Here is a 70,579-nt window from a genome sequence, read left to right on the forward strand (position 1 = left end):
CCAGCACGTCCTTGTGGAAATCCACACTCTCAAAGCCCCTCTATAAGGCAGATTGTCGCAAGCTCATGAGCAGCTGCCTTTCAAGACGGTGAACTCAAGCAGAAAGCCTTGTTTCCGTGAATACGCGCCCACTCCCCAGCGCTGTTTCTCCCCACGGAGCTTCTGGGCCCAACAAAACAGCACTTGTTAAGACGTGAGGAAACATCCACACAAGCTCAGCAGGAGAAATGCGTTCGGTTCATAAAGAAGAGTAAGCCAGAAAATGCTCTTGAAATTTTGATACAGATCCCTTGGTTTTCAAGTTAAATTAGATGCTCGGCTGTAACGGGTGACATTTTACCCACTGGCCGTCTCGACTGTCTCCCGACGCCCACTCCAGCCACACCACCCTCAAGGGGAAGCTGCCAGGGCAGCCTCTTCAGGCTGCTCCATGTCCCCCTGGAGCCTGCGTTTCAGGGACAGCAGGGGCTGTAAACCAGGTGCTGGCACATGTGGTCCGGGGACAGGGATGGAGGATGGTTCCTTCAGTCAAGCAGGGGGCACCTGTCAGGGGACGTGGGGACCCAGGTCAGACCTGTAAGGGGAGCTCCTCCCATTAGGCTTGCGCTGAAGACGTGTCCACCTACAGGTGACCCACGTGGAAGAGACGCCGGGGAGGTCATCCACTGTCTCACACCTGCTTGGTGTGGGGAGGGGGTGTGTGAGGGTGGGACAGGGAGGGCGAGGGAGGTGGCAGCGGGGATGTCCACGTCACCGTGGGCTCTGGGCTCACCCCTGTGCCACTGAGCTGACCCCCTAACACAGGCTAGGACGTGCGGGCACTGGGCCCGGGAGTCCTCCGGCTCCTTCCCTCCCTTCCCTCGTCCTGTCAGCCCTGCTCACCCCCACCTGCCAGTGGCACAGACCCACGTGAGGGGTGCCAGCCGGAAAGGCGTGTGCAAACACACACACTGTCACACATACAGACACATATACATAGAAACACATATACACACTCACACACAGACACACACTCACACAGACACACACTCACACAGACACATACAGATAGATATACACACTCACACAGACACAACTCACACGTACACACATTCACACGTACACACACGTATACACACACATACACACACTCACACAGACACACACATACAGATATCTACATACACGCACACACACAGACACACATGTACACATACACACGCTCACACAGACACATGCGGATAGATACCTACACTCACACACACAGACACACCCATGCAGACACTCACACATACACAGACATATACAGACACACACTCACATGCTCGCACGCACACGCGCGCACACGCGCGCACACGCACGCACACGCGCGCACACGCTCGCATGGGCACCTTTCCTGCTCAGCTCCTGCGACCCCTCACAGCCCACAGTTCCCAGGCCTTCCGTAGAGACTTGGAGACGATTAAGGCCCGGAGTGCGCTGCTCGGTTGGTTTGTGTTTTCTTCCTGAGCCACAATGAGGTGGAATTTCTAAACCCTGAACTTCATGCTGAGGAGAGAGCCAGGGTTTCCCAGGCCTTTTCTGTGCCTTTCCTCTCCGGGCACTGAATCCCCAGCGTACACATGCTTTTCAGGGCCCTGGTGTCCCAAAAAGACTCTCCGCCAACTTCCTCCTTGGCCTTGGATGGTCTACGGTGTGTCTCGACCACAGTCTTTGCCCTCTGGGGGGCTGTGGCACTCAGGGCTGGGGAAAGACCTTGCTTTAGCTCCAGGACCCTCTCGGGATGCCCCCCGACATCTGTGGGCCCAGGTTAGAAGTAGAAGCCCGTCCGCTTGGGGCCTGACCCTTTCTTCCTGGGAAATGAACGAAGACCACCCGCCCGGGAAATGGACACTTCAGAGCTGCTGGAGGAGGGTTGGCCACCGTTGCTCAGTCGTGGCTCAGCTGGGCAGAGCCGGGCAGGCAGGGGACGGAGCGGGTCCTGGTGCAGATGCGGCCTCGGCGTGTCCCAGGGGTGGGGTTACTAGAAGCCGGTGCCCCACGTGGTGGGTGAGGCTGCGTGTCTGCATTTCTCTGCTTGGTTCTGAGTTGGACACGGGGTCAGCGGTTAGGAAGTGGTTGCTCATCCTGGCCAGTGGGAGCCGGTGCCTACGGGGCTGCTGTCTGGCAACCTGGCATGGCTGCTGCGGTCATGGCTCTGGTTTTATAGATGGTCTGGACATTCGTTACGTGTGTTTGGTCTCCTGTCGCCGCTGACCTTCATCGCTGGAATCCTGAATGCGTGTGTGTCGAAACCAGAGCCTTCCCTTTCCAGCACCCAAAACGCCCCCCTGTGGCCCCCTTGAACTGGGGGTGTGTGCGCCAGCAGCGGGGTGGGCCTGGGCAGGCTGACAGGGAGGCTGGTCTGAACCCTGGCATCCCTGGGCCACGTGAACAGGAATTCCAAGTTCCTGGGAGCCGGAGCCCGGCCTAGAGGGTGGACAGGGGCCCGGGGGTCCGTCCCAGGCTGCCGAGGGAAGGTGGGGTTGGAGGAGACCTGGGGCAGGGGCCTCAGCCGCAGCTGGTCCTGTGATGTCCCCAAGGCCCTGCTGCCATGAGGCGCTGGCTTTCCAGGCCTTGGTGACACAGGGCTGCTGGAGGTGGGGGACGGCTTCTGCCTAGGGGACCATCTGTGGAACCTCAGTGCGTGAAATGCTCCCAAACTGGGGGAGTTCGGCTGAAGCCCGATTAGCCTCCAAGCTGCGCCGTTGCTTCCTGGGGCGACTCCTGGGGGGGCCGCCGAGGCCGTGTGGGGACGATGACCAGCGCCTCGGGGTGGCTGTTCCCTGCTCTCTGTGCGTCCATCTCAGCAGCCCCGCCTCACCCGCCCCCTCCTCACTTGACCACCTCCGTCTGAAGCTTCACTGCCCGCACCCTTGCCCTGGGGCCCAGCTAGCCACTGCTCTCTCTTCAGGTGAGGACTGTCTCCACCCGTTAGCTTATGAAGGGGCCGGGAAGGGCCTGCCTCCTGCTGGATTCCCTGGTGACCATGAGCCAGCCTGTGGTCAAAGCCCCCGTCGCTGGGAACGTCCCCTTCCATGTCCCGCCTGCTGTCTGAAGCACAGGGTGGGCTATTGCTTCAGACGTGGGCGCTCCCCCATCCGTTCAGCCGCCATGTCTCCGTGATGACTCCAGCCCCGTCCATTCAACCGCGACCTCTCCGTGGCTGACTCCGGCCTGTTGAAGCTGGGCCAGCCCAGGGCCTGCGGGCCTGCGGGCAGCCTGACAGAGACAAAGGCCAACCAACCCACAGAAAGCCATATGCTGGGTGACCCTAAGGCCAGCTTTCAATTTCTCTGGTTCCACGTTTATTCAACAAAGATGTCCAAAATATCTTCCCTCGAGAATGATGGTAAAATTTCATGGACGCGCTTTGAAAATCTCTCAGGCCGAGTTCCCTCGTCCGTCCGTGGAGAAGTCACCCTGACAGTGCTGGGTGGACGTCCCTTGCCGCGGCCCCTGTTCCTGGCGGGCCAGCCTCCCTCGGGGTCTTGTTCTCCCTGCTCTGTCCCGGCCTCCGCGCCGCAGACCTGCCCGCACATCCGGAGCAGTGTGCTTGGCTCGGGACCACTAGGGACAAGGCCGGTACGGAGGGTGCGGGGTCCTCAGCTCCTGCAAGGAGAGCCCGGAGGGAGCGGTGAGTAGGGAACCGCGCCCGGCTGGGTAACCGCCTTCCCCGGTCACAGCCGACCGGCTGCTGGAACCGCTGCTCCCGCCGAGGGCAAGTCGCCTGACATCCCGGGGGGCAACTCAGAGGAGGTGGCGTCCTGCCCCGGGGCCACGGCGGGCCCAGCACCCCCAACGACACCCCAGGAGACAGAGAATCACTGAGAAGACAGAACTCACCGGAAACAGACACAGAAAATAAAAACAGAAAGGAAAGAGCAAGTTTGGATGAGAGAGGCGGGGAGGAGGGGAAGAAGTCCTTTGCTGTCCGTCCACACTCCTGCCTTGCCGTGAGCCTGCCCAGCATCCCCGGGGCGGTGGGTTTCTTCTGCCCCCCTCTGCCCACCTCACTCTCCATCCAAACTGAAAACTAAAAGCCAAACAACAAAAAACAACGACACTAATACAAAGGATAAAAACTGTCGAATACCGCGCTTGCCTCCCCTCCCCACAGGTCTGACGGTAAAGAGGGTGTTTGGGCAGATATTTCACCTGAGCTGGAGGGCTTGGCTGACCCCTGGGAGCTGAAGCTGGAAGCTTAACTGCTTCATCTCCGAGAGACAGTCCTCTTTCCTGTCGCTGAAAGCAGGGCCCCTGGGTTTACTCTGGCTGGAAGTGGGACGCCTGCCCCTCCCTCTGGCACACCTCCTCCTTCTTCCTCTCTTACGGGGCTGCGTCACTCCTTCGCCCGTGTTTACACATGACCGGTTCCATTCCCACCACAAACGCCTGCAGGCTCTTTATTGGAATTGTGTTTCTGTCTCGCAAAGGCTGCTTTCGGGAGAAAGCCCACGTCGTCCCTTGCTGCCATATTTCTGATTTTGGAGGAAACACTTGTTCTTAAAGGAATAGCTTGTATTTTTGACGTTGGAGAGGTTGAAATGCTATAACTTTATACACACGCCCCTCCAGCCACTCCAAACGTAAGTCCACTTGTCCCTTTATAACTTGGCAAAGCTCCTCGGGAAGGCAACTTCCAGCTCAGAGGCCCAAAGCACCTGGTCTCCAGGGGTCCGTAGGGGCTCACGGTGCCAGGCCTCTTGCTTCACCAGAACAATCGCTGAGCCATGAAGACTCAGTGCCGGCCTACTGATGCGTCTGGGTGTCTTCTCAGTGAGTAAGTCCCCATCCCAGTTCATTCCCTCCCTCCACGCCGCACCCAGGACAGGGTGGATCACTTGGTGGGACACAGGCCCGTTCCTGTAGGCTGTCAGCCCACATGGCTTCAGAACCTTCCTGACGGGGCGGCTTTCTCTGGGACGTGAGGACCACGCTCAGGGGTTTGCAGTCATCAGAAATGAACCCCCGGCTGGCAGGGTTCTAACAGGCAGTTGGGAAAAATGAACCCCCGGCTGGCAGGGTTCTAACAGGCAGTTGGGAAAAATGAACCCCCGGCTGGCAGGGTTCTAACATGCAGTTGGGAAAAATGAACCCCCGGCTGGCAGGGTTCTAACACGCAGTTGGGCGTGAGCCGCATTTTAATAGCCCTCCGTGGATCGAGTCTGATCTGCTACACACGATTCTTCTACTTAAAGCACACCGTGGATTCAAGAGGTAGGGAGAACAATTTATCGAAGGTGCAATCCTATACGTTCTGAGCAGCTGAACGCAGCCTTGAATGACCAGTGAGTGGTTTTCCTACAATCAGGGCAGAGTCAGGCTGAGAAGGCCAAGGGCCAGGGAAGCTGTGAGCACCCTGAACGTCAGCTCCCCTCACAGGATCCCGGGGACACTTCACCTGGCATTCGTTCGTGTGGCCAGTGTGATGCGAAAAGCAAACCAATCCCAGGAACAGTCACTGTTCCGTCGTCACGTGTGGGCCACAGAAGCACAGGTGCAGCCACATGAGGGTTGAGGACGAGCCCTGCTTCACAGAGGAGAAAACTGAGGCTCAGAGAGTCCCCCTGACAGAGGCCCGAGTCCACAGCTGGACCTCTGCAAAGCCGGTGCTGTTACACACACACACACACACACACACACACACACACACACACACACACTTTACTTCCAGGAGTCAGTCATTCTCCTGAAAACATCACAGTCTCCTGCCCCCATCCCTGGTGTCTGCGCGGTGGCCGCTCCTGGGTAGGACATGATGCTTCTTGGCGTGTGTAGAAGGTACACATGGGAATTTGCCTGCAGTGATGTCAGGCGCCCTGAGCAGGGTGTGGGGGGTGCAATGGGTCCTGTAAAGTGTTTTGGTGAGTGTCAGGCATTCCACGTAAATAGCTCTGTTAATAGATATTAAGATTTTAAAATTCATTTGTGGGAAAGAAATGTCACTGAAGGTCCAAATAGTATTTTGGAAGACTTCCTGGGAAAGTTATTTCTCTGTGGGACACTGGTGCTGGTCTGAAAAGCCGAGTTCCAGTTACAGATACTAAATAGCGTCAGTTTTCTTTTTTTCTAAATTTTTAATTTTTAATTAATTATCAGTTTTCTACTCCTTCATTTACTAAGGCAGCAGAAATGAGTGAAACAGTAACTTTTACTAGCGTGGGCAGGGCTGTAACTTTGCCCAAGGGGAGGCCGCAGGCCGGAAAACCTGGTCTCTGCGTCTTACCGTTACTGGCTCCTGGAAACTCTCAGGGTCTCACTTGCTGAATGGGGGGTTTGCCGCACTGTTTCCATCACATGCTGGATTCAGGATGAGCTCTGCAAAGAGTTTCATCCACCTTAACAGTTTCTGGAAGAAGGCAGAGACCCTGGTCCCCCCGGGACAGGAGGCTAAGCGGCTCCCTGCTGGAACCTCTCTTGTCAAGGCCGGGAGATTAAGTCTGGGGCCGGGCTCTGTCCGTGACCCACATCAGCGCCGGGGTGACTGCCCGCCCGCTGGACTTACATTTCAAAGAGAAGTCACAGCGCATTTGATAAAAACCGAGGGTGAGCTGGGACGGTTATGATTATAGCTGCTAGTAGTGAGTGAACAGCTGGGACTCACCGCAGGGCCCCCCTGACATCTGAAATGAGCGTCGGGCTTGCCCTGTGCACATGCTCCGGAGCTCTGGCCGCTCTGGTTTGGTGCAGAGCTGCAGCTCCAGGAACCTGTGATCCCGTGAGGACCCAGCAGAGACACACCGCCCGTGTGCCCTCAGATGTCGACATGCACCTAGTGTGTCCGCTGTCACGCAAACAAACATCACAAATAAATTTCCTTGGGTGTCTTTTGTTAAAAAGGTAAAGTTGGAAAAATGTTATGCTCTTTGGGAAATACATTGACAAAGCAAATAGAAACAGAAATTTATGTGCAGGGCATGGGTCATAAATCTCTAAATCACAATTTACAGGCCGGGAACTTCAAACGGTTATTTGTTATAAGCAAAGCTCACAGGGTCCAGCATTTGGCGGTAGGAATAATCGTTACCTTTTTCACTTAAAAGAACAAACAAAGCTACTTAGAAGTCGGCCAGTCGGCCAGCCCGGAGCTAAGTTGGCTCCTGAGACGCTGTGGCCTCCTGGCCCAGAGGCTGTCTCTTGGCCTGGGGTCTTTCTGCGGCCGACTCCAGACTTGTTGACTTTGTCTCCTGGTCAGGGGCTAAGGAACGCTGTGCCTCCCTCTTCCCTTCAAAGCGTATTGATTTCGAAACAGTTTCTTCGATAAGAGGCAGCTTTTGGAGGGGTGGTTATTGCCTCCTTGGAGAAGGATTTTAAAATTATTGCTCTCCTGAGGCTGAACCCGTGTCAAGAAAAGCAGACACAGACACGGCTTTGTAGGACGAAGCTGCCTCATGACGCCTCAGGGCCTAAACCTATCAGTCTGATTCTTTATTGGATGGCTGCAAATGTCTGGACATAATTCACTATTTCATTAATGCATCTGTTCATGAGCGCCACCTGAACATCTGCACAGCCAGGTGTGTGCAGCGCAGGGCAGGGTTTCCGCTCTACCCCAAAGCAGTTTGCATTCTCGGGAAACTGATGCGGTTGATGGTGGCAAGGACCGCCTTCGGGGTCCCCTGGCAGGGGTCTCCCTTCACGGGGGGGGCGCCCATCCCTTCACACCCTCCCTCTTCCTCCCTCTAGGTGCAGGTGTCCAGCTCCCCACCGACCCGGCGGGACTGTGTATTAGGCCAGCACAGCACGAGGTGCTTGGCGTCTGGTACATGACTTAACGAATCAATGCACGAGTTAAATGACATACGGGTGCAAAGATGTATCTGCATGTAAGGTATATTTATTGGGAACAAAAGACGAATCCAAAAAGAACAAGCAAGCGGAGGGGTTAAGAAGTTGGTTCCCTAAATAATCATGGGGTGTCGGCATGGAAACGGTGACCATGATGCCAGCATTCCTCAAGTGAGTTCCTCTGTGAAGCTCACCCATGAGGGGAGAAGCCACGTGCCCAGAGGGGCTCCGGCCCAGGCGCAGCGGGGCTGGGGGCACCTGCGGGGTGAGGCCTGGACCCCGTGCCATCCCCAGCAGAGCCTGCCCTCCCCGTTAATGTCCTGTGAGGTCCTCTGTTCAGCTCAGGACGGCCCTCGGGGTGAGGAGAGTGCGGGGACAGAGATTAGGAAGGACTCCTGGGCTCACACAGTCCCGGAGGTTAAGGCACAGCGGGGCTGGGCTGCTTTTGAAACCTCATTTCATGGAGTTGAGCGTCTCATTCTCCAAACACTTCTGAGCACCTTCTGCCCGCCCCCCCCCCCCCGCCCCCCGCCTGGGGAGGTAGAGAGTAAACAGCCGACCGGCAGGGTGATAAGACCTCAGCACGGAGGAGAGCATAAGAACTCCCCTGGGCCCTTTGACTCCATTTTAGAGGCAAAAGACAAGTCTAGAAACAAATACCTTTAAGTTTTATGGGCAGAACATGATGACACAGAGGTCCTTGGGGATTTTCAAACTTAGAAAGGAAGGGGCAATAGAACAGTCCACCCACCTGCCTGATGCAGTGAAATGACAAGGATCAAAGGAATGGGTCATCTCTGATACAGCACGGAGACCCCAGACGCGTCGGAAAGGGGGGATCTCCCCGTCCACGCCCTGAATCCCGTGGGCACAGATGCAGAGCCCCCACATCAAACACGGCAGCCTTCACCCCGCCTGGATCCACCTTCACGGGGTCAGCCTCCTGCTGACCTCTGAGCTCTGACTACCAGCTCCTGCCAGCACACAGGGCTCCGTTCAGGAGTTCCTGACCTCAGCAGCTAGTAAAGTCATCCTCAAAGAGAAAGCCTACCTTAGAAAGGGAAGGCTGTCTCTTTTAGCTTTCCAGGGCACAGGATTGTGCTAAACCATTATAGAGGACTTTAACTGCTGCCAGTAAATACTTTGGAACATAGCTTCTCAGACCGGAGAAGTGTCCCCTCAAAATCTTTACCTTTTCTGACATTTATTCCTCTCCTCTCATTCTCTTAAAAATTGTTCCAGATTTAATCCTAGTATACCAATAACTCTATTTTAACATTTTTAGATCAAAAGTCAAAGTTCTATGGGAAGAAGTTCCTGATATATTTATTAAGTGGAAAACATCTTTTAAAACACTTTCATTACCCAGTGTCTCATCTGTAAATACATGCTTCACTATTTGAGAATCAGGTTCACAAAAACGTCAGCTGTGTGTCACCTCTGGACTGTGAGACTAATGACTCCCCCCCCTTCCCTTTCCTCTCTTCTTTGTTTAACTGTACTTTCTAAACTTTTTAGAATGGTTATGATTATTTTGTAATGATAAAAAAATTAAAGCAAAAAACATTTACTCTGAATTGAAAGAAAATAAATGAAAATCAAAATATAGAAAAAAGTCTGCCTTTGAATGAGAGGCACTTTTTAAAAATCGTGTCCCTTCTTTCATCATTTCTATTGATCATCTTAACATTTTATAGTTATAAATGTTTATGATTTTTCAATCCCAAACCAAACTTAACAAACTAGACTAAAGTCCAAGTCACCTTAATCTCTTTGGAGCAAAGTGTGACTTGAGTTCCGTGATTGTCTTTCCATTTGTGGTTGACAACACTGAGAGAGGAAGTTAAAGCAGACGGCCAGTGTTCAGTTTCATCGCCTTTGATCAACCAGTTTATCATAGACGCTCCTCAGACATGCTCGGGAATGTGCCGCTGACGTTTTACCCTTTATGACCCCAGGGGGCGCCTCCCAAACATTAAGGCACGTGGGGGTCAGGCAGCTCCTGGTTAAAAGGCAGGTAGGCCTGGGGTGGCCCCCAGGGGTGCCGGCTGCTGGGCCACGCTGTGCTCCAGCGAGAGCCTGAGGACTGCGAGTTAGCATCTTAACATGAAAATCGATTCCCAGGACCTACAACTTCCTTCTTTTAGTGAAAAGCCTGAAATTGTAAAAAGGAAGCAAATGACTTGTATACTGTCATTTCCTGACCCAGACCTTAGAGGCCTTACGGGGTAGTGATTGTCACAGGTTTGAGGTTTGACGTTTGGGGGAGCTGGGTTTGAGCGGTAGCTCGACGCTCACCGGTGGGGAGACCTTGGGCAACCATCAAGCTCTCAGAGTCTGGATTCGATCAGAGTCACTCTTGTGTACAGCGTGGGACGTGCCCCCCAGAGCTGGGAGCCAGGATCCCCATTTCCAGTTACACCGCTGCACACGTGACCTTGAACGGCGCACAGCGCTGCAGGCTGTGGGAACGTCCTCCTTGGAACAGCGCTGGCTGTGACCCCTTCCGTTGTTCCACACTCACAGTCTGAGTGACACCCCGAGTCACTCTTAACAGGCCGGCTGCCGGTGCCCGGGGTGCGGCCTTTTCAGAAGAGAGTGATGTTGCCGGGGGTGAACCCTACAGCTGCTTCTCTGTCGGGAAGAATACCCGACTTTGCTACGGACCCAGAGATTAAAACAGCAACAGAAGCAATATGGGCTAATGCACTTTCTAAAGTTTTGTATAATCATTGCATTGTAATATACCAGTTGCCAGCCTGTTCTTAAAGCCCTAACACACGGTTATTTACAGGTTTGTATTTCGTGAGTAACACGGAGCTCTTTTCATATCCCCTCACCCCCCTCACCTGACGAGGATGTCCACAGAGGAGCCGGGTAGGAGGAAAGGTTAGCCTTTTCCCTGCTTGGAGCCAAGGGTGATCAAGTGGACTGAGCTACGGCAGCAGACTCACAGAGAGCCTCTGGGAAGAATGAGCGGAACAAAATTGGAATGAATACGCTACGCTGAGACCTTTTAAAAACTACGAGCTCTCAAGACACAAAGCATTCTCAAACATGAAATTAATTTCTTATCATATAAAAAGGTAAGGCTGGGTTTAATTAGATTATCCTACAATTGTGAGTCTTTTCTTGAGCTCCCAAACATCTCAACTTTAAAAAAAAAAAATCTGACTTTCCTTTTAAAAATTCTCCTTTTCTATATTCTTCAAAGAAACCCACTCTGGAAAAAAGCATTCCATTCTGGCCACACTTGGACAGTTGCTGAGAGGAGATGTTAAGACGGTGCTTTAGCCGCTGTCTTGGGGTCTCGTAGAGTCTGGGGGCCAATGTCCCGCTGAATAAACTGCACATGAAAAAGACTAGCTGGCCCCCAGATGGAGGCATGTGGATCTTGACTTTTAAAATATTTATTTAACACAAACATTTGCAGGCCTGTGAAAAGGCCGCTCCCTGATTCCTCTTGACCCCCAGTGACCCCCTCCCAGGGGAGCTTGCTTTCTCCCTCGGGGATGATTAAAACCAGAGAGGCTTTTATTTATTCTGCAGGAGTCTCCACGCGGTCACAGAAGTTTTAAAAATTAACCAGGACCCCGACCAGCAGCGCGCGTTCTGCAGAGCCCGGCACCATCACGGTGTCTGGAATCACCGGATTGGGGCAAATCCGCCTTCCCAGGTCACCTTCTAAGACTTACTAACGTCTTACAGCCCTTCGTGACATTTTCCCTATATTTGCAAATACAACCTTACTATTTTCTACCAGAAGACTTCTCATAATACATAAGTACAAAGCGTTGTCAATATTTTAAGAGGCCTGAAACTCACACATGGACGTGAGCTGTATGCTTCAGTGCTTGGGGCATATACCTACCTAAATTTCAAGTTTATCTGAGGCCTTGTGCCATCCTAAGGGATTATCCTAGCTGAAAACCAAAACAAGTCACTGCCGTCATTAAAAAGAAAGCCTAATATATAAACTCTCATTTTTCTGCACGTCTAATTCCACAACGAATGTTTGTTTCGCTTCGGGACAGTAAACGTCCTCCCTTTTCCCTTCTCCCTTATGGGAACATTGTTCTCTTCTCTGTGGACAGAAGCTGCAGGGTCTGAACGGTCTCACATAATCTGGGACCAGGAGGATGGATACGCTGACTCACACTTCGAGAACGAGTGGCATCATTTAAAAACGTATCTTTTTTCCAAATAACAAAATGAATCTTGAAACCCGTTTTCCCTTGTCCACGCGCCCATCACTTCTGCAACTATTTGCATCTCTGCCTGTTCCTGTCCAAAATTTCTCTTTAGATATGATCACAGTTAAGTGTAAATTTGTGGTGGGCCTCACTTTCCCTGTCCAGGTGTTTGTGTGTTTCTGTAAGTTCCTTAGATTTGCAAATATAAACTTGTGAAACATTCCATTACGTTGATGAACATACTTCCTTGACTCTTTATCCGATGAGGGATATTACGTATTACTATAGAGAAGCCAAAATCACTTTGATAGAAAAGATGTAGGACTCTCTAAAACTGCCAAAGTGAGAAAACAAGAATTTTAAATAAAAACATACCCTCCAACATTCTTTTTACTCAAATTCAATCACCCAGCCTCTCTGGGTTAGTGCGGTGACAGTTCTCCTAAAACTCCTGCAGGGATGGGAACCTCTGGCATCTGACCAAGCCCACCCTCGGCTTTCTCTCTCCCACTCCCCAGTGTTTTTTTTTGTTGTTGTTGTTTGTTTGTTTGTTTTTATGCGGTACGCGGGGCCTCTAACTGCTGTGGCCTCTCCCGTTGCGGAGCACAGGCTCCGGACGCGCAGTCTCAGCGGCCATGGCTCATGGGCCCAGCCGCTCCGCAGCATGTGGGATCCTCCCGGACCGGGGCACGAACCCGCGTCCCCTGCGTCGGCAGGCGGGCTCTCAACCACTGCGCCACCAGGGAAGCCCTCCCCAGTGTTTTAAATAAAGATTTCCTGTTGGGAATTACTTGTGGCCCCACGTTCACAGCCCAGAGGGCACCTCGACCCGAAGAGTCTGGACGGTTAAATTCAAGTAAAAAGTACCCTGACGCGGATGCTGCCCGACGTTGACGTCCTCCACGTGGGGACCAGCGCTGGGTCCAGGAGGCACAGCAGATGCTCCGACTTCACTGTGTGCAGAACAGAATAAAATGCTGGACCCCCCAAGCATGAAATAGCTTGGTTTTCAACCTACACCGTAATCTTCTTGATTTCTGTTGCATAGAGAAAACACTCTGACAGCCCAGAACGGTGCTGGAGGTCGTGCGTGCTTTCCTGTCAGGGCATAACGCTGACTCTGCTCTGTGCACTCCGCTCCCCAAGCATCCTCAAAAAATTGTAAATGCCTCTTTACTAAAACAAGACACAGTAAAACCCCAGAGAAGCTGTGGAGGGGTGTCCTGTGGGCAAGGCGCCCGGCCCCTGCTGGAGGGGGTCCCTGATGCAGGGACAGCGGCAGGAACACACGATTCCAATCTGGACGTTTGAGTCACCTTACAAAGGCACTGTTCTAAATGCCGAAACTGTCCTCTGCTCCCTTTTCGGAGCTGGAAAGCCTCTTTCCCTGGAAGTTCGGCCAATCACCTGCCACACCTCTACTCTGCCATTCTGGAGAATTTTCATGGTCGTCTCAGCTTAAAAGCACAGAAACCAGCTAGTTCAATCTCTATTCCACCTGCTGGCAGCTGATAAGAGATCAAACTACAAAGAACCACTGCACTTAGGCTGAAAGACAGTCTCTTTCTCACAGAACGAGTTAACTGCTTAGCTGCTGGGGTAGAGCCGGATTCCAGCTTGGGAACGCTTGAGGTGCAGCGTGTTCTGATTTCTTTTTCATACCAAAATTTCACATTTTATCATACTTATTTTTTAAAAAGAAAGGAGGTGTGTGAAACCCTCCCTATGCACAAAGCGTAACTTATCTGAAAGCATTACACGAGATTTAAGTGGCATTTCACGCCAAGTGGAATATACAGTAAGGAGAACTTTTGTGTTGAATTTCCATAAAACCTGTGTGACCTATTAAACAGCCTCCAGTAAGTCCCCCTAGTAGGCTTTCCTGTCAGATTAGCAAGTCGGAGCGGTGGCCGAAGAGGAAGAAGATATTTCTGCTAAATCCCTTATTGATATGACAACAATTTAGACGTGGCTGCAACCTTGTCTTTCTTCTTCGGGGACTTGAGTGTAACTAACGAACTGGCCCCGTGTAATGTGCGCGACACTCTCTCCGTTTGTTCCCGTTTTCCACCCGAACGCTTTAGGCTGCTCCCCCGCTGCTTTGTGCGAACTGATGTTATAGTTGGGAGGCTTTGCGAGGCCCCACGGGGCGGAGCCTGGAGACCGTGCGCCTGTGGGGCCTTTGCGGTCCCCTCGCTCGGTTACTGGAATAAGGAAGTCCCACTGCTGCATTGTTATAATTTAGGTTGCTTCTCTTCTCACATGCAGAAAAATGCAAGTGTTTTCTTTTTGATGCACCCAGAGAGGGGCATGGGGGACTGCGGCAGGGGTCCCGACTCGGGCGGCTCCTTTGCGCTGTCCGTGTCCCCAGGCCTCGGCCCCGGTTGGGTGGGGGGAACAGGGTGCAGCGGCGGTCACGACCCTGTGAAGATCCTGGCCCTGGCCTCCGCTGCCGCGTCCCGCCTTTTCTGGGTGTCCTTCCGCACGGGACCCACGCTCCAGCACTTCGCTTTTAATCCAGCTGCCTCTGCGAGTCCAAAGGGAGAAGAAACTGTTCTCCGGAGCCTGGGACATGCCCACTCCAGGCCGTTGGCTGTGCTGGCTGAGCCCCCTGACCCCGGGCACCGGGAGAGGGCCCCGCGGACACGGCCAGCACTTGTGGGGATGGGTTCCCTTCCAGCACAAGGCTCCCGGAGCCTTCTTATCTCCTGCCGGTTCCAGAGCCTGCGATGCCCCCGAGAACGCCCCGTCCTGGAGCAGGGGGCCCCGCCCACCCCGTGCCCTCCCAGATCTGGTCGCTGATGCCACACGGGCGGGAACAGTTCTCACGCCAACAATGGGTCTCCTGAGGGGGCACCGCTGCCCTCCCCGATGTCCTCGGGGTGCACGGGACGGCCACCCCCGCCCGGGCATCATTGTGGATTGTTTTTCCTCCTTGGAACGGTTTAATCTTTAACGTGTATGATGGTCCAAACCAAATCCTGTTTAATCGACTGTTTAACTTAGAAGTCAATCTCCGCCGGGAGCCTCTGCAGGGCAGGGTGCGCGAGCAGGTGGCTGAACGCCGAGCCGCCCGTGTGGGTCGCTTCGCGCCAGCGGACTCTCCGTCACGTTGCCCTGCTTGTGGGGCTTCACCGCCATCGGGACCCAGACCCGCTGGACAGTGTTTACACCACGGGCGCCAGGAGGTGCTGAAATACGGGAGGGCCCGTCTCGGTGACCCCGATGGTACCACGGCCGGCAACAGAGGAGCAGTGGGACAGGGTGGAAAGAGGACGGGCTGATGGTCTGCGGAGGCGCAGTGGCTGTTTCACTAACAAACCTTCCTCTCTGTACAGTGTGGTCGGCTACCTGGTGAGAAAAGCTTGCCTTCTTCTTTGCACAGATGCGCCCTGAGCCCGAGCTGCGTGGCTGGGTGCTCCTGGGAGGGCCAGCTGAGCGGAGCAGAGCCTGTGGAAAAAGTGATGTTTCCTGCAGGACACAGAGCCCAGTGGGAGCCGAACCGGGAGCCGGCCTCCTGGCTCAGAATCACAGTGCTGACTACTGAGGATGGTCCCTGGGCAGGACTGTGCCGCGGGCCCCAGGTCTCCCGGTCCCGAGCAGGAGAGAAGCAGGCCCGGCACCAACCCCCCAGACTCACCCCAGTAGGGCATCGCGATCTCCACTGCACAGCAGTGGAAACTGAGGCTGAGAGACAGGATCTTCTCCGGGTGACACTGCGGGAAGCGCAGGGTGTTGGGCTGGGGAGGGAGGATCCCTGTGACTGGCAGCTCCGCCTGACAGCTCTGGAAGCGTCTGGGTCCCTTCCAGGGAGGAGGGGGTGTCTTTCCTTTAGTCCACTTCCTACCGTGTCCTCTCTCACCTTCTGCTGGAACAGGCCCTCATGGTTTCAGAGCGCCCTTGACCTCCTGGATGCAGGGTGACAGCTCTGGTGGCCCGTAGGCCTGGGGACCGGCCCGGGCCTGGCCCAGACGCCTGGCAGGAGGGCTCTGTGTGGGGCTTGGAGACTCCAAGGACAAGGGGCTTTCACGGCTCACCTCGTCCTGGGGCCTCTGCAGCCGTGGGGCCCCCTGTAGTCTCCGTGTCCCCCAGAGCCCCAGGGGCCCTCTTGTTCTCTGTGACTGTGGTCAGGCCTGAGAGGTGACCCCAGGGAGGGACAGCTGGACATTTTCTTTCAGCTCAAAGGGCCTCCAGGGCCGGGCGGATGGACGAGGGGACGTGAGGGGTGACGTGGTCAAGGTTGGCACTGGCCGTCCTGTGTCCACACTACAGAAATTTAGAGACATGTCAAAGCCCTCCTTCTGTCATGATATCATGAAATCCCAGCTTTGAAAGGTTATGTGGTTCGGGTTCATCTCCATCTGATGGATTACAAGAAAATAAGTCCTGAGTTTCTGAAGGAATTGAGCTATTCACTCCAATTATTCTCCACTTTTGAGTACCAGAACTATTACCAAAGATTTGTCTCTTACTATGTTCTATAAAAGCTTTAAAAATAATGATTAACTTTGCTTCTAAAAGATGAGTAGGACCCATGGTTGGCATTGCCCTGCGGCAAGTAAAGAAAGCAAGTTTTTAACACATAATGCACGGCATTGCGTTTCTACCCACAGCGCCATGTTAGAAAGCGAATCTCCGTTTTATGCATTTATCCCTTACATCTCTTTGGTCTCCTTCGCCGTCCTGATGAATTAGCTCTGTGGCGTCTACCCCGTCTGAGCCCCACGCCAAGCGGAGGCCGCCACGTGGCACCTGCACGTTTCATTGGCTTCCATTTCATCGATTGACGTTCCTGATATCTCATACCTTTGGCTAAAATGTTTGCTGATTTTCATTTTGATAAGTTTCTTTCTCTTTTTCAGGCCCCACTAATGAAAGACGACCCAGCAGAAAACCTCTGTCCCGTCGTGTCTGGGGCTGGGTCTCTTGCTCAGGGCCACGGTCTCATTAGCCGCGCCTGGGCCACGTGTCCAGTCCCTTTGTTCTCCTGGTGGCAGACGGACCGGCACCACCCGTCAAGACCACCCCCGTGGCAGGGTCCCCGGAGCTCAAAGGCGGAAGATGGCGGATGCCCAGAAAGGCGAAGCTCCCGCCAACGAGCCCGCTGCCCGTCCAGCCCTGGTGAGCGGGGGCTCCCCCGCGGGAGCAGAGACCTCAGCCAACGGGTGGACGAAGAAGCTCCTGCACGTGCCGAACTCTTGGGTCTTGTGCAGAGACGCTAAGCCTGGGACGCTGTTCCCGTGGATGGGAAAACGGCCCAAGGGGCAGACTCATAACATGTCGGACACGCATCTGTGTGGAGACACCTGGCATCCAGCCCCCGGGGAGCAGAGGCTGCTGTGGAAGAGCAACGGGCCACACCAGCCATGGGCTTCCCCTCCAGAACGTTCTTCGGGTGGGAAAGGGGCTGCCTCTGGTCCTGAGAGCCTCCAGTGTCCACCTGAGACCAGCCAGAGGACCAGGGGTACCCACGCACCGCCAGAGAACATGCCCAGTGCCCCCGGGGGGTGGAGGGAGCCGGTCCCCCTGAGTGGGGGGGGGAACCGGGGACTGTGGTGAGGGATGCCGGTCAGCGATGGACGTCAGCTCCCTGCCCAGCCAAGGGGCTGCCGCGCTTGGACAGAGGCAGTAACGGGGGAGAGTTCAGCTCCTTTCAGGCTCAGTCTGTCCTCCATCTCCTGCCGTCAGTCCATACTTGGCCCCTTTTTCTACTCTGGGGAGAGAGAAGGCCGAGAACTAGACTACAGTCGTCCTCAAATGGAGAGAGAGAGCAAACCCACGGGGTGGGGGTGGGGGTGCATCAGCTGGGTCCTCAGGGCGGGTGGGGGGGGCGGCAGTCAGGGAACCACTGGGCACGATGCGGAGCCCCGCCCTGACCGCCCCAAGCTGCAGCCCCTCTCTCCAGTGCTTCGCTTCAGAGTCCTAGGTCCCCCAGGCAGGCGCCGCCCCTCTGGTCCCCTCAAGGACTAGGTCGGATCCCCCAGCTCATCAGCGCCCAGCAGAGCCCGGGGCATGAGAGGCTGTGCACATCTGTGGAAGGTTGGGGCCGGCGAGAAAAGTCTAAAGTCCTCGCTCAGTGACTTACCCAGGGAGGAAACTTTGCTCGGGGTCACGTGGAATCCATTAGAAAGTGGATGCCAGGCGCGCACCCTGATTACTGGGCACTGAATCTGGACGGATCTCTTTTCCAGCCAGCTCTAAAAATAACCAGGTGGGATACAACCGGGCCTCACAGATAAACCCTAGAGGCATCGCTGCCGCTTCAAAAGCTGCCTGGCGCTGATTGTAAAAGCAGGACAGACGCCTGCTGGGCCACAGGCAATCAACACCCGGCCCAGTGAGAAACACACACAGAGCGGCCTTTTCACTTCAAAAGAAGCCCCTTAGGGTTATCTGATGTAGACAGCCAATGTGGATTTTTAAAACCTCATCAATATCATTGACTCAGTATGGAAACCCTATTTCTTTTGCACGGTGAGCCAACTTGCAAGTATTTCATTATTTTGGTGTACAAATGGTAAATATCAGATGAACCTATATTCAGACCCAGAATCTTACAGGGGGTTCCAAGAAGACCAAGCCTGGCGACAGCCCTCACCATTTCCTGGGGGGCAGGTACAGCACGTGATCTAAGACTGCCTTTGAAAGTTATATAAAAACTACCAGCATCCTCAATTTATGAACTAGGAAAATCAGCCCCTGAGAGGTTAAGCGACTTTCCCAAAGTCACACAGCTCCAGGGGCAGCGTCCACCTCCGACGTCCAGCTTCTCTTTGGCCTTGTGTTGGATTGACTTCCCTCTCTTTCTGTGTTAGCTTCTAGAAAACTGCTTTTCTCTCTGTTTCCACTTCTAGAAAACTGGTTTTCAACCATAACAACCAGGTTGGTGATGACTCAAAAGTTCTCTCAGCAGCTAGAACCCCTGCCCCCTCTAGCGGGTGGAGCCCCACATGTGTCCTGCGGGACACACTGAGGCTTCTGGAATTTAGGGATCAGGTTTGCTTCTTAATAGAACCTGACTTTCAATACCAAGGTTCCACTGTGGGTTTTCAAATCCTGCTTTGGGAGTTACAAGTAGTGCCTCTGGCTGAGGGCGAAGCTGGTGCTAAAGGGAGTTTGAGAGAGGAAAACAAATTAATACATTTGAAAAAGAAAGAACCACGGAAACGAGAGCAGCTCTAGTCTTACTGCACAGATAACCACGGCCAACGTCGCGCGTTTGGTGTAACTTGCTCTTGTAGCTGCTGTGGGTGTGTCCCTGCAGCAGGCTGAGGACCAGCCAGGACGTGGGGGGCAGGGAGCTCCGAGCCATCACTGGCCAGGCCACGTGCTCAGTCGCCACCGGGACCCGGGAGCCCTGTCCATCACCTGCCTCCCGTCCCGTGTCGCCCTCCCTGCTGCAGGGACTTTTACGCTTGAAGACGGAGACTTGGCGCTGCTTAACCTCCGGCCCCACGTCGGCCACCGACAGAAGGACACCCCTTTCCTGTAACCTGAGGCCCAGAGAGGCCGTTCCCACCTGAGCACAGATGTGTCCAGAATTCCGGCCCCCCGACAGCACGGCCCTGAGGTTCCAGGACTAATGGTGCCAAGAGATGACCTGGTGTGGGTGGGAAGGGGCCAGGAAAGGTCACCCCGGGGAGCGAACTTACACAACCCCTTTCGCAGCTGTGACTTCCACCCAGCAGGGGCGAGACCGAATCTGTGGGTGCGTGTGCACACATCTGTCATCCCGCCCACTGCTGGGACTCTTGTCAGCGCTGCAAACACTCTGTTCTCGTCCGTCGTTGTTTGCCTTAAATGCAGCCTCCCTGGAAACGGCATGGTGGTGGGCATTGGGCAGCTCCTGATTTTATAACGTTTGAACCGAGGGGCTGGGGCTGCCTGACCTCGAGGACGGCCTCAAGTGAAGTGCCGCCATTCTTCCCTTTCTAATCAGAGCCGGAGACACACAGGTAGATGCACAGGTGGGCGCACAGGTGGTTACACAGGGCGACGCACAGGGCGATACACAGGGCGATACACAGGTAGACGCATAGATGCATAGGTAGAGGTGATGATTCGCTTCCACGTTTTCCTGTTTCCCTTACCCGAGTGCCCTTCCTTCTGGGTTTCAGTTATAACAGTTTATTCACCTGGAGCTGATTTCTGCTCCTCACATCCTTGGCTTTGGCGCATCTGGTACCTCAGCAAATGTCTGCCCTGCCCTAGTCCTGTTTGCAGATTTAAAATGTCAGCCCACACACGGGGGAAGCAAACCCATGAAAAACCAAACCATCCAAAACCTAGCTTGGCTTCCTGCCCTGGTGTGGTGAGAGGACAGCCCAGTCTGGGGTCGGGGAGGGCGGGCCGGTGGCTCTGCTCCTCTCTGTGGCCATGGGCAAGTCCCATCACCTCTCCGGCCCTCAGATCTCTTCTGCAGAGTCAGGGGTTGGACTGATGCTCTCTGAGGCCCTGGATCCCCAGATGTGACCCCAGTCAGCACAGCAGTGGACGAAGCAGAAGGAGGTCATAGCACAACCGAGACAGTCACTCAGGAAAGTTCTCCTTACAAGTGGAAGAATTTGCTCCTAGGAATTAGGTTAGAAGAAGACATTTGAAAATGCTCTTTGCTTTTATCTCCCTGTTTTCGGAAATATGAAACCTCTGGTCACAAGCAGAAGGGAGTCTGTCAAAAGCTGAAGGAAAACCTGTTTGGGGAAAAGCTTCCATCCTGAGAATTTGGATTATCACACACAAGGGTCAACGCTCTGTGCCAGTCGCTGGGAAACGTGTGCTAGACGTGTACTGAGCACCTAGGACGGGACACATGTGCCCAAGAGTTGCTGCACGTGAAGTGGATCCCTTGTCTGTGCAGAGGGCCATGGCCTCTGCTGTGGTTTCAGTGCCGTGGTTCTCGCCGGGGGTGAGTGTGTGTCCCTGGGAAATGTCTGCAGACATATTCAGAGTCATGACTATTGGGCGTGGTCAGGGGCCTCTAGCAGGTAGAGGCCAGGGATGCTGCTAAACGCCCTACAGTGCACAGGATCATACGTCAAACGTCAGCAGTGCCAAGGGGGACAAATGGGCTAATTAAACACAGTCACATCCTCACAAAAAGGCGGAGTGAGCTGAAGGAGCTTCTGCTGCAAAGACAAAGAACTCCTTGGGAGAAAGTATTCTTAAAATTTAAATATATATGGGCTTCCCTGGTGGCACAGTGGTTGAGAGTCTGCCTGCCGATGCAGGGGATGCGGGTTCGTGCCCCGGTCTGGGAAGATCCCACATGCCGCGGAGCGGCTGGGCCCGTGAGCTATGGCCGCTGAGCCTGTGCGTCCAGAGCCTGTGCTCCGCAACGGGAGAGGCCACAGCAGGGAGAGGCCCGCGTACCGCAAGAAAAAAAAAAAAATTTAAATATATGGCAGACATCCTAAGAAAATGTGAATGCATGGGAAAATTAAAGAAAAAAATGAAAAGAGAGAAGAAAGAAGAAAAGGAAAGAAATCTTTACCAAAAAGAGGAGGGAGAGAGAGAGAGAGAGAGAGAGAGAGGGAGAGAGAGAGAGCGAGCTTCCCTAAAAAGGAAAATAGAGAAGCCATGACTGTCTATCAGTGAAGCCGCATTTCAGGAGCTCTAAGGCGTCCTCATTTACAAGCAGTATTATTACTTTATACAATTATAAGATGCTTTTGATTATAAGATATAGTCACATATATCTCAAAATGAGGAAACTGTGACTGTAGAGACCAGGAGGCCGTGACGTGACGGCATGAACTCGGCGAGGGAATGTCGCTGTCCGTCTACAAGTTTACATCCAGGTCAGTGATTGTTTAAGACTGAGAGTGAAATAAAGACAACTTCAGCCAAACCGAGAGTGAGGTCATGAACCCTCAGTGGAAAAACTTCTGAAAGATGTGTTCGTCTGGAGGAAAAAAGACAATGAAACCGAAAGGAAACAGTGCGCGCAGGACGCGATGCTGATCAAATACATGGTAAATGCGGTGATTCCAGACGAGACTGGACCAGGCAGAAGCAACCGTAACGTCTGATGGGGGAGATGTAAACACGATGCAGCTGAAATGCAGTGGACAGCATCGAGGACTGGACAAGAAGGGACCGGGTTTAAAGCAGTCTGTGGTATTTGCATCATATGAGAGGAAAAAAGAAATCGTTGTTAAATTTAAATTTTCTTAAGCAAGAGTGTATGTCAGAATATGAAGGGTAACCACTGAAATAAGAGAGGTTATATTTTAATGTATACACCTTTCCCAACTCATGGGCAGAATGGAAAAATAAAGTATCAAACTATCATAAAGCAAAGGAAAAAGCATTGTAATTTGAAAACATAAAACATTAGAAACAGATTCAATAAACTCAGTAACTGTAAATGGACCTAATTAGCCATTCATATATGAGGGACAGAACGTGTGTAAGATATAGCATCACAGAAGGGTTGAAAGTAGACAGATGTAAATAGATCTGTCAGCAAATACAGAGCAGAGAAACGGGGTTGTGACCATGTGACAGTACGAACAGATTTTAAAGAAAGAAGCATTATTGGGGAAGTGAGCCGTCAGCGTGTAGTGATGAAAGGAACCATTCACCAGGAAAATAAAGTGCTCCGGGGACACTTTATTGACAGCCTTCAACTGTGCACAGCAGAAGCGGAGACCAGCACATCCACAGGCACAGGGCACGTGTCACCGCACCTCCTCCAGAGACTCAGGCGATCCAAAGAACTCACTTCTTCATGGAGGCAGGTGAAACCCTGCCCAGACAGCTGCACATGGAGGGTCTCCGAAAACTGGCCCAAGGCTGCCACAGAGAGGTCTCAACAAACGGGAACCGAAAGCAACAGAACCAAAGAATCCTCGAAGTCAAGTCTGCTTCCTGGACTTCACGATGCATTAGAAATGAGTAACAAACAGACAACACACAAGACCCCTTCTGTCTGGAAGTTTTTAAAGGCCTTCTGAGTAATTCACAGGTCAGAGAAGAAGGAATAATGGAAACTAAAAACACTTGCCCATTGGCACAGGAGCACGCTGCATCTCAAAGTGGCAGCATTTAGCTAACGTGGTTCTGTGCTCAGCATTTAGCTGAGCACAGAACATGGGGGCCACAGCACATGCCCAGGGAAAACACAAAGGAGGGAAGAAGAAAAGTGAGAGCAGAGATTAATGAAATGGGACAGGAAGGGAGAGTCCAGGGCACCAGAACCAATTAAACGGGTTCTTTGGAAATCTGGGTTATATTGATCCACCTCTGGCAACGTCCAAACAGACAGAAACATTTTAAAAGAGAAAAACAATTTCTTTTTGACAAAATGAATAATATCACTACGCCTCTGGTAGGACTGAACAGGGACAGAAACCGGGGTCAGCAGAAATAAACAACAACGCAAATGAAGCTAGTGTAGCCCCGTACACAATAATTACGTTGAAAAATCTTAAGGGAAAAATCATGAACAGATCTATGTTAGTAAATCTAAACACTTAGATGAAATGGAAAACTTCCTAGTAAAGTATACATTTGCAAGCTGACTCAAAAGGCGATAGAAAACAGGACAAGACTTACAAGCACAAAGACAGTGAACGGCTCTGAAAATTCCACCCCCCGTACAGTACCCAGGTGATGATACAGGTCAGGTGTACCAGCCCTTCAGTGAACAAGGGATTCCTGCCTTTCATACACTGCTTCCTGACGTCCAACAAGATGGAATCCTTCACAGAGCATCCCGGGGGCTGGAAGAGCATCGGTGTGACAGCCAGACAGGCAGAGCACAAGACAAGGATCTTATAGGCCAATCTCCTTTATGAACACAAGACAGAACCCTGGACAGAGTATCAGCAAACTGATTCCAGCAAGGCACTAAAAAAAAAAAAACGCATGTAATAATTTCACGTCTGGACTTGGCAGAAGTCTGAGTGGTGGTGGGAACGCAGGTGGGGTACAGATGAAAAGACACGTGTTGAAACCATATGGTGGGCATCTGGAAGTCCTATTCTCTCTCCTTTTGTATATGTTTAAAACTTTCCACAATAAAATGATTTACAAGAGTGTAAACAAAATCTTCACAGCCAATATTGTTCATTCCACGCATGCACGATTGGGTTAACATTTTATTAATGCAACTCGTTTTATTAAGAGATGACAGGAGAAAAAAACACGATAATCTAAAAAATATTAACATTTCACACCATTTTTCAATAATATTTGTGTGTTCAAATCAGAAGAGAAGTTTTCCTTAACCTAAAAATAAATAACGTATTTACCAAAAATCACAAAAAAATTGTGAGCTATTAGAAGAACTTTCTTTAAAATGGTAAAAGAATGCTCACTAGCCTTCTTTCTATTGCTTTCTGGGTGCTGTTTACATGGCCCTGGAGGTCCCAGCGGGCAGAGTGATACTAGAAAAGCAAATCGAAAATGCAGGGTTAGATTTACAGTCGGTGTTTGTTAGGGAGAAACCCTTCTCTCTCTTGCACCTTTCTCCTCCCCAAACCCTTCCTTCCAGGCAGAGGTGACTCCATTGACAAACGCTCCTTTGTTAACCATCTTGTCTTGGCCTGTGTTGCATCCCGGGGACGTGGAGCCTGAAGGTGTCTGCATGGTCCTCGCTGTCTGGTTGGCCACAATGCAGCCACAATGCCTGTGAGCACAGGACTTGGGGGCCTTCAATGGTGGGGGTTCAAGGTAACGACCCTGTACCTGGGCACTGATGGCCCGAGAGCCCACGCTTTCCTCTCCAACCTGTACTTTTGTGGAACAAAGGCCACGTGTCCTAAGAACTTCCCTCTGTTAATACTGAAAATGATGCCAGGGAAGGAGGGGAGTGTGGGCGCCCACGATGCCTTTCCCTTGGGTCTGTCCTCACTCACCAGTGCGCCCGGGAGAGGCTGGGAGCCGTGCCCACAGCAGGGTGAACTGCGAAGTATAGATTGTGTAACTGCAGTACGGGCCCGCACAGTTAGCATTCTTGTGTTTACCTTAGAAACCGGTTGTACGATATAAACACGAGCGGCCACATTCATGATAGCAAGATAACTTTTAAATTTTTCCGTAAATGGAATGCCGGTAAATGGCAAATAAACATCCTGAGAAGTTGGAGGGGCCCGTGGAATTGAACAGGGCTCCGAAGTTTTATTTTGCATGAGGCCTGGCTGTCACCTTCCCCGGCCCCTGGGAAGCCGTCTGTCCCAGGGAATGTGGGCCCCTCACCTTCCAAAGACATGTGGTCAGCTAAGTGGTTAGGCCCTAATCCCAGGGAAGGGCCAGCGGTCTGATAACCGGGGGCACATCTGCTGATTCGGGGTTCGTTATTGGGAAGCCCACTTGTCTGCAGATGTTATATATTCTCTAACAGCTTTTTCTCAAGCAGAGCTGATGCTACTACTTCTGGCTGCTTGGATTTTGACTTACTGTTTAGCCGCTTCAGAACCTGGGTAGGAAAGCAGAGTGGTATTTATTGGGCCCAAACAAACACGGCTGGTTTTGGCTGTACAATCCAGGGCAAATCCCAGAGAAGCCACAGGAAAACTCTTAAAACTAATAAAAGAGTTCAAGAAGATTGCGGAATAAAAGACAGATACACGTACACACACACACAAGCACACGTAGCATTCAATAATTATAAAACATAAATTAAAATTCCAATTTCATTTATAATATTAAAAAAGGTACGTAGTGATAAATGTAACAAAAATGGGCAAAACCTTAAGGAGGAAATTTTAAAATTTACTGAGATACATAAAGTAGACCAAAACGGTAAGTGACAGTAAGACTCTGTCATAAAGATGGCAGTACCCCCCAGTTAATCTACACACTTAAATGCAATTCCATGGAAATTCCAAAGTGGATTCTCACAGAACTTGACAAGGTGACCCTGTGAGTCACATGCAAGAATGAAGAGCCCAAATGACCAAGACAACTTTGAAGAAGAAAAGTTGGGATATCAGCCAAGTCAGCACTTATTAACAGCTGTAGAATTTATCTGTGGTCCTGGGAGGTTGGAAGGATGAACAGGGAACAGAACAGATACCCCTCCAGAAAGATACTCCCATGCGTGCTGCAAGGGTATTCAGGGAGCAGAGCTGAGGACGGGGGGAGAAGACTGGGTTTGTCCATGATGGGGTGAAGTCATCATGGAAGATGGACATGCAAAACTAGGAGAACTTTACACACACACACACACACACACACACACACCAGTGGACTAGAGACCTATGTGGTAAGGCAAAAATTTTAAACTTTTAATAAATATAAAAAGATCTTTGCAATATCATACAAAAGAAGAATTCTATGAATAAGATTTTTAAAACACAAACCATAAGTGAAAAGATTCACACATTTGTCTACACTGACGTAAAACCTTGTGTTCCGCAAAAAAAATCTACGAGCAAAGTTCAAGACCACCCTCAGCTGGGAAGTGATATTTGCAACACCTATGTCTTATGGCTGACCAAGAATTAGTCTCTAAATTATAAAGACTCCTACATATCAGTGAAAAAAAATTAGGAAAACGGGACAAAAGGATATGTACAGGTAATTCACAAAAGGAAGGTGAAAGGCAAATAAAAATAGGAAAAGATGTTCAAGCTCACTTGTAAACAGAGAAACAAGAATTGAAACCATAACCAAGCACCATTTCATAGCCACCAGATGGGGAATATCACAGACTCCAGTGACACAAAATCTTGGCAAGGAGTGAGAAAACAGGGAGTCACACGCTCTGCTGGGGGAGTGAAATCTAACCTCTGCTGTCGGCAGAAGAATGGCCAGAAAGATGTCCACGTCCCACGTCCTCGTGCCCGGAGCCCGCGAATATGTCACCTCTCAGGGCAAAGGGGGAACGAAGTGCGCTGGTCTGCAGACCTGAGATGGGAGATGATTCTGGATCCTCGAGATGGGCCCTATGTAATCACAGGTGTCCTTACAAGTGGACAAGGGGGCAGAGAGAGGGGAAACCAGGGGCGGTGGTGTGAGAGGCCTCAGCCTGAAGGTGTTGGCTTTGTGGACGCTGGAGCGGCCTTGAGCTGGGGAACGCGGGCCCCTCTGGAAGCTGGAAAGGGACTGACTCTGCCCTGGGCTCTCTGGAAGGAGCCAGCCCTGCTGACCCCTGGATTGAGCCCCGTGAGCTCTCTTCAGGACCCAAACCTCCAGGACCTTAAGACAGTCAATCTGTGCTGTTTGAAGCCGCCGAATTTGAGGGAAAGGTTACAGAAGCCACAGAAACTCCTGCAATCACTTGCAGAAGCTCCTGCAAAAGCTGTGGCCCTGTCTGCGGGGAGCCCTTCTGCTCCCGTGGACAGAAGACAGAAAGGTACTCCCCAGGGCACTGCTGCGGTCCAACCTAACGCCCGCCGTCAGAGGAGTGGGCAGGTCGGTTCGGGCCTGGCCAGCGTGGGGAGCCCCCGAGCGGCACGTGAAGGCCTGGGCCTTGTGCCTCAGCCGCCGGATGTGACCCGAGAACCTTCCATTCTCTCCGAGTCCAGTGTGGTGCCCGGTGGAGGCTACCGGTGAGCCTGATGGGCCTGGCAGGTGTCTAGTGGGCAGCCACGGGCCTGACCTCGGACAGGACGGCCGGGGGTGACCTGGCTCTCCACTCACCCGTTTGCTTTAGATCCTTCAGCTTTCAAAGGTGGTGTCGGTGTAAGAGCCCACCTTGTCGACCTCACAGAGTCGTCCTGACGGTCAAAGGGAAACCCTGGGGAAGCAATGTGTGAACATTAACCATTAATCGTAGACACTTTTGAACAGTAAATAGCAGATACCGCACCTCAGCCACGGCCAGCTACGCGATCGATCTGAGTTAATATGTCTCCTAACCCAGACAGTCGACACCCTCTCAGCCAATGGCTCCTAAGACTTCTATGATAAACTCTTTTTCCTTAATTATATGGAAAAGTACAATCTTCGTATTAAACGGGCTTCTAATATCGTCCCAGTTTCCCCAGCCAATCAAGTGGCCGGTTTGGATTTCTACAGCCTCCTGAAGATGTGTGACGGAGGTGTACATACAAGGCAGTTTCTTGAATGTGTTTTGTTGCCTTTCCTAGCTGTGCATGTGATCTTTTTTGGGGGAACGTACAAGAGCTCCCAACAGGCTTAAATACAAGCAAACTCTGTGGATCCGCTCAACTCCAGATCCTACCAATTCCAATGTTTCCAACAGTTTGAACTGTGGCAAAATAAAAAGATACTTGACAGCAAATGAATAAATAGAAATGAAATTGAAATGAAATCCGACTCCAGGGACTATTATGATCATCACCTGAATTTTGCAACTTGGAGTGAGGTGAAATCCCTCCGCCAGTCTCATGTTCCCTGCCAGGGTTGGACAAAGCAAGTGTTGGTTTACAGCGTCGAGCAAATCATGAAGGCTGATCGCCCCAAACACAGACGTGTTTGCTTTGCACCCTTAGTGAACTGAGTCCAGAATTTGTCAGCACACGGACGTACGTGGTCGCCGCAGGGAGGCGTTCCGCTGTCTGCGTGCTCTGATGCCATCCTTGTAAACGTCCCAGAGGAAGACTCTGTGTTTTGACGGTTTTTCAGTGACTCGTTTGTGCACCAGACACAAACCTTCCCTGAAGGAAGTTACTGTCGTGCTGAGCTACTTAAGACTTGATCTCGGAGACCCAGGAAAGCAGTGTAAAAGCAACAGGAACGTCGGGTGTTGTGAAGGATGGGGAAGGCTGTGGTCTCTTCCAGGACCATCTGGGTCATACAGATGCTGGTTAGATGACGGGGACAATATGCTGTTTCGCTGAGGACCGGCTGTCCTCCAGACGTGGCTCAGAGAGCTGCTGCCAGAAGTGTTTTGCAAAGTCACACAGCAGGAGTGCCCGGGCTCTGGCGGGTACCAGACCTACAGGCCAGGGTGGAAATCCTCGCTTAGCCTCTGGGGCTCAGCCTGAGTACTTAGTACTTTAATAAGCCCCTTCGCTGTGCACTGCCCTGCATCACTAGGGATTAGAAGTGACTTTACTCATCACAGACAGCCTAGGGGCTCCCTTGGTTGGGGGGACCGGAGCGGAAGGGGCTTCCGCTGTGCACGCGTGTGGACGCGCTGTGGTCCACGTGAGCCCCCTGCACTGGCCTCTGGTCCTCCAGGCTCCAGGTGTGCGTTCTCCTCCTCCTTCTCTGTCAGCAAGGATGCCAACCCGGGATGTGCAGCCGCGACAAGACTGGCGATGGGGGTGCTGCTGTGTTAGCAGGGACTGACACCACTACTGTCACCAACCGGAGATGCTGCCACCGTCGCCTGTCACCCAGGAGGTGCAGTGTGTCACAGAGACCGAATTTGAAAATCCAGCATGTGTCCCCAGGTGGGACGAGGGCACGGAGATGGAGGAAAATAATTAAGGAAAATGAAGTGAAAGTGCAATAGGGTTAATGATTTGTTAAGTGTGGATTTGCTGTGGATTTTACCCTTGGTTAGGAGACCATGGCTGAAGGAAACATAAAAAGGGAAATAAAACGGAATAAAAAATAAAAGGGAATAACAAACTAAAAAGAGAGTCAAATTTTAAAGATGGAAAAAGATTCTGATTAGAAATTCTTGTTTCTACAGGGATGTTCCTCTCAGAGATAAGAATATGTTCTTGTCTCAGTGAGAACCCTCATTCCTCACTGGGGCAAATGAACGACGCTGGGAGGACTCCTGAGCTGTCCTTGGATTCTATGCCACGTTGCCTCGGTGGCTTCTGCAAGAGACCGCGGGCTCCCTGACCACAGAATGGCCACGAGCTGCGTGTCTTGCCACGTGTGCACCCCTCCGCAGCACCTCTCACCGTGGCGCCGGTCCCCGCCACGCCCCTGCCCGGGGCCCTGGCCGGGGCCGGACCTCCTGTCTCTCCTCAGACCCATCTCAGCACAGCTGGGTCACAGGCCTCTCCAAACACAAGTCTAGCAGGTTCTCCTGGCTTCTGAGAGACCAAGCACACACCGACCAGCGGCCAGACCTCCTGTGAACACGGGGCTGGAGCCTCAGCCTCGCCACCTGCCCAGGAAGCCAGCCCTCCCCTCGTCTCCACTAAACATCCCGTGAGTCAGACCCACAGGAAGCCGGCTTGCAGTCTGCACAGGCCGTCTACGAGGAAGCTGCGCAGGAACAGCTGTGACGATCGGCACCCGCAGCCGGGCAGGACCGCCCTGCGACGGACAGCTGCCCCACCTTCTGTCCCTGCTTCCAGCTCAGGACCAGGTGAGGACCCCCAAGTGCGCCTCACCCATCTCATCAGGTTACCTGCAGTAACCCTGCCAGCTTCCCCTGCCCCCTGGCCTCCATCACACCTGCACCCCCTTTTCCCCGGAAGCTCTCCCATCCCCCACCCGCCCCAACTCTGCGGGCGCTAGTGACGCTGCTTATGCCCACCCCCTCTCGCACATGGGCTGGGACCTGGACCCCCTGGGTCCACCCCACCAGGACCACTCAGCGTCCCTCCCCCCCCAGCTCCAGGCACCTGCTCAGCCCTCCGCTCCCCCGTCCCCCTCCTCTTCCCTCCTCAGCCCCCCAGCCCAGCCCAGCCCAGCGCAGCACCGCCTTCTCCCAGTTAAACCTCTAACTGTGCTGTCCACACGGAGTCCAAACTCTGCTTCTTCGGGCCCCACTGCATGGGCACTGGCCTCTTTAGGGGCTGCTTGGTCGCCCTTGCTGTTTGCTTATTTCCTCCAGCGAGACACAAAGCTTCCCCAGCGCGGGCGCCCCGTGTTTTCCTGTCACCCCACAGCAGGCGGCACGGCTCCTGAGACAGTCGGTGCTCAGTGAATGTGTCTGACCAGATGGATGAAGACAGCCTCGGGTTAGTCGCCCAGCTACCCTCCTGGTCATAAGAAGAAGATGCAGGAAGTAAGTTTCTCTTTCCTCCGGTCCTAAGTGCTCTCTCAGCTCTTCCCACGTTCTCTTCTGTGCGTACAAAGGGGGCAGCTGTGACAGAACACCATGGACTGGGTGGTTTAATTCACGGGAATTTAGAGATGGTGGTGCCAGTGGGGTTGGTGTTGTTTTTGGCCTGTAACTACAGCCACGTGTGCCCACGTGACCTCTTCCCAATCCCGCTGGGGGCCCTGCCCTCAGGACCTCATCTTGCCCTAACTGTCCCCCAAGGCCCCGCCTCTAAATGCCATCCCACTGGGGGCTCGGGCTTCAACATACGAATTTGGGGGACAAGTGCATTCAGTCGGTCATAAAAGATAAAGATTCTGTTTCCTCAAATTTTACAGTATGATTTGATACAATAATTGGGGTATCTTCTCTGACATAATTATCCTTTTTCTCTCCTTCTTATGAATTAGCAATTCTTATATATTTAATTTCTACCTTAGCTTGACGTTGATACTTAGAAAGAACTAGCTTCTCCTTTTATATATTTACTTTTTTGCTAAAATGTTTGTATTTCAATCATGCTGGAAGTTACAAATGCTTTCTAATGATCCCCAAAGTCTAACAGTAAATTGTCTCTTTTTTAAAGGCTTTAGGGATGAGGAAGTAGCTCATCTGTCTTCAAACGCACGTGAAGGGTCACCCATCACCTAATAATCTCCCCTCCCCCATGTCACAGCTATCTTCTGCGCAGGGGAGCTTCCTGCTTTATTCTCCCTTCACGCTGAGCAGTTACGACCGTATCTGTTCAGAAGAAACATATGTGAGAAATATAAAATACGCAGGCAGGTGAATGGAATGTCTCAGTTAATCTTTTCTTCTGCACATTCTGCCCTGGACCTTCTGCCTCCCTTAAGTATTTTTCTTCCCTGAATTTATAGCCCCTCAGACTCTGTTTTGTAATTTCAGGACTGGGTTGGGGACTGACTCTGCCTCCTTATCACCGATGATCTCGACTTTAGCTCTGTGCTTTAAAGTACTTCCCCAAAGAGCCCTCCCCCGTGGTTCTTGCCACGGAAGATGCCGCCTGCCTGGCGGAGCGGGGGTGATGCTCGGGGTGGGTCAGAGACCCTCGCTGACTGACCCTCTGTGTGCTCTTTCCCTGCCCACAGCCTCCTCTGCGCCCGTGGCCTCCTGGCCTGTCCAGTCCCTCGGCTCTGCGGCCTGCGGGGTCCCCTGCCTGGGCTCCTGTCAGGAGCCCGACGTGGTGGTCGGCGGGCAGAACCGGGCCCGTTTTCAGCACCTTTCATGTACTCCTCCCGGCAAACCCTGAGGCATAAACAACCTCACTCTATAAGAGGAAGCAAACCCAGGGAGGTTACGGAGACGCCTGGGGCCTCATAATAGCTAACTGTGGCCCAGCGGGGCCGAACCCTGGGCTGTGTCCTTCTGCTGAATTTGTGGGGAAGCAAAGGCACCTGGGCCCCAGGCAGATGGGAAGACACGGCACCTACAGTCATATTTATTTACTGTAAACCTGCCAGAGAGTAAATGCAAGAGCACCGGAGAGGAAGCAGCTTCAGGCCTTGGGCAGACAGCTGTGTGTGTGTGTGCGTGTTGTGTGTGTGTGTGTGTGTGTGTGCATGTGCGTGTGCGTGTGCGTGTGTTGTGTGTGTGTGTGTGTGTGCGTGTGTGTGTGCGTGTGTGTGTGTGTGTCTGCAAGGCTGGGGAGAGACCAAGACAGATGGAGAGAGACAGACAGAGAGAGGATCAAAGAGAAGGAGACAGAGAGAGAGAGAGAGAGGGGGGGAGGGACACTGACTGATGACTGATTTGACATCTCATCACTGAGGCTCTCCGTCCGCAGATGCCGCGGTTGCATTTTGCGTGGAGTCTGCATGGGTGTTATGGTTAGCTTGCTCCGTTAGTCTGCCGGTTGCACAGACAGGCCCGGCATCTTCTGGGCGGGGACGCATTCCTGTCTGGTTGTGCTTTGGAACCTGAACCATGAGGAAATGGAGCCTGGCTTCTGAGAAAGATAAACACTGTCAGAAATCCCCAGGGGCCCGAACCCACTGCATCCCCTTCAGCACTGATCTCACATGATCTTGGCCAGAGACACAGCCTGAGGGTCCTCTCCTGTGACACAAGGACGGGGGTCCTGCTGAGGACGAAGGAAGTCTGCAGTTTCCAAATACGGCATTCAAAGCCCCCGAATTGAGAAAAACTCCAACAGACGCAAGAGATAATGTCAAAGAGAGCAGGACACACTCCGTAAAGGGAGCTTCACGGCCATGTCTCTGGGGTGGCCGGCAAGGGACACAGACTGTGGACACTGCTGGGACCGAGGCGGGGCCAGAAGCCTGGCTCTGGATCCTCTCCCAGGACCCTCGCCTGCTCAGCGGCCCTGGCACATACTGGGTTCCCATCGCCTCTTGTGCCACACGGTTGAGATTTAGACCATTAAAGAAAATACCCTGTGTACTATCTTTTATCCAAAACCTCCACCATGGGTGGGTTTGACGCTTTCCTCCAGATATCAGAGCAGTTTTATAGAACGCTCAGGAAGACCCTTTCACCTCTGTTAGTAAGCGGATTCTGTGAAGCCCACGTGGGAATTCTATCCAGATAGACTCCAAGTCTGCTCTGGGCCCTTTGAAATGGTTGCACTTTTGAGACAGAAAGAAAGAGAGTGACAGAAAGCAGCCACTCTCCTTCACTTTTGGAAACCTCTGCCCAGGTCAAACAGGTGGACTTCTTTGTTCTAAAATGTTAATCTTTTTAAAGTGTGAATCCCTGAAGTGCGTCCTGAAACTAGCTGTTCGTTACATGAATGTCGAATGTCTAGTACAAGATCTACTACCATTTTAGCCTGTTTTCTTACCGTTTTCCTTCAACAGTTCCTACCAACGGTGCATTTAGCCCCAGGGTGGGGCTGTGGCGGGCCAGAGCCCCACGTGGGCTACTGGGGAAGACGTTCCCCACCTCCCCCATGCCTTCTCTCCACCTCCAGGCCCTCAGAAGCAGCTTTGAATAATTCAGGATAAAACTGCTTCACGAACTGAAGATGCTGCTCTCCGCAGGCAGCTTCCCTGAAAATCCTACCTTCCTGAAAAGTTGAGGGAAATTCCCTTTGAAAAATAAACACCATAAAAGGGTTTCTTTTCCAAAGCATTTTTATGCTCAATTCAGGAGTGTTGGGAAGAGTGTGGAGCGTACTCATGTGAAATGCATTTTCCCACCTCGGGTGAAAGAGTGTCCACATGATGGGGAAGGATTAGGGTTTGCTGAGCACCTACTACGTTCCTGAGGGCAGGGAGGCTAAAAGGGAAAGACTGACTTGCAAAGACAAAGGCATAATTGGCTGTTTATTCATGTTGAGGGTTTGACCTGGATTCAGAGTCCAACCCAGTTTCCACAGCGCAGTCCTGCAACCATTTCTTAAAGGGAACGCTTTTGGGGGGAAACTGTTCAACAGGCTGGGGTACACCGAGCGCCCAGCCCAAGTGGAACAGGATGGAGGGAAGCAAGCACGGGGCTCACGGCACAGGCAGCTGGGAGGCCAGCGCCCCGACGAATCTGCAGTCCCAGAGTTCTGGGTGAAGGTCTCCACTGGGGCCAAGGTGGGGTGACGTGCGCAAAGTCACAGCCTAACCTGGGGGGCGATGCACCAGGGACGGGCCCATCATCTCCTCTGAGGGGACTCCTTTTGAAGGGCAGCTTCGGGGAGAAAGCAAAGTGTCCAGATGACACAGACCTGCACGTCTAACACCGTGCGAGGCTGGACCCGTCCTCAGCCACGAAAGGTCCCTTTGTGTCTGTGGCTCCCGGGCCCGGACAGGCCCTGCTGTCGCCCCGCGACCTCACACCATGGTCATGACCTTCAGAGCAGCCGGCTGGAACCTGCGGAGCCTCTTCTTCAGGGCCTTGGAGGCCTTGACGCGGCACAGCCTGGGCACCGGCGGCAGAGGGGGCCTGGAGCTGGCCGGGGCCCGCTGGCTGGAGCGTCCCCCGCCCTGGCCGCTGCCCTCCGAGGTGCTGCCACTGGACTCCGCGTCCCCGAAGCGGTTGGCCGTGTGGTCGCTGGCCTCGTCCCCGCTGCTCTCCGCGACGGTGGAGCGCAAGAGGGACGCGCACTCGGCCGAGCGCTCCGAGCCGTCCGACCCGCTCCGGGCTCGGGCATCCTGGCGGGGCAGCCTGGGCCTGGGTCTGGTGCACACGGGCCGCGGGCCACCCCCTCTCCGGGCCGCCGGCCTATGGGGCCCCAGGCTGGGGTCCGGGCGGGCCCGGGCTGAGATCTCTACGGAGGACTGCCACCTGCGCTGCTTCCTCCGGGCCTCCCCTCTGCTTGCCACCAGCGGGGCTGCTTCCAAGGGGAACAAGGCCTGAGCTGACACCTGGTGACCCTCTGGTCGGGCCACCAGCAGGGGGACGAAGACAGACATGGGGTAGAGGCTGGACTCAGAGCAGGACCGGCCGGGCGCCGCCCTGGCCAGGGGGGGCCTCCTGAGACCACCTCCCGACTCAGGGGGCGGCCGGGGGCCCCCGAGGGCGCCCCACTGAAGCTGCGGCCCCCCAAGCCTCAGCGCCTTGTCGCTGGCCCCCCTCTTGATCTTCACAGGCTTGGCCTTGGGGGGCCCCACAGGGAGAGCTCCTCTGGCAGCAAAGTGCGGGCGGACACAGTGTCCAGGGGCCCGAGGGGGGCCCTCCCCCCCTGCCCCCCCGCCCGGCGACCTGCCTCTGCCCGTCCAGCCATGGAGAGCTGGCTGCTGACCCTGCAAGCAGGGAGCAGGGGCCTGGCCACAGCCCAGCCATGGGGAGCCTGGACGGGCCTCCCGGTGCACGCAGCTGCGCGAGGGTCTGGGGCCCTCCTCTGGACGGCTGCTGGGGTGCAGGGTGCGTACAAGGGGCACAGGCCCCGGCTGCTCGAGGCTGTCCCCACGGGCGGCCCCGCTCTGGGCCTCCCCTCCCACCTCCGCTCTCCCCCGGGCGCACACCGGCTTCTCCAGGCCACCTTCACTGTCCGCCCCCCGGACCCCGAGCCCCTGCGGGGATAGGGACGCCTCCTGTCCTGGGGGTCCACGCTCAACCACACTGCCCCTCGCAGGGGGCCCTCGGCCCTGCAGTCGCAGCAGCCTCTCTATGTAGGCGCTGGCTGGGCCAGCCTCGAGGCCCAGTCCAGTCCGAATGGGGCTCGGACCTGTGGCGCCAGGGAGGGGCTGACTGGGGGGCAAGTGGCCATCGCTCGGTGCGGTCTCCTTGGTCAGAGTAAAGAGGGGGCTCTGCAAAGCCACGGCGTGCAGGGGGCTGGGGTACGGGTACACCTCCCTGCCCCCCTTGGACACCAGGTCACACTGGTACTTGGGGTCCATGCCGTGGCAGAGGAAGGAAGTGGCCTTGGGGTGTGCCCTGGCTTTCTGGAGCCCCACTTCAGCCGGCAGGGCTCTTTCAAGGTCACCTGGGAAGGAGAAAAAGAACAAAACATAAATAAGGGAAGAAGCAAGCACAATCCTGGGGCACGAGGCCCTCCCCCCGCGCAGGACGAGGCCCCGGCCTTGCACGTTCCACGCCTGGACACGCTGGTGTCTGCTGTACACGCCCCATCACCCGGCTCCCATCACGTTCCTTCCAGTCACAGCCTAGAAGGCGAGTCCTAGACCCTAACGTTCAGTTCCTGCCCTTGTTCACTGAAGGTGCGTAGGACGCCGAGGGAGATGGGGCGCCGGTGACCACACGGCCATCGGGACAAGGGCTCGGAACAGACCTTCCCGGAGGCATTCACAGATGTGCAAGAAAGACAGCCCACGGACCCTAGCGGCCCAGGTCCAGCATAAGGAATAAGACGCATCTTTTCCGTTTGGGACACTCGGAAGGAAAAGAAAGGCTGTTCCCTGGCCAGTGGGGGGAAACTGCGTGTGAAGTGAACTCTCGCAACGCCCACTTGCAGCGCTGCTCCCACCCTAGTCCCCGGCAGTGGCCACGAGGGCCGTGGAAGGGTGTGAACGGATGTTCATTTTAAGTAAGACGAGAAGCCTTTTATTGCAACAGCCCTGCTACAAGGAACACAGGTGGGCGTTTGATGCCTACCTCCATCCAAAACCCAAAAAAGCCCACAGAAAATATGAGACTCGGGGACCGCCCCCCTCCTTGTATGGGGCTCGGGGACCGCACCCCTCCGTGTATGGGGCTCGGGGACCGCACCCCTCCGTGTATAGGGCTTGGCGCCGCCCCTGCTCCCACCTCCCCTTACCTGTGGACACTGGGCGGGGCCGGGACTCGCCTTGCAGCAGCTGGCCGGTGCCCCCCTCACTGGCCTGGGGTTCCCACGCAGTCAGGGGGACCCCACACACCGTGGTCTCATCTGCTGACCGGGGCCGGCAGTCCCCCGCGCTGGGCCTGGCCTTCGGGGCGGCAGGCAGCACAGCGCCCAGAGAGGACACGCAGTCGCTGCACACAGACGTGCAGGAGGTGGACAGGGAACAGGACCCGCCGTCGCTCAGCTCGTAGAAGCCTGCACAGGGGCGCAGAGGCTGTCGGTGTGGTCTGGGGGGCCCGCGCTGAGGGGCTGGGGGTCTCAGGGAAGTGGGCCCGGGGGCGGGGAGGGGCCCGGGCCGGGGAGGTGCCCGGGGCCAGAATGCCAAGGACGCCTCCCCACCAGTGTCTCCTGTTGCCCACCACCTGCTCATCCCTCTCCTGGGCGAGTGGCTCACGTCCCCCCGTGTGACCTCCGGCTTCCAGCCCCGGAAGAGGGAGGCTGGCATCCTCCCCCGCCCCTCCTCGTGCCCGCCAAGCTCATCTGAGGCAGCCACCAGAGAAGGGGCAGCGTTTGGGGAGGTCCCCCGGCCCGGCCCTGCTACATGATTGACAACACAGACTGTGACAGGATTTTGCAAACTGAAAAGAAGAGAAAGACACGGCAGAGAACACTGTACTTGGGAAGACGCTGGTCTCCTGGGTTTGCCGTCTGAGCTGCTGTCTGAGCCTGGAATCTGGAGAGAAAGCCCATGTGCCCAGGACCATGAAGGGCAGAACGACCCTAACCATCGCTACGTGACCTCGAAAGGAGGGTGCACAGGGCCGCAGGAGAGGAGACTGTACTGATTTTAGACTGTAGACTTAAAAAAATACTTTTGCTGTCACATAAAAGTTATTATTTACAATCTCCATGCTGGTTCAACATAAACAGAATCTGTCTTAGCCAGAGACAGGCGAGAAGCTCATGGGGTTTTTCCATCAAAAGCAATATTTTTCCAATTAAACAACGAGTATGTACACACCCACTCTCTCCCTCTCTCTCCCCGTTTTCCCAAGCGCATTTAAATAAAAGTATTAAAAGTATTTCGTCTTCAGTATTCTCCAATAACGTGCTCTTCCAGGCGCGCATACAGCTCCTGACCCTCCGGTGGCCTGAGCACAGAGGCGGGTTCACCCTGTCAGCCCTGCCGGGCAGTGCCGCGCCCTGGGGTGAGGGACAGGTGGTCCAGGGCCCGAGTGGACGCCATACCCGAGCTGGGCCTGCTGTCGCTGTCCGGGGCCTCGCTGGAGGTTCTGCGCACGTCCAGCTGCAGCTCGCTGATCTGCTGGTCCAGCTGGTCCAAGTGGGTTTTCAGGCCGACGTCCTGAAGTCTTAAACGGTTCTCAGAAGGAAAACAGGGAGACATAAAACTGCTCTGTGTACAGAGGTGGAAACTGGAGGCTCCACGTGAAGCTACAGCACACACACAACTTCACTCCGCAAACCCACAGGCCAGCTCCCACCTGACAGCTCCCCCTTCCTCAGGCCGGACACCGTCTCTAGGACCCCTCCCGCCTCCAGCATGTCTTCCCAAGTGCAGACTTTTCTTTGCCAGCAATTTTCCATTAGACATTTCTTTATAAGAATACGGAGTAATACAGCTTATGAGAGTGGAATGAGGACCAAAAGCAGCCAAGGACACCCCCTCTGGCAGGAGCCACCGATAATATTTTCAATGTCGTTTTCTACGTAAGAGTCTACTTTCCCGGGCTCGCGCCTCGTGGACCTTGCGTTTGGTGCCTGTATCACCACGTTCCTTCACCGCAGCCCGTCCACGGCACCTGGGGGGGCTGAGCTGTCGGCTCTTCAGGGGGACAGGAAAGTCCCCAGGAGAGAAAAAGGCCCTGCTCTGCAGCGTCTTAGCTCCCATACCACAGGTGGCATTTTGACCGGTTACGGTTCTGCAGGGCTTTCAGCGAAGAGGGAGGGACGCTGCAGGAGGAGAGAGCCCAGCGCCTGGGATCAGCGCAGCCTGAACACCTGCCCCAGGAGGCAGGGTCTTTCTGGTCTTAGGGTCCACATCTCAACTCTGTCCTCCGAGGCTCTAGCGTCTCCAGGCCTCAGCTTCCCTGGCTGTAAAACGGGTTACTGTGTCAACCACCCATATCCGTGTGTGTAAATCATGTAATATACACACAGCACACGCATGTGGCTAACGCTCACAATACACACACACACACACACACACACACACACACGTGAATCATACGTCTGTAAAACAACACTGTTTCATAAATGCTGACTTCCTGCCTTCAGTGATAAAACTTCACCTTGTTTTCAAGGTCCACTACCTCAATTTCTTGTTTTGATTAGCAATTAAGTTTAAGGCAAATAATTAATGAATGCGATTATGCCGGTCACCCTGTTTGAGAAAATGATCAATTGTGTTTCAAATTCTTATATAGGAAATGAGGAATTACTTCAGTAGCTTCAATAATCTGAGAAGTCAGTCCAAGGGGGAAGCAGGTGGCGGTAACTTGATTCTTACGGGAGAACTACGTTGGCGCAGACTGTTCCCATACCACCAGGGGTAGGGGCCGAGGGCCCAGCACCTGGTGAGTGGCAGACCACCACACCCAAATCCACTTTCCTCTGGACCCAGTGCAAGGGTCTCAGAACAACCTCCAAGTCTTGTAGCAAGAGAGTCTCCCAGCCTCAGGTAATAGTATCTGTAAACATAACACTGCAGAAAACCAGAATTTAATCAAACCGTACACACCCAGGACCACCCAGAGCAGCCTCAACATCCTGGCACGTTTTCACAAAGGGAAACGCTCCCCAGGTCGGCACTACCTGACAGCCGGAGCGGCGGGGGCAGCAAAGGTGGGCTCCCAGCCCATCACTACCCAAGTAAAAAACACTCAGACAAACGGCGGGAATTTTTACTGCAAATGACTTTTCTTCTAATGTCGTAAAATGAGACCACGGTACTGGCGGAGAGTTCAGTTCCTCTGTTTGACCACGCTTCGACGTTTATAAACATGGATTTTGACCCCTTCTCTTCCAAATCACGATGTCCTCTTTCTTCTGAAGGGGGACCTCTCTGGATTCCATAGTTGGCTTCTCTCCTCCCTCTCCAATCCCCCTCCCCCCCGGAAAACTGACCCTGGCGTGTTTGTGCTGGAATAATTGCTTTGTGATTAATGTTTGCCCAGCCCGGCCTGCAGCTGGTGGCTTCTGACTAGTGTTGAGGGGCACAGCCACGCAGACCCCCGGGTGCGTCCCCGGGACCCCGCTGCATGGCGACAGGGCTTTGTCACCCAGGATTGGCACTGTCCTCCGTAACCCTTCCCCCGTCCCTCGCTGGGGTTTTTATGTCTCCGCTTTTCACTAACTCCTCGGTCTCTAACTCTGTGCTAAGTCAAAGGTTCCTCACGGCACCAGGACTGAGCATACCCCACTGCGGAGCCAGGCACACAGCATCGACTTCCATGTATTTCTGCAGGGAAAATGTGTTACAGCGATGTCACACGGGTTCCCTCCAGAGCAGCGAGCCAGTCTGTGTGGCCACCAGCCCTCCCTACTCACCGCAGGCCTTCAGGCTCAGGGGCAGGGCAGCACATCCTGTCTGAATCCCCTGAACCTGGGCGAGGGGCAGGGGGTCCGGTGTAAGGGAAAGCACAGCCCGGTTCCCAGGAGCTGGGAGCCCCGGGGCATCCGTGCAGACCCCAGGGCTCCCTGCCACACCCGTTAACTCAGACTCTAGAGCACTCCTGGGAATCTGCATTTTGACAAGCTTCCCTGGGACCAATTTTTTATGACCACAAAAGTTTGAGAACTTCTACCCAGGGAATGCCATTCAAAACAAGTATCTGGCTTAGCCCTTTCTTCGAGATGCGGACTTTACACGCCATGAAAGACTGATGCGATTTCCACCTGCTTTGCCCTTTTGCTCCCCATCTACAATTCGGCTTTCCAGCCTTCTCAACCTTTACGGCAGATGGAGAGGACAAAAATGAAAAACGTCCCAAAGCTCAGGATACAGAGATGGCATCTAAAACACCTCTGTTCTTTCCTTGAAAGCTGAGAACACGCACAGGAAGCATTTTCCGCATGAGTTCCACGGCACTGCAAGTGCCCTGTGGGTGGGTAAATGTTACTCCCTAGCTTGAAAAGAGGTCCTTCAAAGGGCCAGGGTCACAGATTAGCCTGGGGCATAACGAGCACGAGTGCCGCAGAAGGAAGCCTTGCCCAGCCCCGTGGATGCCTCCCCCTCCTCTGTGACCCTGAGCGAGTTCGTTCCCCTGAGAGGTCACGGAGCAAGCATGGTCGGTCCAAGGAAAACACCAGACGTCGTGATTACAGCTGCAGAGTCAGACCCTCATTTCCTGCAGTGCTTAATGCCGGCACCTGCCAGGGAGGAGGAGATGCTGCCACTCAGGGTCAGGGCAAGCCGTGACCAGCAAAACAACCACCAGCAGATTCTCCAGCACCAGTATCCCTGCAGGTCCCCAGAGCCTTTCCTCACATCCCACCTGGGGTGACCGCTGGCACCTCCTGGTGGGAGATGGAGCTTCCAGGCTCCTCTGGGGTATCCAAATCTTTCCAAGTCAGTGTTGCTGGGAACGTAACGCTTACATAAATGGGAATGGCAGCCTCTTCTCGGGGAATGACAACCTCCCTGGAAGGCACAGACAGGTGAGCACAGGACCGGCCAAACAGTAAGGGCTGCTTTGGTCAGAGGTCATGGGGGTTACATTAGCTTAGAAATACAGAACGTGGAGATAGTAAATACTGAAATCATCTTCCGCTTTGTTACAGCAGTAAAACTCGCTCATTTATTTATTCAACAAATACTAAGTACCTACTGCGCGCTTCCTGTTGTGACTGTAGACGCGGCAATTAAAACGGTGTAGCTCGTTCGTTCTGGTAAGTGTTAATGTGATGAGTTCTCCTAATTGCAGTTTAAATCCCGCCCCCCCCCCCCCCGCCCCCCGCTCCAAAATGCTCAAGCTCATTCTCACTTGGGAATGTCTGTGGGACAAAACTTTTATCTGGGTCAGATAAAAGTTCTTCCTGTCTCCACACCTGAATGGTGACCCATGCCCCGGTTAACCCCGGGGTGTGGGTAGGAGGGGCCCCGATTAGCCGGGAGTTACTGAAGTGTGGACCTGGGGCTGGAGATGAAGGCCTTTTGATTGTACCCTGCATCATAGAACTAGGATCACTCCTACTTTTTTCTCTGTAAGAAAAATGTGAACGTGTTAATCACCGGGCTGGTGTCACACACATTCAATTCTTCTTCTCTTTTGATCACATAATCTGTGCCAAGAACAAAGTTTCAAGACAAAGGGTGCGTGTTCCTTCTGGTCCCCACATTAAAAAATAAATAAATAAAACAAAAAAACCTGTTTGATCTTCTCGCCCAAAAGGCTCCCCGTAATTAGAGGCTGAGGACTCACAAGCCTGGTCTGTACATTACTTAAGCCAAGTTAATCATCAACTGGGTTCTTGCTCCCCCGACAGAACAACTCACAGCAGCATCGCAAAGCTCCTTCCTGCCACACGCACGTCATGCATCTTTGCAGGCTCTGTGTGCCCCTCCGAGCTCCAGTTGAAGGTAGGACGCACGCACACACACACCCACACACACACAGGTAAGCTAAACCTGCAGCTGTGACTGGATAAGATGGGGGGTGAGAAGCCTATGGAAGTTCCACTCGGTAACTAGCTCCCTCCTTTGCTAGCAGCCGCGGAATCACAGGAGGAGAGGCTGCGCAGTTAGGGCCCCCCCTTGCCATGTGGGAAGATCGCGGGAGTCCTGGGACACATCTTAAGACGCTGAGCTTCCTGATTCTCTAATCCAGAAGCAGCTAACAAATCATTGACACGACTGCGCTAAGCTGGTAGCAAAGCAGCAGCTTCATCCAGGCTACTTTGTAAAGACAGCAGCCTTCAAACAGGGCAGATTTAATTTCTCATTTAAAAGACATTCCCGTTGGAGTACTACAGTCAGCTCTACCAAATAGACATCTTTCTATGCAGCCTTCTAATTTTTCCTTTAGAAAACACTGCAACCCTGCAAAAACTCTTGAGTTTTTTCCAATACATGAGGTGAAACCATACATTGGATAAATAACTGAGGCAATCACCTGAGGAGTGTCTTCAGTGGTACAAAAGGGACCCGCGTTTGGAGGAGCCCAGGGGGGAGAAGCCCGGTGGGAAAGCAGGCCCAGGAGGCCCAGCGGGGTTCCACCGCCTCTGCGTTCAGAGGACACACCTCTTTTCATAGGTCAGGTTACATTTTAAAGTCGGAGAGGCCCTCATCGGATACACGCTCTCCCCACCATCTCATTACAGTGACACGACCCCAGAGCTCAACCTGAGCACATCACTGGGGACAATTCGGGGGACACTTGGCACCCTGGCACTGCTGTCCCCAGACCCACGCAGCAGGGAGAGGCTGGCACCGGGCGCAGGACACCAGGATCCCTAGTAGCCCCCAGCAGGGGAAACCGATTTAATGCGTTCTTATCAGCAAAACTCCAACCAACAGGAGTACATCCTAAAGTCGGTCTGCGCCGGGAAGTAGGCAGAGCCGGGCGCAGCCCCGATGCGCGGCTCGGCGCGGGCGGCCCGGCCGGGCTGCTTTCAGGGCCCGGATGCCTAGCCTCGCGCCTCGGGCCTCCGCGTCCCTCTCATTCGGGACCGAGCTGCGTCCTTCGAAATCGCCGAGGGTGCCCCCCCATCGGTCGGTTGGCCCGTCCGCCTGTTGCCTGCCGGGTGGACCGGGTCCCCGCGGCCCCGCGCGCCCGGAGCGGCCCCGCGACCCCCGCACGCGCTCCTTACCAGCTGCTCCTGCAGCGCCGCCAGCGCCGCCTCCAGCCGCAGCTCGTGTGCGCGGGGGCCGCGGGGGGCGGCGGGCCCGGGCGGGGGCTGCACGGCCAGGGCGCCCCACACGCGCGCTTGTTGCCTGGCGCGGAGCCCCTGCAGCTCGTGCAGCCCCGCGAGGGCCGCGCGCAGCCTGGCGCCCACCCTGCGGCGGTCCCAGCCCGCGGGCCCCGGCGGGCCGCCCGGCGCCCACATCCCGCGTTCGACCTGCGCGGCTGCCCGAAGCCTCCCCGGCCTCCGAGCGGCGCCGGGCGGTGCGCGCGGCCTCCGCGCCGCCTCTCCCCGCCCCCGGCCCGCGGGTCGCCGAGGCGGGGTGGGACCTATCGGTGGCAGAGGAGGCGGTGTCTGCACACGCCCCGGGGTCACAGCGGCCGCCCCCGGGCCCGCCCCGTCGGCGGAGCCCCACGCCCTTGGGGACCCGGGCCGCGCGCTCCGGGGCGCCCGGAAGGCGCGCGGTGACCCTTGGAGGGGACCCGAAGGAAGGAGGAGCCGGGTGGGCGCGGGTGAAGGGGCGAAAGTGGACCAAACACGGAGAAAGGTCTTGTTCAGGTTAGAAGCAATGTTTTTAAGGTAAATTATTGGATAGCTCCCCATTGTAAGGACTGTGTTACCATTATGAACTCACTAGCACTTTGAAAAAACTCCACTTTTCCTGGAAACCTCAGCTTGTCTTTTTTTTTTTTTAATAATAATAGCTTTACTGAGATATAATTCACATACCATTTGCTTCCCCTATGTAACACGTACAATCCAATGGTCCCTTAGTATTGCATATTCACCAAGTTGTGCAACTATCACCGCAATCCATTTTATAACATTTTTACCGCCCCCCAAAGAAGCTCTGTGCCCCTTAGCGGTCACCCTCCATTTCCCCGCTGCACCCAGCGCTAAGCTGCCTGTTTGGGAGGTTTTATAGAATCACACGATAGGTGGCCTTTCAGGACCGGCTTCGTTTACTGAGTGTACTTTCAAGGTTCATCCACGTTGTAGCAGGTATCAGTACTTCACTCCTTTTTATTGCTAAATGATGTTCCGTTGTATGGCAGGACCCGTTTTTATTTATCCATTTATTCCTTAACGGCGTGTTTCCACTTTCTGGCCATTATGAAGAGCGCTACTGCTATGGCTGTTCATGCACAAGTTTTTGTGTAGAAGCATGTTTTCATTTCTCTTGGGTGTTTACCTAAGAGTGGAATTGCTGGCTCATAGGTAACTTCTGTGTTTAATCTTTTGAGGAACAGCCAGACTGCTTCCCAAAGTGGCTGCACCGTTTCACGTTCCCACCAGCACCGCATGAACCCTCCAAATGCTCCACGCCGTCACCAGCGTTCGTCTTCTTGGTCTCAGCCATTCCAGTATGTGGGAAGGGGTATCCCATTGTGATTTGATTTCCGTTTCCCTGATGGCAAGTGACGCTGGCATCTTTCCATGCACTTATTGGCTATTTGTGTGTCTTCTTTAGAGAAATGTCTGTTCAGATCGTTTGCCTATTTATTGAAACTGGGTTGTCTTTTTATGATTGAGATGTAAATATTCTTTATGTATTCTAGATACAATTCCATTATCAGGTATATGATTTGCGAATATTTTGTTCACTCTGTGGGGTATCCTTTCACTTTCTTGATAGTGTACTTTGCAGCAAAACGTTTTTAATTTTGATTAAGTCCAATTTATCTAGTTTTCTTTTGTTGCCTGTACTTTTGGTGTCATATCTAAGAAACCATTGCCTACTCCAAGGTCAAAGATTCCTTCTGTGTTTTTTTCTAAGATTTTAAAAAGAGTTTTAGTGCTTACGTTTAAGTCTTTGATCTGTTTTTAGTTAATTTTTGTACATGATGTGAGGTAGGGGTCCAACTTCATTTTTAAACGTGTGGGTATTCAGTTTTCCCAGAACCATTGGTTGCAAAGACAATTCTTTCCCCATTAAATTGTCTTGGGACATTTGCTGAAAATCAGTTGATTCAGAAAAATCAATTTCTGGATTCTCAAATCTATTTCACTGGTGTATATGTCTATCCTTATGCCAATTCCATATCGTTTTGGTTACTGTAGCTTTGTGCTACGTTTTAAAGTCAGGAAATGTGAGTCATCCAACTCAGTTCTTTTTCAAGACTGTTTTGGCAATTCAGGCTCCCTTGCATTTCCACATGAATTTTAAGATCAGCTTGTCAATTTCTGCAAAGAAGCCAGCTGGCATTTTGATGGAGATTGCAGAGGAATCTGTCAATTGATTGGAGAAGTATTGCTGCCTTAATGTTGAGATGTCTGAACTATAAACGTGGGATGTTTTCCATTTGTTTAGGCCTTCTTCAATTAACAGTGTTCTGTAGTTTTCAGTGTACAAATCTTGCACTTCTTTTGTTAAATTTATTTCTAAACATTTTATTCTTTTTCTTATTGTAAATGGAAATGTTTTTCAGTTTCATTTTCAGAATGTTCATTGCTAGTGTGTAGAAATAAGTAACTGATTTTTGTATATTGATCTAAGCAAACTTGTTGAATTTTTTATTAGTTCTAATGGATTTTTAGTGGATTCCTTTGCATTTAAAAAAATTTTCAAGATCACGTCATCTGGAAATAGATATTTTCACTTCTTACTTTTGTATTTGGGTGCATCTAAATTCTTTTTCTTGCCTTATTGCTCTGCCTAGAACTTCCAGTACATGTTGAATAGAAGTGATGAGAACAGGTATCCTTGCCTTTTTCCTGTTCTTGGGGTGGAGGGAGGAGCATTCAGCCTTTAACTATTGAGTATGATGTTAGCTGCAGGTTTTTCTTTAGATGACTTTTATCAGAATGAGGAAGTTCCTTTTGATTCCTACTTTCTTGAGTGTTTGTATCATTGAGTTTTTCGGGTTATTTTATGTTTCTTTTGTGTTTTCCTTGGTTGTCTGTACTTGTCTTGTCTAATATTGAGAAAAAGCATGAGACTGAGACTTAAGCAGCCTCAGTTCCAACCTCTTTTGCCTTCAGTTTTCTCAACTATATAATGAGGGTATTGAAGGTTGCTGGTGCTGCTTTTTTTAAGTAAAAAAAGTTATGATTCCTCCTTACATTTTGTTCCAAAGAGAGATTTAGAGAGCGGGAAAGATTGGATATGATCCCTTTATTGGTTATCTCTCTTCCCCTCATCTATGGCTCTCTTAATGGTGTCTTTTGGAGAGCAGAGGTTCTTCATTTTTATGAAGCCTTATTTATCACTGATCCTGTTTGTGCCACATTTTAAAGAACTTTTTGCTTCAGGAAATTCAGGCTCTTGAAGATATTATTTAAAGCTGCTTCTAGAAACTTTATTATTTTACCTTTCTTATTTAGATCTACAATCCACGTAGAATGGCTTTTTGTTTATTGTATGAGACAGGGAGATCACAATTTACTTTTTCTCAAACACGTCCCAGTGCAATATTTATTGCCCCAAATATCTTAGTGTGTGTTTCCTACACAAAGGTATTATTGTAACCAAATTCGATCATTAAATCAGGAAACTGGTTTGATTCATAATTACCACCTAATGTTCAGGTCCAGTGCAGGTTTTACCAATGATTCCATTTAACATCCTTTGGATCAGAACAACCCCCTCCAGACTTAGCTGTCCTGTCCTGCTGGTCTCTGTCAGCCTGGAGCAGGGGCCCAATCTATCCTTGGCCATGACTCAGCACTTTTGAAGACTGCATTTTCAGGATGCTCCTTGATTTCCTCTTGCTGAAGTTTCCTCCTGGGTCAGGTTATGCTCCTGAGGCAGGAATATGAAGAGTGACACTGTACTCTTGTACATCTCACCAAGGGGCACACAGCTTCAACTTGACCATTCCTGACACTGCCCACACTGCCCACCTCATCTGTATCAGTAGCTGTGTCTTTCACCTGTCTGTCCATCCAGTCATCTGTCCGTGTAAGATCTATCCAGCATCTATCTTTTCTCCATTCCTTCCTTCCTTCCTTCCTTCATCCATCCGTCTATCAACCAGTCCATTTATCTATCTGTCTGTAGCTGATCAATTGTTCAGGATAGGAAGGGAGGGGAAGTGGGGGAAGAAAAGAAAGAAGCAAGAGCCCAAAGAGTGCTGTTGGGTTTTATCCTCCATGTGAGGAGGCAGGAGGAGGGTTCCGGAGTCCTTGGTGCTGGCCTAGGGCAGTGGGTGGGCAGAAATGCTGGACCGCCTCTGCTGAACTGTGGGCAGTTGTGCTCCTGTCTCTGAAGGTGGGCACACCTGGGGTTGGCATGAAGGGCTCTATGTGGCCAGTTGCCCCTACACTCTGACCTCTGATGTTCTGAGATTTAGGGGTGCGTTGAGGGGGACTGAGGGCTCTCCACTCCCCAAAATGTGCTGGGAGCCTTGCTGAGGGGGAAGCTCCTGCGTCCTTAGTGCTCTTGGGAGTGGCTACCACATTCCCGTCCCCTCCATCCCCGGGGCGGGAAGGATGCTGGGTGTAGACTGCAGCTCCTGCCCTGGGCTTCCGTGAGGCTCGCGTGTCAGCTGTCACCTACACTCCCCTGGGGTGACAGCGTATTCAGGTCGCAGGGGCGGGCCTTTCCTTTGTGAGTATTGGAGGGTCTGAAAGTATGTGACTTATTCAATGATTATACATCCACGTAGCTGAAAAGATTATTATTTAACTATAACTAAATAGCAATGAAAGAAATGTTTCTAAGATGCCAAGAAAAAACAAACTGAATTAAATGTTGTAACTGTAAGTGTATGAAAAGTGCACCTGCATACCAGTAGGGCTTATGGAGCATAAGACAATTAAGACAGTCATTGGCAAAGATGGCAGTGTGGGAAGACGCTGAGTTAGTGTTTTCCCACAACTAGGGCACCTGCCAGCCGCTGGTGGGGGAGCCTGATGCCCAAGGAGACGGGAGGAACCCCCAAGTGAACTGGTAGGACATGGGGGGATTGAGGGGGAGGAGAAGTGGAGGCCAGACAGGATTGGAGCCCCTGAGGCCAGGGAGATCAGAGAAGCAGGCGGGAGGGACCCTCCGGGAGGAGTGGAGGGTGATCGCCTGGCCCACTTGGGCACGGGGAGCCTACTGAGCTCCCAGGCTGATACGCTGCCCTGCAAAGCCCCCTCCAGGCTGTGTGGGTCCTTGGGGGCATAGGAGGGAGGCTGGGGAGATCAGGAGAGGCGGGCGGGAAGGGCCCTCCGGACCAGAGCAGCAGGAGAGGAGAGGAGGGCGTTTGCCCCGCCCACTCGAGCCCGGGAAGCCTGCTGGGCTCCCAGGTGAGGTCTCTGCCCTCTAAGAAGAGGGGTGGGGGCCACGCCTGGGCCCCTTCTGCTCCTTGAGCCTAAGCCCCACCCCCACAGCCCCCAGGGCCTTTTCCAGCCCTGTGGGTCCTGAGCATAGGCCCCACCCATCCCCCAAACCTCGCCCTTGCTTAGACCCCGTCCTCCACAGCCAAGGCCTTTACGCTCCACCTTTTTCTTTTCTTTCTTCTTCTTCTTTTTTTTTTTTCTTTTCCCTCCTCCTCTTTTTTATTCTTGTGGTACTGATGTACCTTCTGGTTGTTGACTCATCTATATTTTTATATTCCTTCTGACATATCTGTTAGTTTCCTAGTCTAATTTTATTTTTTACTTTGTTATTGTTCTATTTTTTCTTTTTTTTTTTTGGCCACCGCATGTGGCTTGCGGGATCTTGGTTCGCAAGCTGAAGGTCAGGTGAAGCTTCTGCGGTGGGAGCTCTGAGTCCAAACCCCTGGACTAACAGAGAACCTCAGACCCCAGGGAATATTCATCAGAGTGAGGTCTCACCGAGTTCCTCATCTCAGCACCAAGACCCAGCTCTACCCAACAGCCTACTAACTCCAGTGTTGGAAGCCTCAGGCCCAAAAACCAGTAAGACAAGAACACAATCCCACTCATAAAAAAAACTTTAAAAGTGAGACAGCAAAAATATATGTCACAGAGGAAGGGGCAAGGTAAAAACCTACAAGACCAAATAAATGAAGAGGAAATAGGCAATCTACCTGAAAAAGAATTCAGAGTAATGATAGTAAAGATGATCCAGAATCCTGGAGATAGAATGGAAGCACGGATTGAGAAAATACAAGAAATGCTTAACAAAGATCTAGAAGAACTAAAGAACAAACAAACAGAGATGAACAACAAAATAACTGAAAGGAAAAATACACTAGAAGGAATCAATAACAGAATAACTGAGGCAGAAGAACGAATAAGTGAGCTGGAAGCCAAAATAGTGGAAAGAAATGCCAAGGAGCAGAATAAAGAGAAAAGAATGAAAAGAATTGAGGACAGTCTCAGAGACCTCTGGGACGACACTAAACGCACCAGCATTCGAATTAGAGGGGTCCCAGGAGAAGAAGAGAAAAAGAAGCGTCTGAGAAAATATTTGAAGAGATTATAGTCGAAAAGTTCCCTAACATGGGAAAGGAAATAGTCACACAAGTCCAGGAAGCACAGAGAGTCCCATACAGGATAAACCCTAGGAAAAACACACCAAGACGCATATTAATCAAACTAACAAAAATTAAATTCAAAGAAAAAATATTAAAAGCAGCGAGGGAAAAACAAAAAATAACATACAAAGGAATCCCCATAAGGTTATCAGCTGACTTTTCAGCAGAAACTCTGCAGACCAGAAGGGAGTGGCAGGGTATACTTAAAGTTATGAAAGAGAAAGACCTACGACCAAGATTACTCTACCTGGCAAGGATCTCATTCAGATTCGATGGAGAAATCAAAAGCTTTTCAAACAAGCAAAATCTAAGAGAGTTCAGCACCACCAAACCAGCTTTACAACAAATGCTAAAGGAACTTCTCTAAGTGGGAAACACAAGAGAAGAAAAAGACCCATAAAAGCAAACCCAAAACAATTAAGAAAATGGTAATAGGAACATACATACCGATAATAACCTTGCATGTAAATGGATTAAATGCCCCAACCAAAAGATACAGACTGGCTGAATGGATGCAGGTCATGGAAGCAACCTAAGTGTCCATTGACAGATGAATGGATAAAGAAGATGTGGCACATATATACTATGGAATATTACTCACCATAAAAGGAAATGAAATTGAGTTGTTTGTAGTGAGGTGGATGGACCTATAGTCTGTCATACAGAGTGAAGTAAGTCAGAAAGAGAAAAACAAATACCGTATGCTAACGCATATATATGGAATCTAAAAAAAAAGGGTTCTGATGAACCTAGTGACAGGGCAGGAATAAAGATGTAGATGTAGAGAATGGACTTGAGGACACGGGGTGGGAGGGGGAAGCTGGGGCGAAGTGAGAGGGGCATGGACATATATACACTACCAAATGTAAAATAGATAGCTAGTGGGAAGCAGCCGCATAGCACAGGGAGATCAGCTCAGTGCTTTGTGACCACCTAGAGGGGTGGGATAGGGAGGGTGGGAGGGAGACGCAAGAGGGAAGAGATATGGGAACATATGTATATGTATAACTGATTCACTTTGTTGTACAACAGAAGCTAACACAGTATGGTGAAGCAGTTATACTCCAATAAAGATCTATTAAAAAAAAAAAAGACGGCCATTGGCAAGTTTGCTGCAGTGGTGGGTGGCTTTCTCCACTGTGCTAATTTACTCTCTTGATCAGTTTATTTGTGCGATAGCCAATATTCACATACACATGCACACAGCACATACTCATGCACACAGCCCTACATACTATTAGAAAACTTTTTTTCCCAATCAGATTGGCAGAGATCAAAAAGAATGGTGATCCACTGTAGCAGGAGATGGTGGGACAACGGGCCCTCACAAGCCCTCCTCCCTCTGACCCCTGCTGGGCACCCCCTTCCTCGCCAACACCCCGTCCACTCCACCTCAGTCTCCTGTGGCCTCTCAGCTCCCCAGGGCCTTTGCATGTTCTGTGCCCGCTACCCGGAAGGCTCAGCCTCGGTGTCTGCATGGCCTCCCCTCCCCTCCTCTCCTCTTTTTTCAGATCAGTTTCCAGTCAGGCCGGCCCTGACCTTGCTGCACCCCTGGGGCCCTCTGTCCACTTTTAGTTTTCTCAGCACATCATCCTCTCACATTCTTTATAGTTTGCTTGTCTCTTATGATCATTGTTCTTTGTTTGTTTCCCCCACTAGATTGTAAGCCCGGTGAGAATAGAGATCTTTGCTTTTAAACTGGTGTATTTGATTTTATTTTATTATTTTTATTTTTTTTTTACATCTTTATTGGAGTATAATTGCTTTACAATGGTGTGTTACTTTCTGCTTTATAACAAAGTGAATCAGTTATACATATACATATGTTCCCATATCTCTTCCCTCTTGCGTCTCCCTCCCTCCCACCCTCCCTACCCCACCCCTCTAGGTGGTCACAGAGCACTGAGCTCATCTCCCTGTGCTATGCGACTGCTTCCCACTAGCTATCTGTTTTACATTTGGTAGTGTATATATGTCCATGCCTCTCTCTCACTTTGTCCCAGCTTACCCTTCCCCCTCCCCATATCCTCAAGTCCGTTCTCTAGTAGGTCTGTGTCTTTATTCCTGTCTTACCCCTAGGTTCTTCGTGACATTTTTTTTCTTAAATTCCATATATATGTGTTAGCATACGGTATTTGCCTTTCTCTTTCTGACCTACTTCACTCTGTATGACAGACTCTAGGTCCATCCACCTCATTACAAATGGCTCAATTTCGCTTCTTTTTATGGCTGAGTAAACTGGTGTATTTTAGATGCCAGCCTGGCTCCAAGTAGCTGCCTAATAACATTTGCTGGATAAACACTTGGTAACTTGTTCATCATTGAGCTGAAAGAAAACTTTAAAAATGATGTCTGGGACTTCCCTGGTGGTCCAGTGATTAGAACTCAGTGCTTTCACTACAGGGACCCGGGTTTGATCCCTGGTCAGGGAACTAGGATCCTGCAAGCCTTGCGGCATGGCCAGAAAAAAATAAAGAAGAAAAAAAAATTATATCATGTTTTTCTTAGATCATCCCCCATATGGTATAACATTTTTTTACATTATTGAGTTTTGTTACAAAAGTAATATACAAGGTTCAAGAGATATGTAAAGAAAATTTCATATCATCTCTCCATCCCCCTTGGATTAAACCTTCTTTATGTATTCTGAGGTACAGCCTTTCACAACCCTGTCATCTATCTGTCCATCTACGTATGTATGTATGTGTCTATCGATCATCTATGTATGTATGTGTGTGTATCTATCGTCCATGTATGATGCATGTATCTATCCATGCATGTACGTGCCTGTCTATCTATCTGTCCATCTACGTATCATTCATAACGTCCCTCTTTTCTCTTACCCCACACGTCACCCTACAGTGTCGCCATCTCATAACTCTTTGAATCGACAGCTAACGTTCCATTCTATGGACCTACTTTAATCGTTCTTCTATTGATGAGCATGATGCTGTTTCCTTAATTTTTTCCTACAACAGCAGTGCTACAAAAAGCACCCTTCTACATCTGGCCTCAGTATTGTTGTTTGTTTCTGAGGCCATCTTCTCAAAAGCAGGACTTCTGATGTCAGAGAGGGTCTGTGTTTTTATCTTAATGTCACGAGGTTGTCTCTCACAAAGGTTGTAACAAACTCCCCAGACCATGGCTGACGCCAAACATCATCATTTAAAAATATTTTTTCTTGTTTAAGTGGTAAAAAATGGGATCTCGTATTTATTCAACGTCCAACGCTGTGGATCTCGTGAGTGAGAGCATCTTCTCACGTGTCCATCCGCAGAGTCTCATTTCTCCTGGGAGCTACTCCCTCGTTTCCCTGCTGCTGGTCTTCATCTCATCATAGGCAGGAGTTTTCCCCGTGTTCTGGGAATTGCCCCCCTCAGGGTCAGGAGAAGATGCCAGCAGTGTTGTGTAACTGACGCTGGACTCCAGCAATTCCAAACACCTGCTCAGAAAAGGGAACGCCTTCCATCTTGGAGGCGATGACGGATCATCAGGGGAAACTGGTAGAACATATTCAGGATGGAGCCGGCATGTGGTCCTGGGAAGAGTGGGGACCAGTGAGCTCTGCTGGTCACACAGACTTGCAGCTGGTGATGTAGGTGGTCTGATGAGACCCACGTTTGTCCTGATGGAATTTTGTCACATAATCATGCTTCATTTGGTTTTGAAAAACTAAAAGGATTATTGCCGAAGTCTGAATTCACATCTGTACAAGTTTTCGGTGTTTTTGGATGTTCATGATGTACCTCGAGAATTGTCTCTGTTTTGACTTTTCTTTGTAAAATGTGGGTTTAATATTTAGCAGTAATACTTGCCATTCTCGTGTCTGGATGGAGTGGCAAGAAAGTAGCCCGTGCACGTGAAGCTCCCCTGAGCTTCCCTGAGAAGGGCCTCCCCGGGGTGTGGATGTGGAGAGGGTGCCTCTGTGCAGACACGCACGGCTTGAGAACCCTTGGAGTCAGCACCCAACAGACAGCGGGGCTGAAATTCCATGTAGCTTTTGTCCGAAGCCACCGTAAACCTCATACGATGGTATCACTCATTCAGACTTGGGCGTTTTGAGTTGATGTGGCGTGACTCGATCTGCACAGTCATGATGAATTTCTAAGCATGAAAGCCACATGCCTAGGAGCCAAATAAATGCACTCTGTCTGTCACTGGTCCGGCCTTATTTACTTCAAAAACGAAGTCACGTCTTAATTACCCCTCTTTCCCTTTTCTTTAAATTCATCATTTAAGAGTATTATCTCGGGGCTTCCCTGGTGGCGCAGTGGTTGAGAGTCCACCTGCCGATGCAGGGGACACGGGTTCATACCCCGGTCTGGGAGGATCCCACATGCCGCGGAGCGGCTGGGCCCGTGAGCCATGGCCGCTGAGCCTGCGCGTCCGGAGCCTGTGCTCCGCAACGGGAGAGGCCACAGCAGTGAGAGGCCCGTGTACCGCAAAAAAAAAAAAAAAGAGTATTATCTCAGCAACTTTTCAATCTTCACTCCTTCCCTGATGACCGCCTGGGTGGGAGGGTTACTTGTTTTCTCAGAGCTGTGAGGTGACAGATAATTGGTGAAAAGGGCTCGACGTGCCTTTGATCTTGTGTTTGCACAGAGTGACGGGGGCGTGGGTGGCCAAATAGGATGTATTTGTGCGTGTCTGTGCGTGTATTGCTCTGTTGAAAACACAGAAGGACGCTGTGTCCTATGGTCAATCGGCAGTGCATAGTCATTTTTGTTCCAAGATTAAAATTGGAAATCCGTAGCTTTTTGTAGGACGACATTGAATTGGAGACGATGAAGCTACTGTGGCTTCGCTTCTCTTGTGCTTTATTACTCCACCATACAGGAAGCTCTGATGTCTGCATCGCTACACAGAAATGGTAACTCAGAAGGGGACTTTATTTTCTAGGGCCATCCGGCATTCGGATGATGGTGGTTAGTGTCACCTTTTGTGTACTTGTAATTGCGTTTCATGGTGCAGACAGATGTTGGTTGTCCAAAGTGTCTACATCCAGTCCTCTAAGCCTTACATGTAATTCTCCTACGGCTCCTACAAAGGGGGCACTAACGCATTATGCCACTTTTCAGACTCGGTGTGTCCATCCGTCCGAGGTGGGTCTTGAAAGGTCAACAGTATGTTTAATTATGCAGTGATCTGGGGCTAATGTCATGAGGCACCTACCCTATTCTCCCTACTTTTGGGTACTCACTATCAGAGATATTTTCTCTTCACATGTGGAAATAACTTTATTGTTTATGCTAATTATTAAAGACATATGTGATGATGGTTAAATCATTAGCAGGAGAAAACTGGTCATAAACCCATCCCATTGTGCACAGTTTTGAATATGTTATGTCTTTCCAGAGATTTCTGTGTAAATATAATTTTAATGCAAATCTAATCTCTTTCTTACTTAATACTTTTTTGGCCATTTTCAATATTAATACCTAATATCCTATTTTGTGACTATAAAATAGCATATTTTACTAACCCCCCTATTGATGGACATTACATAAGCAACTATTTTCCCCTATTCTAAATCATCCTGAATAAAAGGGTTTATTTCCTCCCCACCCTCTGAGAAAAAGTCTAGTCAGTACGAGGTATTATTAAAACTTTCCCCCCATTTTATATGATTCTTGGATTAATATTGAGAGTGAATATTTTGGGGTATATGTTAGGTATGTACGGGCCTTGTCTGGAACTTTCCTGTTCAAATCTTTTGTCAAAACTTTAATCAGGGTATTTATTATGGGTATGTAAGAACTCTACGTTAAAACTGTGGGAGAAGGTGTCAAACGTAACATAAAACAGAAGGAACCTGGGACCCCTTAATGTGAGGGTCGGAGTCATAACGTTTGAGGCTGTCGGCAATAAAAGATGGTTCAGAGTGAAAGCCCTAGTGATAGAGAGGTGACTCACTATAGTAGGTGTATCTTCTTTAGGTGGGAATTTCCATATGTGGGAAAGAGGCTCATTGAAACTAATGAAGGTAACGTTGGGCTGAGGCCGGCGTGGTGTCTTCTGTGGACCGTCCACTCCCGAGCACGAATCAGACGCTCCCTTCCACTCACACCCACAGAGTCCTGAAATGTTTCTGCAACTTTTATTTTACAGAAACCACAATATCACTCACAACCAGACTCTCCGTTACGACCGGAAATTAAGGGAACACTTTAATCTTCGAGAAATAGGAAACTTTGGGGCATGTTTATATAATTGTACACGTATAATTGTTAAACAGTTTTCTATTGGATGAAATGAAATGAATGTATCATTGTTGGATATACACAGTTTGCTGATTATTCTCATGTGTTTTAGATCATGTCATTGCAGGCGGCAGAGCCCACCCTCTACCCGAGGGCAAAGTGAGTTGGGGCTGGTTATGATTTATATAAGTCGCTCGCATCTCAATTCTAACCACCACCTCTCCAGGGCATCCGGTGGCCACCTGTGGTTCCCACTTGAAGGGAGGGAGCCGCCCAGGGCTGCTCACCTTCTGTACCTGCCCTGAGGTGAAATATGGCTCGAGGAAAACGCTGCTGATTGAGGAAATCAGACCGTGAGGGTTTAGAGAGCTGTCTGCAGTCACACAACAAAATTGATGCTAATTGCTGTGGAACCACTCAGACAGCCTTACCTCTCAGGGCCAAGCTGAGCACAAAACAGACTACCTTCTCTTGGGACGAAAACCCGAGTGCATTGCATACCTGCCTGTGGGTTCCCGGAAACAGCCTTGGTATCAGAAAGCACCCGACTGCTTTGAAAAGGTGAGATTGCTCTGTAGTTACCCGGGAGAAAATCTGAATAGATTGAAAAGGGAGGCTTCTGGGGGCACTTGTGGGTCTTTTTGGAAATGCAGTTTTTTTTTAAGAAGGAGATTTATTGGAAATCTTAGTTATTGTTGGAGAAATAGAAATCTTTCCCTTCCTTATTATATTGTGTACTTATAAGGTGATATTTTTATAATAAATATTTAAAATTAAAAAAATTGATATATTTTGTAATAACTCCATGATAATTTCAGAGTATAAATAGAGTATAAATAAATAGGCAGGTATAACATGTTTTCAGATGAGAAGAAAGCATGTCAGGATCACCGACAGTGTTTTTTCTTGGGGTCGGGGGGAGAAGAAAAGCACAAATTTAGAAGAAAGGTGTGGCTTTGGCAGGCAGCAGTGACCTAAAAGCTTTCCACGTAAAACGTTAATCAGTCCCAGTGTTAGATTACACCAGAATCTGCCCCATATACAATAGAATTCCACCTAGGAAAAGGTGAATGGGAATAAAATCCAAACACATTTCCAGATCCCGTTACAGTGTCTAACAGGAGTCTTCTGGTGGGTTGAACCATGGGAAGTTGCTGGGTTTTTCAGATTTTTCTCTTTGGCAGTTGACTGAACTGACTACCATCACTTCATTTACCAAAAAATAACAGAAGTAGCTGTTTTGTTCCCCCTCTGTTTCCAGCATACACATAAGTACGTAATTACATATATATATTGGTGGTGGTGGTGAAACATACCCAATATAAAACTTGCCGTCTTAGCCGTTGTTAAGTGCACAGCCCCGGCATCGTGTGCGTCCACGCTGTGCCACCACATGTCCAGCACTTTTCCATCTTCCCAGACGGAAGCTCTGTCCCCACGAAGCTCTCACTCCCCCGACCCCAGCCCCGTGCAGCCACTATTCTACTGTAATATTTTGACTCCAGAGTCTTGGGCTGCTCTTGCTGTCTTTGTTGCCGTTTCCAGTCCTGAAAGAATAGCAGGGCTGAGGGGAGAGGTGTAGGTGCAGGGGGTGGACATTTGCTAGAAGGCAGCGATGGAGGGGCTCTAGCAGCTATTGTATATGCACGTCTCACACGCCGTGTCCCACACGCCGTGTCCGCGGCCTGGTTGGACGGGGCACCCTGGAAGGCCGCCGACCCACCCACCTGCCGTGCATGCCTGCGGCTGAGTTGCCTGTCAGGCCCCAAGGCCCGCGGCTCCCGCGGCCGCACAGCAGAGCCCATGGCGGCTGGACAGCCTTGTGATCCATCAGGAAGGTCTCTGGGGTCACTCTCCTCTCTTGATGCGGTGACTAAAGTCTGGTTTGGCTCTTGGTGGAACGTTCTCTGCATGTGTGGGTTTGTCATTTTCCCGTCATATATTAATGAGACCCATTTGGGTGGTGACTCCCTGATGCCCAGGCCCGACGAGTTGGCACTCGTGTCTGTTCAGCTCAGCCCCTCACATTCCGCTCCAGAAGCGGGTCCTCTCTGTCGGGAGGTCTGAGGTCCTCAAAGATGAATCCCCCACTGGCACCAGGCCAGCAGGGTGGTGAAGGGCAACCATGACCACTGCCTCACTATATGGGCTGGTTTTGCTTCTCTGTGGGCTGTTCTCGCTTCTCTTATTTTATTTCAAGTGGGGGAAACACGACCACTTTTTAAGGGGACGGTGAGCTTGAGTCACCTTGTTGCTGATGTCTTAGGAACTGAGCTCATGAAACCTGGCCTTTCTGACAAGAAATATGTCCTTTAGGTGACATTGGCTTGAATTAGACTCTCAGGTGCTAAGCAACTGAGCAGAATTTCCAGGAGAGATTTCCACCCTCCTGTGAGTGGCGGGTCAGCGAGGAGAGCACAGTATATAAAAGTTCTGACTTGTTGCTGATACAGGTGAGAAAACTCCGGGTGACTGTCTGATGGCAGGTACCTCACATGCAGGTGAATCTGGCCCTCTGTGCTTGGGAGAGGGCCCCGAAGCCCAGGTGCCCCTCAGTGCTATAGCTGTAGACTTCTCACTCCAGCAAAGGGCAGAGAAATGATCGCCACCACGGACTCGGATGAAACAGCAAACAGGGTCAGACTCAAGCTGGATCATACAGTGCGGTTGACTTCTCTCCAGCATTTTAGTTAAAAATAGCCTTCAGGGGCAAGCATCGTGGAGAAAACAGGACAATGAATGGAGAACAAGGAAGGTGCTGCCCCTGGAGATGGGAGAGCAGTTATAGGATAACACAACACAAGTACAATTGGCAACACACGTGGCCACCTTTGTCCACGGTCAGAAGAGCATCACTGCTCCCCCCACCCCTCCAGGACTTTTCTGCCCTGACTGTGTGTCAGAGAATTACCTGGGAAACCTCCAGAAATTACAATCCTATGCTGGCCAGCCCCCTTCCTCAAGCAGTTTAATCAGACTGCTGACCCAGGAAGAGCCTATGAACTGGCCTTGTTTGAGACCGTCCTGGTGATGCCGGAGGGGTGCAGGGGTGGGAGAGCCCCTGTTAGAGCCTCAGCAGTGGGGGTCATGGTCACTGCCCTGGGTTATACGCTGGCTCGTGTGTCCCACCCCTGCCCCTCAGCTCCAACCTGCCCACTGACCGCCGTGGACCTTGGCCCCCGGAAGGGACCTGTGTCTACCCTCAGAAGGTGCTCACGTGACCTTTCTGTGCTTGTGGTGGTGCTGGAGGTCACTGACGGGATTCTGAGAATGCCATGCTGGGGTATGCGATTTAGTTCCTAGGCTGGCTTACTTAGTGGGTAATTAAACTGCCAACGTATTTATTAGTTTTGGTCCTAAAATGTAGCGCAAGTACTCAGAGGCTTTCTAGCAATGGGTGTGTTATTTTATTCATCAAATAAAATATGAAAATCTGGGCAGGTCCCCTTCAGAGGGTGTTTGCCATCATCATGGCTTACGGCTCTGCTTCATGATGAAGTTGTTGATGAGTGTCAGTCTTCCTTTTGAGTAACAGGACAGAGCTGAGGCTGGTGCACTGTGGCTTGGGACACTTCTGGTTCCTACCACCTCACCACCACACCTGCCAGGTATGGGGACGTTTAAATCCCTAGGCAACTGTATAAAACTGCATGAAGGGATAGTCCTTCAGGATGGTACTCTGCTTTCTCCATCACCAAGAATATGAGGAAATTGCTTTAAGGTCCAAAAAGCATCGAGTCAGCCGTATTTGTCCTGAACCAGCCAGAGACACTAGCTGGGTTAAGCCACATATACTGGCTTTAAACTTAACCTCTGCACTTGTGGGATGTTGGGTCCTCAGTGCCTCGTGAAGTGGTTGTAAATGACTTAATAGACGTGGAGTCCTTAAAACTAGGACTTTGCAAGCACTCAATAAATATTAGCAATATTAGAGCTGGGTCAGAATAGGAGAGGGTGGTCTTACTGTCCTTGAGAGGTTTAAAAGCTAGATGGTAAGAGAAATAACACCAACCAACTGTCATTGGGGTGTTTACTCTTTGCCACTCACCAGACCAGCACTTTTATTGTTATCTCACAAATACAGATAAAAACACAGAAGAAAACATAAGAGAGATTGTGTAGTCAGGTGGAGGATACGGAACCTACACGTTCCGAACACAAGGTTATTAGGTTTGCAGAAGCCGAACAGGATTTGTCAGGCGGGATTGATTTGAGCTGAAGAACCTTCACAAGAGGAAGCTTTGGGTGACTGTGAGCCCACCTTGGAAAGACATGAGATGAGAAAGTGGCCGGTCTGGGAAGGAGCCCGAGAAGTGCTGGGTGTGACAAAAGAAGGTCATGAGACTAGCACCCGACGGGCTTCCTCAGTAGCTGTGGGGCGTCCCCTTCTTAGGGGTCTCTGGAAACAGACTTTACCCTTGTCCTCCAGGGAAGCTGTGGGCGTGAGGCGTGCGTCTCCTGGAAAGACTGGGATTGAACAAAGGATTTTAAAAGTATCCCTTCTCCGGTTTAATTTCTGAAAATAGGGATAACGATGCCAGGGACAGTTGGTGCTGATGCGGAAAACCACGAGGAGGAAAGACGAGGGCAGTGCTGCTTCTGAGCAGGTGGGTCCCTCGCTCTGCGGCCCCTCCTCCACGCCAGGCCCCTCTGCTGGGTCTGGGACTTGAAGACCCTTGTGCGGGCCTCGCGGGGGAGGAGGCAACCTCGACACAGAACCTCGGGGCCTGCAAGGAGAGCTCTGAGTGGGGACAGAGCTGGAGGGAGAGAGGAAATGGTCCTGATGCTTCTGTCTGGAAGAAATGGTTCTCTCTGGCAGGATGAAAAAGGGCAGCCTTCCAGGGAGGGACCGCCTGTGAGAGCAGGAGACAGAGGGAGGCGGGAGCTGGGTGTGGCTGACGTCTGTCTCTGGGCCCCAGGCCCGCAGAGCGGGGGTGGGGCTCAGGGGAGGTGCAGGGGCTGAGTATCTGGAACACCTCCTGCTGTGAGGCTAGCTGTCCCTTCCAGGATGCTTCGAGCTGAGTGAGGGAGCCCACCAAGCAGAGGACAAGCCCTGGGGGTGTCCAGACAGCCTGGTGCCCACTACAACGACCAGAGGACACTGCAGATCAGACCCACCTGGGCTTCAGGGACCCGGGAAACCGGACCTGCGTCCTCTCGGGCAGGGTGGACGGGGGACTCCTTACCCAGGAGTATAAACATGGGTGCAGGGGAGCCCTGGGGGTGGGGGGTGTCCATCCTGGGGAGGGAGTCCGGAAGGGGTGGCGCTGCACTCTGCCCGCCTGGACTCTGGGGTCTCCAGCCAGGGGTGGCGGGGGAGCCGCCCTGGCCAGCGGGCTTCTGCCGGCTTCACCTCCCCCGCTCCTGCCTCCAGCCTCAGGCTCTCACAGGTTAGGGCTCTGCTGCCAGGGGCCCAGGGTCGCTCCCTGTGCGCTCAGCTCTCCTAGAGAACAGCCCGGTCCACAGCGGGTGGTCAGCAGTATTGCTGAGTTCGCGAAGGAAAGGGGGCAAGTGAAACCCCGAGCCTGGGAAGGGAAGACCCTCGCCTCCGGCCACTTTTTCTAGGTTGGTGATTCCCAAATTCCGGTCGTGGAGGCCCTCCGAATTGGCCAGGAGACTTGTTCAAAATGCAGATTTCGCGGCGGAAGCCTGGTCCTCAGGACTGCGACTGCCCAGGAGCGGCTGTTTTAAGGCACGTCCGTCCCGGGCCGTCTTCGGGTTTACTCCACCTTTGTGACGTCTGTTTTCCCACCACCTAAGCCCGTTCTGGCCGTGCCAGGCAGCAGAGGGAAGGTCCCCAGCCCGCGTGCGGCGCGGGCGTGAAGGGCGACGGGGAGGAGGGTGGGGTGATGGGGCAGGCTGGGTCCTGTGGGACCGCGGGGAGGGCCGCACACGGGGGTGTGAGGACGCGGACCGAGGCAGATGCCGAACCACCCAAGTCCCTGGCGGCCCCCCAACCCAGGTCACAGCTCTCCTTCCCCGGGGGGGCGGGGGGAGGAACGTCCTCTGCAGTTTGGGTTTATCATCCCTCCAATTCTTAAAAAAACTTTCCCCATACACGTTGCTAGGTTCTGTCCATCTTTGAAATTCATACAAATGGGCTCGCCCTGTGCTCACGGAGTTCTCACGGCTCCCCCCCCCCGGCCCCCCGGAAACGGAACCACACGGTCTGTGCCGCTCAGAGCGGCTACGGGCAGTGAGTTAACGCAGGCGAAGCCCCCAGAACGTAAACAGAGGCCGTGATTGTTACCCTACTTACCCACGGCTGCCTTTGCTCCATGCCCTGTTCGGGGCTGCCGAGCCCGTGCACGGGGCAGTAGTTCATTCCTGTTTTCACTGTGGAGTGATTCATTTTATGATTAACCGGCATTTATTTATCCATTCCATGCTCGTCTGCAGTTTCCCCCATGACAAACTTTGAAACTTCTTGCATGTGTTTTCCAGGTGCCTCTGCGAGAGTTTTCCTCCGCTGCAAGGTCGGGAGAGGGGCCCTGTGCCCACGTCCGCGCTGCAAGTTACTCCCACGCGGTGGGACCACCCCTCTCCCTCGCCCGCACCTGGGGAGGGTTCTGCAGTCACGTGTCCTCACCAGCAGTCGCTCTTTGCAGTTTTGCTGAGCCTGGTGTGTTGTTTTACTGTGGCCTGAACTGTGTCGCCTGGTTGACAATGGGCGAAGCTGCCCTTCAGCAACACATTGGATCGTCACTTTCATCGTCTGCAAAACGCCTCCTGTATTTTGCCCACTTCCCTGAAGGGTTGTTTGTCTTTGTCTCATTGGTGTTCCAGGCCTTTCTGTTCTGGTGGCCAAGCCTGTGTCTGCATGTGGTTGTAAATAATTTCTGGTTGTAGCTGGTTTGTCCTTTGCTTTCCATCTCTGCACACTGTGTTTTGAGAAATACAGGTTCTTCGTTTAACGCGGCCGTCTATTCATCTCTTTGTGACTTGAGACTTAATCTGAAGTGGTTCCCTACGTACCTGCAGATGTAAATGCTAGCTCCTTTAGTCATTCTCCACATAGCTGACGTGCTGTTCAACATGACCTTCAGCCACATATTCCCTTTGCATGTTTTATTTGGTTCTTGTGGAGATACAACCTGTCAGTTCTGACGGTTGTACTTTCTTCCCTTATGTTCTCCATCTTTCGTTTCTTTAAAAAAATGCCTCAAACATCACGTTCTCCTTAAACTTGACGTCTGTCATCTTTGGGGGTCTGCTTCTGTCCTTGGATGTCACTTGGTGTGGTTTCCTCATGTGCTCAGCGACTATTGACCGTGAACTTAGGTTTCTTTGAACTTTGAAGGAAGGGCTGAGACGGGCGACCTGTCCTTTCAGGGAAGATGCGCTTCAGCTCCTGTCGGGTCCCAGGACCTTCGTCGACACTGTAGCCTGAGTTCCGGCCATTGGCTAGAATCCCGGCTCCGAGGGAGGCGCACCCCAGGGTCTCCTGGGGCAGATGGGGACTCCCCATTCACCTGCCGTGGGGCCCCCATTTTCGGGGGAAGGCTCCAGGGCAGGTGACGGCGCCTGGCAGGGATTTATGAAAAAGTTACGGCAGAAGCATTCAAGTTGAGATAATTATTTTTTCCTTGACAACTGGAAAAATAAGACAAAACAAAACATGGTGTCATGGTTAGATTTTATTACACCACCTCATTCCATCGAAAGAATGTGGCCCGAGGACAGCGCCAAATCCCCCTCAGCTTCTGTCCAGGGCTGGAGATGGGAGGAAATCACCCCATTTAAACGTTAAATCACCCCATTTAAACGACCACTGAGGTGGTCGTTTAAAATCAGATGTACCTGACGACTGAACACGGGAAAGGGAACACGTGGAGACTAAGGGGCAGAGAGGCAAGATCGGGATATGTGAGACGGGGGAGGTGTGGCAAAGAAATGGCTTTCTGTGTTTTTCTGGACTATCTTCTGAACAGAAGAGAGCTGTGCTCAGGAATCTCAACTTTTTGGAGAAAGAGAATGAAATTGCTCCTTTAACACTACATAAAACTACATTCAAATAATGACACATTTAGACAAAAATCGAAAGCATGGTGAAAATAACTTTTCCTTCCTGAAAACAAAAGGTAGCACGTTGCCAATCTGATCCCACCGCCTCTGCACACTTCAGTGTGTATTTCCATCAGCCAGACATGGTCCTGTGGAGCCGTAAGTCCTACAACTATCAAGGTCAGGACAGTAGCAGTGCTCAGTCACTGTCACCTAATCCATAGACCCTACAGGAGTTTCACCAGTTGCCAACAATTCCCTTTCTGGCAAAAGAATTCAGGTCAGAATCAGCCTCGGGATTCTCTGTCATCTTCCTTTCGTCTCCTCTTGATCTGGAGCAGCTCTTCAGCCTGTCCTCGCTCTGACTTTGACATGTGTGAAGATATAACCTGTTACTTTGTGGGTGTTTCCTCAGTTCAGGTGGGACTAAAGCTTCAGGTTACACGATGACGCTTGTCCCCATAGCAGCCTGCGGGCACACACAGGTTCCATGGTTCACCGCCGGTGATGTATTTTCATCGCTTGGTTGAGGTGGCATCCGCCAGATACCCCTGTAAGTTACCTCTTCCCTCCCTGCGACCAAGTAGTAAATCATGTCCTAATGAAGTAGTAGAAGAAAGAGCATTGGACTTTTATTTACTCTCATTACTTTTTATATTAGTATATCTTTTCTCTTGTGCCGAAAATCTTAGTTTCTAACATTATTAACAGAATAGATTTTTTTTTTTTTTTTTTGTGGAACGCAGGCCCCTCACTGTTGTGGCCTCTCCCGTTGCGGAGCACAGGCTCCGGACGTGCAGGCACAGCGGCCATGACCCACGGGCCCAGCCACTATGCGGCATCTGGGATCCTCCCGGACCGGGGCACGAACCCGTGTCCCCTGCATCGGCAGGCGGACTCCCAACCACTGCACCACCAGGGAAGCCCAAACAGAATAGATTTTGTTTTACTTTACAATATACCTATATTTGTTTCAAAATTACAATATTAAGAATTTTCTAACAACTTGGCTACTGAATGAGTTTAAAATTGATTTCATTTTTTTACTATAGAATATATCCCACCAGAAACTTACAATCATCTGAATAAAGAAAATTAAATACTTCCCAACTCATTCTATAAATATTACCTTGATAAAAAAAAAGCTAGACAAGGATATTATAAGAAAATTACAAAGCAATATCCCTCATGAACGTAGATGAAAAATTCCAAACAAAACACTTGCAAATCAAATCGAACAACATATATAAAGAGCAAGCCACTATGACCAAGTGGAGTTTATCGCAGAAATGCAAAGATTGTTAAACAGTCAAAAGTCAATCAATGTAAATCATCATATAGACAAACTAAATAAGAAAAGAAAAAGCAAATGATGACCTCAATAGATGCAGAATAACCTTTGAAAAAATTTAACATCCATTCCTAATTAAGAAAAACCTCTAGGCAAACTAGAAATAGAAAACTTTCTGAACCTGGTAAAGGGCATCTGTGAAGAAACTACATACCCAGGGTGAAATTCTGGGTGCTCCTCCTATGATTAGGAATAAGACAAAAACGTCTGCCTCACCACTTCTATTCAGCGTCATACCAGAAGGCTTAGCCAGAGCTGTAAGGCAAGAAAAATAAAATAAAATCAAAGGTTATTATCTATGTTATTTATTTATCAATAAATCCAGAAAAGAAGACGTGAAGTTATTTTTATTTGCAGGCAATAAAATGCAAAGGAAACAACAAAAATTCCAGTAGAATGAATAAGTGAGTTTAGCGAATTACAGGATACAAGATCAATATTCAAAATAAACTGTATTTCTATCTATTAGCAAAAAAATACTGAGAAATTGAAATAAAAATGCAATTCCATTTACAATAGCATAAAACAAAAACTTGGGAATAAATATGACAAACCATGTGCAAAACATGTACAAGGAAAACTATAAAACATGGCTGAGAGAAACTAAAGATGATCTGAATGAATGAGGTAGACCTCGTGCATGGGTCAGAAGACTTAATATTGTTAAAATAGCAATTCTTTCCAAATTGAGCTATCATTTGCATGCAATTCCAATAAAAATCTCTACAGGTATTTTTGGGGATAAATTGACTAACTGATCCTAAAATTCATCTGGAGATGGAATGGATCTTGAACAATAAACATCTTGGAAAGAGAAGAACCAAATTGGAAAACTAACACGACCTAATTTCAAGACTTATTATAAAGCTACAGTAATCAAGACAGTGTGTTATTGCCGTAAAAGCAGACAAACAGGTGAGTGGGACACAGTAAAGAGTCTAGAAACGGATCTGTGCATATACGAACGTTTGCTTTTGGAAAAGTACTTAAAGGCAATTCAGCGAAAACTAATTTCAACCAATGTTTCTGGAAAAATTGTATATCCGTACGCCAAAAACAAAAACTTTGATCCATACCTATTTGTACTATATACAAATATTAATTAAAACTGCATCATAGACGTAAATGTAAAACCTAAAAATCTGAAATTCCTAGAGGAAAACACAGGATAAAATCTTTAGGACCTTGTGTGCGTGAAGCTTTCTTAGATATGACACCAAAAGCATGATCTCAAACAAAGCAAGATAAAGCAACACACACACAGAAAACCAAGTTGATAAACTGGGTTTCTTGCACATTGAAAACTTCTGCTCTTTGAAAGATGCAGTTAAGGGAATGAAAAGACAAGCCACGAACTGGGAGAAAATCATTGAAAATCATATCTAATAATGGACTTGTATCTCGAGAGTATGTAAGGAACTCTCAAGAATCAATAAGGAAACAAACAACCCAAAAAAAATGGGCAACAAAACGTTAATAGACATTTCTCCAAAGAAGGCACATGGGTTCCCACTATAAACTGTGAAACAGCGAACGTTCACAGAACTCTCACTCGTATCCCCCTACATTAAGGTAAGCTTTTTATTCCTTAAAGTTTTGGTTTATTTTTCCATTGATTTCTTTTGAAAATATCGTGGAATATGTGTGTGTGAGTGCATGTAGACACACACACTTGCAGACACACGTGCACTCACATACGCCCCGCACGCTCTCACATCCCCTCCTCCTGTCCCAGGCAAGGCAGTGGTCTACCAGGGCTACCTTCCTGGAGCCTGGACATCTGGTTCTGGGGCTTCATCAGGCTCAGGGGTCGAGGAGCCAGCTGGTGATTTATAAGGTGCTGTTAAGTCAGGGCCTGCCCTGGGGCCCTGGGCCTGGCTGTCATGCGGCTGAGGACCAGGGAGATGGATGCCCTGCACCTGGAGGGCCTGCTCATGCAGCCCGGCATGGCCTCAGCCCCAGGGGGATGAAGGCCCTGCTGGGAACTGGGCTTGGACTCCACTGAGTCCGAGGTCCCAGCACTTATCTTGGTGGTTCCTGCTCAGAGACCCTGTGTGTCCTCCATGGATGTTCCAGGAGGGCTCTCGGTCCCTGATGGCTGGTCCTTCAGTGCTGTCTCCTTCACCTGGATCCAGCCGGACCTGCGTGCACCCCGAGGTTGTTTATATCTAACACGGGCTTGTAGCTCCTTGTTCAGGGCTCAGCTCCCGAGACCCAAGGCCTGGGAGTGGGTGTCTCATTTCTACTCCTGGTGCCTGGGAGGATGTGACGTGTGGGGGAATCGGTTCCCTTTTCTAAAGGAAAACACCTGTCCCAGCATTTTCTGGTGGGTTGCTGACACCAGCACACTCTTGTCCAGGACCCCGAAGAGCACTGTGTCCACCCCACAGCGGCCCTTTGTGTCTCAGGATCATTTAAGAAAATTGCAGACATCGCCAGTTAGGAAAACAAGGCTACCAGTTCCCATCCCTCACATAAAAACAGCAGCGGTAGAGTCGAGTCAGTGTGCTCTTACATAAACATGATAAGCATAAAATATGCACAAATAATTACCATATAATAAATAATAATTATATATGTAGGGGGGGAGGGGGGTAGAGAGAGAGAGAGTTCCATGGGTTTTCATATGTTTTCAAAAAGTACTTTATTTTTGAAGATCCAGGGTTTAGAAGCATTTCTCGAAATGTGCATAGTGTTAAAAGACATTCTTTCAGGACAATCAACAGCTACCCCTGCTCCCCAGGGTGAAAAAAAATAAAAAAATAAAGCTTTTTCTCATTCTCAAAGTTGATGGTTCAAATTTTAGCCAACATTGGAAATGGGATCCAGGTGTCGGTGATGACAAGCCTGACACTTTCTGGAACATGCTCTCTATTTATGTAATAAAAATATGTTTTGTTTGTCGAACATAATTCTGGCGAGTGAAATCGGGCTTTGTTTAAGGTAGTTGGTAGTTGGTGGTGTGGAATAGTCTGGCTTCCATGAAAAGTGCCTGTTGTGAGCAGACAGGCCAGCGCTGGGCCCAGACGGAGAAGAGGAGGGTTAGCAGCTGGGGGGCCGGCCCTCAGCCCCTTGGAGCTGGAGTCTGTGCAGCCGGGGGGCCGGCCCTCAGCCCCTTGGAGCTGGAGTCTGTGCAGCTTGGATGGAGGGAAAGCCCAGGGCCCGGCAGAGCTGATCACTGAGATCAGCGTCCAGGGCACACAGGGCCAAGAAGAGGGTCTCTCCAGAATCCCCACTGCCTGGTCGTCTTCACAGCGTGACTGGTGGGTCAGAGGGACCCAGGAGACACACTCACGTCCTGCCCGAGGGAGGAGGGGCGACCCCATCACTGCATGAAGGGAGATGTCTGCTGCAGGGTTGTTTATAATCACAACAATTAAAAAGCACACAATAACTTCCAAGAGCGGGACCATTAAATCGACTATAGTAACACGCAGGAAAAATAACGGACCCCTTGAAATATTGTCACACCTGGGGAATGACTCCCAGAGGCGGTCCCGAGAGGTGGTCCTGGGAGGGGAGTCCTGGGTGCTGGTAGTGGGAGGTGGTGATGGTAGTGGGGATCCTGGGGGGTGGGATCCTTAGATGGGGTCCTGGGGGTGACCCTGGGCATCCTCCCTCCCAAGCCTCCAGGGGCAGAAGGAGGCTCTCAGGGGCCCGGGAAGTAGAGCCAGGTGAGCCAGGAGTGAGTTTACTGACAGGTAAGGAGCTTACACTGGGGCGGTTTTGCACGTATGCAGTGGGGGGAGACGGGGCTTTCTGGTGTCACATCATAACCCTTCATTTGTGCAGCACACCAGCCGACGTGTGACGCGGCCTCGATGTTTTTGGCCCACGGAGGTCAAAGCCAGGGCCACTTCAATCTGCTCCCGCATGGCGGGCTCCCCGCGGGACGTCCCCCCAGGCCACAGTCCCCCAGGCCTTCGAAAGCAGGGGTCTTCCAGGGGCTTGGGCATCAGATCCAAATGCACCCACTTGAAATGTGAGGCAGATCTCGGGGCGGGCCGGAGGAGCGGACCGCTCGCGGGCTGGAACGGGGCTGGAGCAGAGCGCGCAGGAGGTGCCGGCGCAGGACGCCTGCAGGCTGGAAGCGTCCACGGCCCGCCCCGCCGGCCCCTGCACACTGTGGGCGCGTCCTCCCTAAACCGGATGGACGCTGCTGCTCTGTGCTGAGATGTCGGGGGGTGGGGTGGGTGCTGACCCAGGCCAGGCCTGGTGGTGAGGACCACGGGGAGGGTCCGGGAAGGTGCTGTCAGTCCCGGCTAAGCCCGAGCCCGCCCTGCGGAAGACTCTCCTCTTTCCCAGAGGACCTTTCTGGTGGCCTGCTTCAATCACGCGCCGGTGAGTGAGCACTCACTCCTTCCTCGGGGAGCCCGGAGCCCCTGAAATGTTCCCGATGCCGGTACCTCAGCCTGAGATGGTGACAACGTGTTGAATAACAGCAAAGAGCAGTTGTGTCCTGGGAGAGGTCTTGCCATGGGAACTGCTGTCATTTCCTCTGCTTTGGGCCAGAGACAGGGAGACAAGTGTAGGCTCAGTAGAGAGAATGGGGAAGAGGAAGTTCTTTTCCAGGGGCCCGGGGCTCCAGGCCTGCACTGCAGGCCTGGGCGGGAAAATCAAGGTCAGCGGGTGGCCCCTCGAGGCCGGAGCAGAGCCAGCTCATGGTCAGATG

At 51.4% G+C, this 70,579-nt stretch overlaps 1 protein-coding gene and 2 long non-coding RNA genes across 5 annotated transcripts; 1 reads left to right on the forward strand and 2 right to left on the reverse strand.

Annotated features, from left to right (window-relative positions):
• Positions 1 to 3,309: 3,309 nt before the first annotated feature.
• On the reverse strand, positions 3,310 to 4,289 carry LOC109552795 (uncharacterized). The gene is made up of 2 exons (XR_002179670.2): positions 4,177 to 4,289; positions 3,310 to 3,630 (listed from the first exon to the last, which is right to left on the reverse strand). It is a non-coding gene; the product is annotated as an uncharacterized lncRNA (long non-coding RNA).
• A 25,595-nt stretch (positions 4,290 to 29,884) lies between these two features.
• Positions 29,885 to 33,677, forward strand: LOC109552793 (uncharacterized). 2 transcript variants are annotated; one of them, XR_002179668.3, is made up of 3 exons: positions 29,885 to 30,189; positions 30,716 to 30,834; positions 31,457 to 33,677. It is a non-coding gene; the product is annotated as an uncharacterized lncRNA (long non-coding RNA). The 2 variants fall into 2 exon arrangements; XR_004521308.2 differs by having other exon boundaries at positions 29,908 to 30,189; positions 31,980 to 33,677.
• A 319-nt stretch (positions 33,678 to 33,996) lies between these two features.
• On the reverse strand, positions 33,997 to 44,195 carry DACT2 (dishevelled binding antagonist of beta catenin 2). 2 transcript variants are annotated; one of them, XM_019951926.3, is made up of 4 exons: positions 43,892 to 44,195; positions 38,312 to 38,444; positions 37,058 to 37,318; positions 33,997 to 36,265 (listed from the first exon to the last, which is right to left on the reverse strand). In XM_019951926.3, exons 1-4 carry the CDS (start codon positions 44,126 to 44,128, stop codon positions 34,671 to 34,673), a joined length of 2,226 nt encoding a protein of 741 aa, XP_019807485.1. In that variant the 5' UTR covers positions 44,129 to 44,195; the 3' UTR covers positions 33,997 to 34,670. The 2 variants fall into 2 exon arrangements, with proteins under 2 accessions (XP_019807485.1, XP_073645944.1); XM_073789843.1 differs by having other exon boundaries at positions 34,000 to 36,265; positions 37,058 to 38,433; positions 43,892 to 44,013.
• Positions 44,196 to 70,579: the final 26,384 nt, after the last annotated feature.

The sequence above is a fragment of the Tursiops truncatus genome, chromosome 12 (assembly GCF_011762595.2).
Source record: "Tursiops truncatus isolate mTurTru1 chromosome 12, mTurTru1.mat.Y, whole genome shotgun sequence".
Lineage (NCBI taxonomy): Eukaryota > Metazoa > Chordata > Mammalia > Artiodactyla > Delphinidae > Tursiops > Tursiops truncatus.

Excerpts from the sequence above, each read along its gene's own strand:
- DACT2 (XM_019951926.3), bottom strand. The coding sequence starts at position 44,128 with ATGTGGGCGCCGGGCGGCCCGCCGGGGCCCGCGGGCTGGGACCGCCGC. Across the intron at positions 38,445-43,891 it reads CGGCGCTGCAGGAGCAGCTG|AACCGTTTAAGACTTCAGGA; the intron begins GTAAGGAGCGCG and ends TTTCCTTCTGAG. Across the intron at positions 36,266-37,057 it reads GCCCCGCCCAGTGTCCACAG|GTGACCTTGAAAGAGCCCTG; the intron begins GTAAGGGGAGGT and ends TCTCCTTCCCAG.